Source organism: Arachis stenosperma, chromosome 7, assembly GCF_014773155.1.
Source record: "Arachis stenosperma cultivar V10309 chromosome 7, arast.V10309.gnm1.PFL2, whole genome shotgun sequence".
Taxonomy (NCBI): domain Eukaryota; kingdom Viridiplantae; phylum Streptophyta; class Magnoliopsida; order Fabales; family Fabaceae; genus Arachis; species Arachis stenosperma.
In genome coordinates this window covers 63,380,280-63,452,368 of record NC_080383.1, presented here as the reverse complement: position 1 = coordinate 63,452,368, position 72,089 = coordinate 63,380,280, and the positions used below count along the sequence as shown (strand labels likewise).

Genomic DNA, 72,089 nt, shown 5'->3' with positions numbered 1-72,089 from the left:
CTTCTATTTCACTTTTCTTTTTGAAGAACTCTTCAAATGTTGGGAATGCTGGATCCATGGTGTTCAGATGTTCTCCAATATAGTTCAGCCTGATTTGACTATTAATGTTGTAATCGGCTTGGACTTCATATCTTGCATCTTGGAGGGTTGTAAACTCATTGAGAGCCCTCATGGTTTCGGCCTGCATTTGTGCTAACTTCCCAAATGCCTCATGAGATTGAAAGGCATGCTCCTCTTGCATTGCAGTGAATTTTGACTCAAACTCATTTTGTTGGTTCATCATTTTCAGCTGCCATTCTTGTTGTTCTTGGTGATGCTTCAAGTATTGTGAATGGTACTCTTGTTGCCTTTCTTGAATTCTTGTGTATTGGTGTGACAGTCTTCCAATTGCTTCTTGCATTTGGGTCATATCCATATTGCCATGTGGGAAAAAGTGCGGCTGTTCCTCCTCTTCTTGTGGTTCTTCTTCTTGGTGTAACTCATCTTCTTCCATTAGTTCTTCTCTTTGCCTTCTTCCATGTGGTCTTCGGCCATGATGTGCTTCAGGAGTTATTGTCATTCTTTCAATGGTTATGGGCAAGCCTTGGCCTATCCACTTTGGATTCTCATCTTCCAGTGGTACTTTAGCCTTCACACATAACCTCCAAATGGTACTTGGATAGTAACCAAGATCCGGACGAATTCTTCTCAGCAATCCGTTGGATATCTTTGCAAGAATCTCATGGACTTTGATCTCTCCTCCTACCATGATGCAGTGCAACATCACAGCCCTCTCCTTGTTAACTTCTGATGTGTTTACTGTGCCCAGAATTGATCTTTTCATCAGCTCATACCATCCTTTGGCTTCCGGGATGAGGTCACATCTCTTCAAATACTTATATCGGTTCTTGCCATCTCCTTCCCATTCGGAGTTCTCTAAACAAATATCTCTAGCAATCTCATCATAATCCTGATCCTCATTCAACCTTTGATGGTATCCTGGTTCATTAAAGCGGACTGACTTTAGCCCCAAGACTTTCTTGATTGCATTCGAGCTAAAATCTACTTCCACTCCCCGCACATAGCTCTTGTATGTTGGTGGCTCACGCATGTCAAGCCTCGGGATGTTGGCATAGAACTCTCTTACAATATTGGCATTGATTCGGGTATCTGGTGATGTAAGCTCCTCCCACCTCCTCTTTTGAATTTTGTTCTTCATTTCTTGACATCCATCATCCGGAAATAAGAATGGAATTTCTGGATAGATCTTCTTGTTGTTCATCCACTCCATTTGAAATTGATGGTATGAAGACTTGAATCTCCATCGGTCATATTCAGGGGTGCTCTCCTCCACCATAGGTTCTTTTCCTTTTCTTCGTTTGGTTCTTGATGAGGAGGCCATGATCACTTAGTTGGTGGAGTTTTGTAAGGTTAAAAGGGTGTGAAGAGTGTTAGAGAGTTTGATGTGAGTTTGGAGCACAAAGAGGTGAGACCGAATTGGTTGGGGTAAGAATTGATGAAGGGAGGTTTAGATTGTTGGAAAGAAGTGTAGCTTATGGTGAAGGATGAAAGAATTGAGGTTTCAAAGCCACAAGGATTCGGTTATGTGCATGGCTAAAAGGTGGTGAGCTTTTTAAACGAGCAATGAAAGGCTAGGATGCAATTGGACTTAAGGGAATCAAAGGTATGTATGTAAGGATGAATGAAGACAAAATGTGCTCATTGCCTTGCCTTTGCCGTGACCATCTTCTGAGGAATGGCAGATTCTCTTTTTGATGTGATGATATTTTGTCCTCATGCTATGCTTTCCTTTGTCTTGTCTCTTTCATTGAAGATTCTTTGACTACCTAATCATCACAACAAGACAACACACATTAGCTTATCCAACCGTAGCTAGAGTTGTTCTTTTTATAACAAACAATTAATGAAACCGTGACATTCTCTTAGGAGGACACCAAACTTAGTGTTTGGTCATGTATAAAGAAAATAAGTCTCCTCCTCCAATTAGTGCAATTCCAATGTCAAAAACTTGATGGGAATTATTTTGGTGGAGACAAGAATCTCTCCCAAAACAACACCAATCTAACCGGCAAGTGCACCGGGTCGCATCAAGTAATAAAAACTCACGGGAGTGAGGTCGATCCCACAGGGATTGAAGGATTGAGCAATTTTAGTTTAGTGGTTGATTTAGTCAAGCGAATCAAGATTTGGTTGATTGATGGGTAACTTGCAGAATTTAAATTGCATTGAAAGTAAAGAGAACAAGAAATAAATTGCTGAATCTTAAAGAGCAAGAAAGTAAATGGCAGAAACTTAAAGAGCAAGTAATGTAAATTGCAAGAATCTTAAATGACAAAAAAATGTAAATGGCTTGAAATGTAAAGGGGATTGGGACTTGGATTTGCAGAGAAATTAAATTGCATCAAACAGAAGAGTAATTGGGAATTGGGATTGAATCGGATTCAAACAGACAAGTAAAAACAAATAAAGCAAGAAACAGGAAATTGAAAAGATGAATCAAGATCTCAGGACCCAAGAGACTAGAAAACCAAGTCTAGATCTCAATGCCTTCCTAGATCCAACAAGAACAATAGCAATGGAATTGTAAATTGCAAAGAGATTAGATGAAGAAGCAATGAACCGAATTGGAAATTAAATTGCAGTGAAAATCAACAGAGAGATCTAAGGTGAGACTGAAACAGAATTCCTTCAATTCTCTAACCCAAGATCCAAGACAAGTGTAATTGAAATTGAAAGCAATTAAACTAAGAAAATAAAGATCATTCAAGCTCCCAAAACTAAGAAGAAAACTCTTTTTAAAAACTAAAAAGGAAGCTCCCCGAATAAATTGAATTCTAGCCTATTTATACACTTTCTTCAATTGATCTTCAAGCCTTGAGTTGGGCCTTTGCTCTTGGTGGAATTGGGTTGAAAGAGGCCTTGGTTGATTGCTCTTGAAGTTTGGAGAGAAACCCAAGTGAACCAATTGAACCGGATTTGAGTTTTGCAAAGTTGGATTCAAAGTTAGCCTCAAAGTTAGGGGGCTAACTTTGAGGCCAACTTTTCATATCAGCAAAACCAATTTCTTGCATCTCACGTTGGTGCCAACGTTAGGGGGCTAACTTTAACCCTAACGTTGGCCTTGCTTTGCGTTGGTGTGGCGCCAACGTTAGCCTCCAAGTTAGGGGGCTAACGTTGGCGCAAACGTTGGCCACCCTGGAGGAGAGTTCTCATGCCAACGTTAGCCTCCAAGTTAGGGGGCTAACGTTGGCGCAAACGTTGGCTAGCCCTGGGAGTGATTTTCAACTTCCAACGTTAGCCTCCAAGTTAGGGGGCTAACGTTGAGGCTAACTTCAAGTCCAAAAGTTTGTGCCAACGTTTGAGGGCTAACTTCAACTCCAACTTCATTCTTCCTGGTTCAATTTCACTTGTTTCATTGTCTTCTCTTAGCTTCTAGCCATTCCTTCTCACTTCAATCCTTTTCCAAGCTTTCTTCACCTATCATAAATCAACCAAACACATCAAAGCTATGCTTGAAATCATGAGATGATCATTCTATCCTAATATGCACCAATTATGGCATCAAACCTCATGAAATTGCATTAATTTATCTATGGTTGATTCAATCAAAGGAAGCATGAAAATCTGCCTAAATTGGCTTGCTTAAGCCTCAAGAAAGTGCATAATTCAAGTGAAAACAAAAGAAAAAGACTAGTGAAACTAGGCTAAGATGACTTGTCATCACAACACCAAACTTAAAGCTTGCTTGTCCCCAAGCAAGAAATGAACTATGCTCAAAGGTTCTTTCAATTAAGATGGGTTGAGGAACACTTGTAAAATACAGTGAGAGAAGTGATTAAGTAACAGTGGGGTAAACTCTAAATTATATGCTCAAGCAAGGGTTTCAGTGCTCATTAGTCCTTACATATTGGGAGTCGTAGGTCTTTAGGATTTCATCCAAATGGTATCATGGAGATCTCTTTATATGTAATCACCTTGAAGCAGCTTATAGTTTCTGTGCTTTGACCTCGACTCTAAGTGTCATGTCTCAAGGCGGCTCTTTAGATAAGCTTTCAATCAATACTCCTAAACCAGTTGGTTTTAAGGTATTAGGTGTTAAAGCACCCCTCAGGATTTACTTGCTCAAGCCTCTTTCCTTGACACACTTCAACCACAAGCATTTACTAGGATAGCAACTCTTTGAGTTTTTGTTTCTTTCTTTCTTTTTCTGCCTAGTAATTGATGCTCAGAGCCTTGGGCCATGTTCTTTTTGTTTTTGTATTTTCTTTTCTTTCTTTTGTTTTGTTTGCTGCTTCTTGGATCAATAGATTTTGAGAATCTCTACAATACTTCTTTGAACTCCATGTCCTGCCTATGAGCTCCCATGCAAGTTTTCACAAGCATGCAACCTCAATACATGATCATACAACTAGAACCACCACTTCTCCTAATCTTTTGCTTGCCTCAAAAATTGATTCATTCCTCAATCCTTCTTTTCAAAGAACTTTCATGTGATGCATTCTTGAAATTGAGTGCAAACAAGTTTTGAAGATAAGAATGTTGTGACTGATAAGCTTTCTTGCTTATTGAATTATAAAGGAAGATTATGCTATGCAGGCAGGCAGGAATATAAAAAGAAAACTATATGATGCAGACAAACAGGGCAATTAAGGATACAATCCAACTTTTAATCACAGCAACATTTGATGTAAAATATCACTTAACAATACAACCTGTTGGAGTTCACTTGCTTTCCTTCTCATCATCATCATTGCTAGCCTTTATGTTCATATTGATGATGCGTAATCCCTCCAAAGGCTTGTATGACATTCTGCAATGTTATTAAAAGTTGCTTGTTCCCCAAGCACTTAGAAACAGTGGTTAGTCTGCATAATTTATTTGTGGGCTTTTTGAACTTACTTTGGTGTGGGAACACCAAACTTAGTTCCTTGCCAATGCATCAAATTAACCATGTGTGAAATTCTTTCTTCTTTTTCTCAAGTAATAGACTAAAACTAGAAAATAGCAAGATAATTAACTAGTTCGTCTAAATGCATGAAGCTAGCATTATGGTAGAAAGTAAGAATGTGATTTATGATGGGATTTTGGTGGAACACCAAACTTAGAATTCTTCATTCTCTCTTAGATTGTTTTGGTGTGCAACACCAAACTTAACTTCTTGCAATCTTGACAAAACTAATTAACAGTTTTATTGAATTGGAGATGAAAGGATGGTTACCTCTGGTTGGGTTGCCTCCCAACAAGCGCTCTTTTATTGTCACTAGCTTGACATCCTCTGTACTTGTTTAGCTCGGAGTTTGTACTTCCTTCTCCTTGTCCCCTTGTCCTCCTAAGTGAAACTTTGCCTGATGATGTTCATCTTGGATGAGTGATTCTTTTCCTTTAGCCATCTTCTCACTCACTTCTGTGATGCTCTTAGCTAACTGTTTCATTTGCCTCTCAATTCTTCCGAATGAGACTTCATGGTTTTTGCTTATCATCTCTTGATGTTTCATTATTCTTTCTACTAAGACTTCTAGATTAGTGATCCTCTGACAATCTTGTGAAATTGGTTGGTTGTGGGGTGTTAGGGGTTGGAAGGATGGATGATGTGGTGGTATGTAATGGTTGTTGTTGGTAAGGTGGTGTTTTTGCAGGATTGGGAAGTTGGGGTTGTTGTAGTTGAAGTCCTTTTGTTCCTGATGTTGAGATTCAATTCTTAGATAAGAATGTGGTTTCCATCGTGGAAATTGTGCCTTCACTGCAGCAGAATGGAGAAAATCAATTTGTCTGGATATTGACTCCAATTGGCTCTGAGTCTGATTGTGCAGCTGTTTGCTTTGATTCATGACTATCTTCATTCCTTTAGGATTCATTATCTCTTTTTCTGAAGTTGCATTCTGTGGGGTCTCAAATGAATGTTGGTTATTGGTTTTCTTATCATTGAGCTTTGCAGTTCCTTGGGCATTTGATGTTGCTTTGAAAAGGTTATCTAAGACGTAATCCACTGCTCTCCTTGTTTCTGGGGTTAATCCTTCATAGAACGCCCGGAAACCCTCTTTGTCATTTGCTTCCTTGTATCTTTCCCATGGTTTGAGCAATGATTCTTCCTCTCCTTGTATGAATGGCTGAATTCCCTCTTTCATCTTGATGTTTTGTTGGGATGAGGCGAATTTGGTCAGAAATTTGGTAACCAATTCGTCCCAACTGGTAATACTGCCTTGGGGCATAGTTTCGAGCCATTGTGCAGCTTCATCCCTTAGTGAGAAGGGAAATAACGAGAGCTTCCAGGTGTCATGATTTACACCTTCAAGATTTACAACACCACAAATTCTCAGAAAAGTGGATATGTGCTGGTTAGGATCCTCCAATGGATTCCCACCATAGGAGAAATTGTTCTTGATTAGTGTAACGAGTTGCGGCTTCATGTTGTGATGTTTTCCTTTCGAAGTTTCTTCTTCACTGATAGCCGTCCCTCGTGCCTCTCTTTTTTTCTTCTGTGACATAAATCAACAAACGGAACACACAGTGGTATTTTTGAAAATTGAGCGTAATCAGTTGAGACAAAACTTCAAATGGTTAGTGGGTTAGTAGAGGCAAATCTTCAAACAGTTAGTGGGTTAATCAAAAATTAAGAAAAAGTGCTTGATCTAAATTACCACCTCACTTAATCATTGTCAATCTAATCAATCCCCGGCAACGGCGCCAAAAACTTGATGGGAATTATTTTGGTGGAGACAAGAATCTCTCCCAAAACAACACCAATCTAACCGGCAAGTGCACCGGGTCGCATCAAGTAATAAAAACTCACGGGAGTGAGGTCGATCCCACAGGGATTGAAGGATTGAGCAATTTTAGTTTAGTGGTTGATTTAGTCAAGCGAATCAAGATTTGGTTGATTGATGGGTAACTTGCAGAATTTAAATTGCATTGAAAGTAAAGAGAACAAGAAATAAATTGCTGAATCTTAAAGAGCAAGAAAGTAAATGGCAGAAACTTAAAGAGCAAGTAATGTAAATTGCAAGAATCTTAAATGACAAAAAAATGTAAATGGCTTGAAATGTAAAGGGGATTGGGACTTGGATTTGCAGGAATTAAACAAAGAGAAATTAAATTGCATCAAACAGAAGAGTAATTGGGAATTGGGATTGAATCGGATTCAAACAGACAAGTAAATAAACAAATAAAGCAAGAAACAGGAAATTGAAAAGATGAATCAAGATCTCAGGACCCAAGAGACTAGAAAACCAAGTCTAGATCTCAATGCCTTCCTAGATCCAACAAGAACAATAGCAATGGAATTGTAAATTGCAAAGAGATTAGATGAAGAAGCAATGAACCGAATTGGAAATTAAATTGCAGTGACAATCAACAGAGAGATCTAAGGTGAGATTGAAACAGAATTCCTTCAATTCTCTAACCCAAGATCCAAGACAAGTGTAATTGAAATTGAAAGAAATTAAACTAAGAAAATAAAGATCATTCAAGCTCCCTAAACTAAGAAGAAAACTCTTTTTAAAAACTAAAAAGGAAGCTCCCCGAATAAATTGAATTCTAGCCTATTTATACACTTTCTTCAATTGATCTTCAAGCCTTGAGTTGGGCCTTTGCTCTTGGTGGAATTGGGTTGAAAGAGGCCTTGGTTGATTGCTCTTGAAGTTTGGAGAGAAACCCAAGTGAACCAATTGAACCGGATTTGAGTTTTGCAAAGTTGGATTCAAAGTTAGCCTCAAAGTTAGGGGGCTAACTTTGAGGCCAACTTTTCATATCAGCAAAACCAATTTCCTGCATCTCACGTTGGTGCCAACGTTAGGGGGCTAACTTTGACCCTAACGTTGGCCTTGCTTTGCGTTGGTGTGGCGCCAACGTTAGCCTCCAAGTTAGGGGGCTAACGTTGGCGCAAACGTTGGCCACCCTGGAGGAGAGTTCTCATGCCAACGTTAGCCTCCAAGTTAGGGGGCTAACGTTGGCGCAAACGTTGGCTAGCCCTGGGAGTGATTTTCAACTTCCAACGTTAGCCTCCAAGTTAGGGGGCTAACGTTGAGGCTAACTTCAAGTCCAAAAGTTTGTGCCAACGTTTGAGGGCTAACCTCCAACTTCATTCTTCCTGGTTCAATTTCACTTGTTTCATTGTCTTCTCTTAGCTTCTAGCCATTCCTTCTCACTTCAATCCTTTTCCAAGCTTTCTTCACCTATCATAAATCAACCAAACACATCAAAGCTATGCTTGAAATCATGAGATGATCATTCTATCCTAATATGCACCAATTATGGCATCAAACCTCATGAAATTGCATTAATTTATCTATGGTTGATTCAATCAAAGGAAGCATGAAAATCTGCCTAAATTGGCTTGCTTAAGCCTCAAGAAAGTGCATAATTCAAGTGAAAACAAAAGAAAAAGACTAGTGAAACTAGGCTAAGATGACTTGTCATCACAACACCAAACTTAAAGCTTGCTTGTCCCCAAGCAAGAAATGAACTATGCTCAAAGGTTCTTTCAATTAAGATGGGTTGAGGAACACTAGTAAAATACAGTGAGAGAAGTGATTAAGTAACAGTGGGGTAAACTCTAAATTATATGCTCAAGCAAGGGTTTCAGTGCTCATTAGTCCTTACATATTGGGAGTCGTAGGTCTTTAGGATTTTCATCCAAATGGTATCATGGAGATCTCTTTATATGTAATCACCTTGAAGCAGCTTATAGTTTCTGTGCTTTGACCTCGACTCTAAGTGTCATGTCTCAAGGCGGCTCTTTAGATAAGCTTTCAACCAATACTCCTAAACCAGTTGGTTTTAAGGTATTAGGTGTTAAAGCACCCCTCAGGATTTACTTGCTCAAGCCTCTTTCCTTGACACACTTCAACCACAAGCATTTACTAGGATAGCAACTCTTTGAGTTTTTGTTTCTTTCTTTCTTTTTCTGCCTAGTAATTGATGCTCAGAGCCTTGGGCCATGTTCTTTTTGTTTTGTATTTTCTTTTCTTTCTTTTGTTTTGTTTGCTGCTTCTTGGATCAATAGATTTTTGAGAATCTCTACAATACTTCTTTGAACTCCATGTCCTGCCTATGAGCTCCCATGCAAGTTTTCACAAGCATGCAACCTCAATACATGATCATACAACTAGAACCACCACTTCTCCTAATCTTTTGCTTGCCTCAAAAACTGATTCATTCCTCAATCCTTCTTTTCAAAGAACTTTCATGTGATGCATTCTTGAAATTGAGTGCAAATAAGTTTTGAAGATAAGAATGTTGTGACTGATAAGCTTTCTTGCTTATTGAATTATAAAGGAAGATTATGCTATGCAGGCAGGCAGGAATATAAAAAGAAAACTATATGATGCAGACAAACAGGGCAATTAAGGATACAATCCAACTTTTAATCACAGCAACATTTGATGTAAAATATCACTTAACAATACAACCTGTTGGAGTTCACTTGCTTTCCTTCTCATCATCATCATTGCTAGCCTTTATGTTCATATTGATGATGCGTAATCCCTCCAAAGGCTTGTATGACATTCTGCAATGTTATTAAAAGTTGCTTGTTCCCCAAGCACTTAGAAACAGTGGTTAGTCTGCATAATTTATTTGTGGGCTTTTTGAACTTACTTTGGTGTGGGAACACCAAACTTAGTTCCTTGCCAATGCATCAAATTAACCATGTGTGAAATTCTTTCTTCTTTTTCTCAAGTAATAGACTAAAACTAGAAAACAGCAAGATAATTAACTAGTTCGTCTAAATGCATGAAGCTAGCATTATGGTAGAAAGTAAGAATGTGATTTATGATGGGATTTTGGTGGAACACCAAACTTAGAATTCTTCATTCTCTCTTAGATTGTTTTGGTGTGCAACACCAAACTTAGCTTCTTGCAATCTTGACAAAACTAATTAACAGTTTTATTGAATTGGAGATGAAAGAATGGTTACCTCTGGTTGGGTTGCCTATCAACAAGCGCTCTTTTATTGTCACTAGCTTGACATCCTCTGTACTTGTTTAGCTCGGAGTTTGTACTTCCTTCTCCTTGTCCCCTTGTCCTCCTAAGTGAAACTTTGCCTGATGATGTTCATCTTGGATGAGTGATTCTTTTCCTTTAGCCATCTTCTCACTCACTTCTGTGATGCTCTTGGCTAACTGTTTCATTTGCCTCTCAATTCTTCCGAATGAGACTTCATGGTTTTTGCTTATCATCTCTTGATGTTTCATCATTCTTTCTACTAAGACTTCCAGATTAGTGATCCTCTGACAATCTTGTGAAATTGGTTGGTTGTGGGGTGTTAGGGGTTGGAAGGATCGATGATGTGGTGGTATGTAATGGTTGTTGTTGGTAAGGTGGTGTTTTTGCAGGATTGGGAAGTTGGGGTTGTTGTAGTTGAAGTCCTTTTGTTCCTGATGTTGAGATTCAATTCTTAGATAAGAATGTGGTTTCCATGGTGGAAATTGTCCCTTCACTGCAGCAGAATGGAGAAAATCAATTTGTCTGGATATTGACTCCAATTGGCTCTGAGTCTGATTGTGCAGCTGTTTGCTTTGATTCATGACTATCTTCATTCCTTCAGGATTCATTATCTCTTTTTCTGAAGTTGCATTCTGTGGGGTCTCAAATGAATGTTGGTTATTAGCTTTCTTATCATTGAGCTTTGCAGTTCCTTGGGCATTTGATGTTGCTTTGAAAAGGTTATCTAAGACGTAATCCACTGCTCTCCTTGTTTCTGGGGTTAATCCTTCATAGAACGCCCGGAAACCCTCTTTGTCATTTGCTTCCTTGTATCTTTCCCATGGTTTGAGCAATGATTCTTCCTCTCCTTGTATGAATGGCTGAATTCCCTCTTTCATCTTGATGTTTTGTTGGGATGAGGCGAATTTGGTCAGAAATTTGGTAACCAATTCGTCCCAACTCGTAATACTGCCTTGGGGCATAGTTTCGAGCCATTGTGCAGCTTCATCCCTTAGTGAGAAGGGAAATAACGAGAGCTTCCAGGTGTCATGATTTACACCTTCAAGATTTACAACACCACAAATTCTCAGAAAAGTGGATATGTGCTGGTTAGGATCCTCCAATGGATTCCCACCATAGGAGCAATTGTTCTTGATTAGGGTAACGAGTTGCGGCTTCATGTTGTGATGTTTTTCTTTCGAAGTTTCTTCTTCACTGATAGCCTTCCCTCGTGCCTCTCTTTTTTTCTTCTGTGACATAAATCAACAAACAGAACACACAGTGGTATTTTTGAAAATTGAGTGTAATCAGTTGAGACAAAACTTCAAATGGTTAGTGGGTTAGTAGAGGCAAATCTTCAAACAGTTAGTGGGTTAATCAAAAATTAAGAAAAAGTGCTTGATCTAAATTACCACCTCACTTAATCATTGTCAATCTAATCAATCCCCGGCAACGGCGCCAAAAACTTGATGGGAATTATTTTGGTGGAGACAAGAATCTCTCCCAAAACAACACCAATCTAACCGGCAAGTGCACCGGGTCGCATCAAGTAATAAAAACTCACGGGAGTGAGGTCGATCCCACAGGGATTGAAGGATTGAGCAATTTTAGTTTAGTGGTTGATTTAGTCAAGCGAATCAAGATTTGGTTGATTGATGGGTAACTTGCAGAATTTAAATTGCATTGAAAGTAAAGAGAACAAGAAATAAATTGCTGAATCTTAAAGAGCAAGAAAGTAAATGGCAGAAACTTAAAGAGCAAGTAATGTAAATTGCAAGAATCTTAAATGACAAAAAAATGTAAATGGCTTGAAATGTAAAGGGGATTGGGACTTGGATTTGCAGGAATTAAACAAGAGAAATTAAATTGCATCAAACAGAAGAGTAATTGGGAATTGGGATTGAATCGGATTCAAACAGACAAGTAAATAAACAAATAAAGCAAGAAACAGGAAATTGAAAAGATGAATCAAGATCTCAGGACCCAAGAGACTAGAAAACCAAGTCTAGATCTCAATGCCTTCCTAGATCCAACAAGAACAATAGCAATGGAATTGTAAATTGCAAAGAGATTAGATGAAGAAGCAATGAACCGAATTGGAAATTAAATTGCAGTGAAAATCAACAGAGAGATCTAAGGTGAGATTGAAACAGAATTCCTTCAATTCTCTAACCCAAGATCCAAGACAAGTGTAATTGAAATTGAAAGAAATTAAACTAAGAAAATAAAGATCATTCAAGCTCCCAAAACTAAGAAGAAAACTCTTTTTAAAAAAAAAAGGAAGCTCCCCGAATAAATTGAATTCTAGCCTATTTATACACTTTCTTCAATTGATCTTCAAGCCTTGAGTTGGGCCTTTGCTCTTGGTGGAATTGGGTTGAAAGAGGCCTTGGTTGATTGCTCTTGAAGTTTGGAGAGAAACCCAAGTGAACCAATTGAACCGGATTTGAGTTTTGCAAAGTTGGATTCAAAGTTAGCCTCAAAGTTAGGGGGCTAACTTTGAGGCCAACTTTTCATATCAGCAAAACCAATTTCCTGCATCTCACGTTGGTGCCAACGTTAGGGGGCTAACTTTGACCCTAACGTTGGCCTTGCTTTGCGTTGGTGTGGCGCCAACGTTAGCCTCCAAGTTAGGGGGCTAACGTTGGCGCAAACGTTGGCCACCCTGGAGGAGAGTTCTCATGCCAACGTTAGCCTCCAAGTTAGGGGGCTAACGTTGGCGCAAACGTTGGCTAGCCCTGGGAGTGATTTTCAACTTCCAACGTTAGCCTCCAAGTTAGGGGGCTAACGTTGAGGCTAACTTCAAGTCCAAAAGTTTGTGCCAACGTTTGAGGGCTAACTTCAACTCCAACTTCATTCTTCCTGGTTCAATTTCACTTGTTTCATTGTCTTCTCTTAGCTTTTAGCCATTCCTTCTCACTTCAATCCTTTTCCAAGCTTTCTTCACTTATCATAAATCAACCAAACACATCAAAGCTATGCTTGAAATCATGAGATGATCATTCTATCCTAATATGCACCAATTATGGCATCAAACCTCATGAAATTGCATTAATTTATCTATGGTTGATTCAATCAAAGGAAGCATGAAAATCTGCCTAAATTGGCTTGCTTAAGCCTCAAGAAAGTGCATAATTCAAGTGAAAACAAAAGAAAAAGACTAGTGAAACTAGGCTAAGATGACTTGTCATCACACAAAAACTTGATGTGCGGAAAACGATCCGACACAAAACTCACCGGCAAGTGCACCGGGTCGCATCAAGTAATAAAAACTCACGGGAGTGAGGTCGATCCCACAGGGATTGATGGATCAAGCAACTTTAGTGGGTGATTAGTTTAGTGGTGCGCGAAATTGTGAACAATACTTTTCACAACTCTCATAATCCCTGGTCATGAACTCCAAAAACTTGGTGGTTCAATTCCATGGCATTACACAACTTCGCACAACTAACCAGCAAGTGCACTGGGTCGTCCAAGTAATACCTTACGTGAGTAAGGGTCGATCCCACGGAGATTGTTAGCATTGAAGCAAGCTATGGTCATCTTGTAAATCTTAGTCAGGCAAACTCAATTGTATATGATGATGAACGAAAATAACATAAAAGATAAAGATAGTGATACTTATGTATATCATTGGTGTAAGAGCTTCAGACAAGCGTATGAAGATGCCTTCCCTTCCGTCTCTCTGCTTTCCTACTGCCTTCATCCAATCCTTCTTACTCCTTTCCATGGCAAGCTGTAGGGTTTCACTGTTGTCAGCAGCTACCTCCCATCCTCTCAGTGAAAATACGTCCCTGATGCTCTGTCACAGCATAGGCTAATCATCTGTCGGTTCTCAATCAGACCGGAATAGAATCCAGTGATTCTTTTGGCGTCTGTCACTAACGCCCCGCCCTCAGGAGTTTGAAGCATGTCACAGTCATTCAATCATTGAATCCTACTCAGAATACCACAGACAAGGTTAGACCTTCCGGATTCTCTTGAATGCCGCCATCAGTTCTCGCCTATACCACGAAGACTCTGATCTCACGGAATGGTTGGCTCGTTTGTCAGGCGAGCACTCGGTTGTCAGGCGATCAACCATGCATCGTGTTATCAGGAATCCAAGAGATATTCACTAAGCCTCAGATGCTTGTAGAACAAGAATGGTTGTCAGTCACCTTGTTCATGGGTGAGGATGGTGATGGGCGTCAATCATCACCTTCATCATGTTGAAGAACAAGTGATATCTTGGACAAAGAACAAGCGGAATTGAATGAAAGAACAATAGTAATTGCATTAATACTCGAGGTACAGCAGAGCTCCACACCTTAATCTATGGTGTGTAGAAACTCCACCGTTGAAAATACATAAGAACAAGGTCTAGGCATGGCCGAATGGCCAGCCTCCCAATGGTCTAAGATAGCCTTAAACAAAGATAGCTACCCAGAGTCTCTCTTCTTAATACAATAGTAAAAGGTCCTACTTATAGAAAACTAGTACATAGATGAGTAAATGACATAAAAAAATCCACTTCCGGGCCCACTTGGTGTGTGCTTGGGCTGAGCAATGAAGCAATTTCGTGTAGAGACTCTCCTTGGAGTTAAACGCCAGCTTTAGTGCCAGTTTGGGCGTTTAACTCCCAATTAGGTGCCAGTTCCGGCGTTTAACGCTGGAATTTCTTGAGGTGACTTTGAACGCCGGTTTGGGCCATCAAATCTTGGGCAAAGTATGGACTATTATATATTGCTGGAAAGCCCAGGATGTCTACTTTCCAACGCCGTTGAGAGCGCGCCAATTGGGCTTCTGTAGCTCCAGAAAATCCACTTCGAGTGCAGGGAGGTCAGAATCCAACAGCATCTGCAGTTCTTTTGAGTCTCTGGATCAGATTTTTGCTCAGATCCCTCAATTTTAGCCAGAAAATACCTGAAATCACAGAAAAACACACAAACTCATAGTAAAGTCCAGAAAAGTGAATTTTAACTAAAAACTAATAAAAATATACTAAAAACTAACTAGATCATACTAAAAACATACTAAAAACAATGCCAAAAAGCATACAAATTATCCGCTCATCACAACACCAAACTTAAATTGTTGCTTGTCCCCAAGCAACTGAAGATCAAATAAGATAAAAAGAAGAGAATATGCAATGAACTCCAAAAACATCTATGAAGATCAGTATTAATTAGATGAGCGGGGCTTTTAGCTTTTTGTCTCTGAATAGTTTTGGCATCTCACTCTATCCCTTGAAATTCAGAATGATTGGCTTCTTTAGGAACTTAGAATCCAGATAGTGTTAATGATTCTCCTAGTAAAGTATGATGATTCTTGAACATAGCTATTTATTGAGTCTTGGCTGTGGCCCAAAGCACTCTGTCTTCCAGTATTACCACCGGATACATACATGCCGCAGACACATAATTGGGTGAACCTTTTCAGATTGTGACTTAGCTTTGCTAAAGTCCCCACTTAGAGGTGTCCAGGGTTCTTAAGCACACTCTTATTTGCCTTGGATCACAACTTTATTTCTTTCTTTTTCTTTCTTCTCTTTTTTTTTGATTTTTTTTTCGGTTTTTGCTTGCTTTCTTTCTTGCTTCAAGAATCATTTTTTTTATGATTTTTCAGATCCTCAGTAACATGTCTCCTTTTTCATCATTCTTTCAAGAGCCAACATTCATGAACCACAAATTCAAAAGACATATGCACTGTTCAAGCATACATTCAGAGAACAAAAGTGTTGCCACCACATCAAATTTAATTAAACTATTATAAAATTCAGAATTCATGCAATTCTTTTCCTTTTTAATTAAGCACGTTTTTATTCAAGAAAGGTGATGGATTCATAGGACATTTATAAATTTAAGGCATAGACGCTAAGACACTAATGATCACAAGACACAATCATGGATAAACATAAGCATAAAATTCGAAAAACAGAAGAACAAATAACAAGGAAATCAAAGAACGGGTCCACCTTAATGATGGCGGCTCTTTCTTGCTCTTGAAGATCCTATGGAGTGCTTGAGCTCCTCAATGTCTCTTCCTTGTCTTTGTTGCTCCTCCCTCATGATTCGTTGGTCTTCTCTAATTTCATGAAGGATGATGGAGTGTTCTTGATGCTCCACCCTTAGTTGTCCCATGTTGGAACTCAATTCTCCTAGGGAGGTGTTTATTTGCTCCCAATAATTTTGTGGAGGAAAGTGCATCCCTTGAGGAATCTCAGGGATCTCATGGTGAGAGGGGTCTCTTGTGTACTCCATCCTTTTCTTGGTGATGGGTTTGTCCTCATCAATGGGGGTATCTCCCTCTATGTCAACTCCAACTGAATAACAGAGGTGACAGATGAGATGAGGAAAGGCTAACCTTGCCAAAGTGGAGGTCTTGTCCGCCACCTTGTAGAGTTCTTGGGCTATAACCTCATGAACCTCTATTTCTTCTCCAATCATGATGCTATGGATCATGATGGCCCGGTCTATGGTAACTTCGGACCGGTTGCTAGTGGGAATGATTGAGCGTTGTATGAACTCTAACCATCCTCTAGCCACGGGCTTGAGGTCATGCCTTCTCAATTGAACCGGCTTTCCTCTTGAATCTTGCTTCCATTGTACGCCCTCTTCACATATGATTGTGAGGACTTGGTCCAACCTTTGATCAAAGTTGACCCTTCTAGTGTAAGGATGCTCATCTCCTTGCATCATAGGCAAGTTGAACGCCACCCTCACACTCTCCGGACTAAAATCCAAGTATTTCCCCCGAACCATAGTGAGATAATTCTTTGGATTCGGGTTCACACTTTGGTCATGGTTCTTTGTGATCCATGCATTGGCATAGAACTCTTGAACCATCAAGATTCCGACTTGTTGAATGGGGTTGGTGAGTACTTCCCAACCTCTTCTTCGGATCTCATGGCGGATCTCCGGATATTCACCCTTTTTGAGTGAAAAGGGGACCTCGGGGATCACTTTCTTCAAGGCCACAACTTCATAGAAGTGGTCTTGATGCACCCTTGAGAGGAATCTATCCATCTCCTATGACTCGGAGGTGGAAGCTTTTGCCTTCCCTTTCCTCTTTCTAGAGGTTTCTCCGGCCTTGGATGCCATAAATGGTTATGGAAAAACGAAAAAGCAACGCTTTTACCACACCAAACTTAAAATGTTTGCTCGTCCTCGAGCAAAAGAAGAAAGAAGAGAGTAGAAGAAGAAGAAATGAGGAAGAGGGAGAAGGTGGTGTGTTCGGCCAAGAAGGGAAAGAAGGGGTGTTTAGGTTGTGTGAAAATGAAGGGTTGAAGAAGGGTATATATAGGAGAGAGGGGGTTAATGGTTCGGCCATTATGGGTGGGTTTGGGAGGGAAAGTGGTTTGAATTTGAAGGGTGAAGTTGGTGGGGATTTATGAAGGATGGATGTGAGTGGTGAAGAGAAAGATGGAATTTGATAGGTGAAGGGTTTTTGGGGAAGAGGTATTGAGGTGATTGGTGAATGGGGGAAGAAGAGAGAGAGTGATTGTGGGGTCCTGTGGGGTCCACAGATCCTGTGGTGTCAAGGAAAAGTCATCCCTGCACCAAATGTTGCTCAAAATCACGTTTTGAGCTATTTCTGGCGTTAAACGCCGGGCTGGTGCCCATTCCTGGCGTTTAACGCCAGGTTGTTGCCCTTTTCTGGCGTTTAACGCCAGTCTGGTGCCCCTTTCTGGCGTTAAACGCCCAGAATGGTGCCAGACTGGGCGTTAAACGCCCAACAGCTAGCATTACTGGCGTTTGAACGCCAGCTTCTTCTCCTCCAGGGTGTGCTGTTTTTCTTCCTGTTTTTCATTCTGTTTTTGCTTTTTTCATTGTTTTTGTGACTTCTTATGATCATCAACCTACAAAAAAGATAAAATAACAAAAGAAAATAGTTAACTATAAAACATTGGGTTGCCTCCCAACAAGCGCTTCTTTAATGTCATTAGCTTGACAGAGGACTCTCATGGAGCCTCAGAAATACTCAGAACCGTGTTGTAACCTCCCAACACCAAACTTAGAGTTTGAATGTGGGGGTTCAACACCAAACTTAGAGTTTGGTTGTGGCCTTCCAACACCAAACTTAGAGTTTGACTGTGGGGGCTCTGCTTGGCTCTGTTTTGAGAGAAGCTCTTCATGCTTCCTCTCCATGATGATAGAGGGATGTCCTTGGGCCTTAAACACCAAGGATTCTTCATTCACTTGAATGATCAACTCTCCTCTATCAACATTAATCACAGCCTTTGCTGTGGCTAGGAAGGGTCTGCCAAGGATGATAGATTCATCCATGCATTTCCCAGTCTCTAGGACTATGAAATCAATAGGGATGTAATGGTCTTCAATCTTCACCAAAACATTCTCTACAAGTCCTTGAGCTTGTTTTCTTGAGTTGTCTACCATCTCTAGTGAGATTCTTGCAGCTTGCACCTCAAAGATCCCTAATTTCTCCATTACAGAGAGGGGCATGAGGTTTACACTTGACCCTAAGTCACACAAGGCCTTCTTGAAGGTCATGGTGCCTATGGTACAAGGTATAGAAAACTTCCCAGGATCCTGCCTCTTTTGAGGCAGTTTCTGCCTAGACAAGTCATCTAGTTCTTTGGTGAGCAAGGGAGGTTCATCCTCCCAAGTCTCATTTCCAAATAACTTGTCATTTAGTTTCATGATTGCTCCAAGGTATTTAGCAACTTGCTCTTCAGTGACATACTCATCCTCTTCAGAGGAAGAATACTCATCAGAGCTCATGAAAGGCAGAAGTAAGTCCAATGGAATCTCTATGGTCTCAATTTGAGCCTCAGATTCCCATGGTTCCTCATTGGGGAACTCAGAGGAGGTTGGTGCACGCCCATTGAGGTCTTCCTCAGTGGCGTCCACCTCCTCTCTTTCCTCTCCATATTCGGCCATGTTTATGGCTTTGCACTCTCCTTTTGGATTTTCTTCTGTATTACTTGGGAGAGTACTAGGAGGGAGTTCAGTAATTTTCTTGCTCAGCTGTCCCACTTGTCCTTCCAAATTTCTGATGGAGGACCTTGTTTCATTCATGAAACTTTGAGTGGTTTTGATTAGATCAGAGACCATTGTTGCTAAGTCAGAAGTACTCTGCTTAGAACTCTCTGTCTGTTGCTGAGAAGATGATGGAAAAGGCTTGCCATTGCTAAACCTGTTTCTTCCACCATTATTGTTATTGAAACCTTGTTGAGGTCTCTCTTGATTCTTCCATGAGAGATTTGGGTGATTTCTCCATGAAGAGTTATAGGTGTTTCCATAGGGTTCTCCTAGGTAATTCACCTCTTCCATGGAAGGGTTCTCAGGATCATAAGCTTCTTCCTCAGATGAAGCATCCTTAGTACTGTTTGGTGCATTTTGCATTCCAGACAGACTTTGAGAAATCAAATTGACTTGTTGAGTCAATATCTTGTTCTGAGCCAATATGGCATTCAGAGTGTCAATCTCAAGAACTCCTTTCTTCTGACTAGTCCCATTGTTCACAGGATTTCTTTCAGAAGTGTACATGAATTGGTTATTTGCAACCATTTCAATTAGCTCTTGAGCTTCTGCAGGCGTCTTCTTCAGATGAAGAGATCCTCCAGCAGAGCTATCCAAGGACATCTTAGATAGTTCAGAGAGACCATCATAGAAAATACCTATGATGCTCCATTCAGAAAGCATGTCTGAAGGACATCTTCTGATTAATTGTTGTATCTTTCCCAAGCTTCATAGAGGGATTCTCCATCCTTCTGTCTGAAGGTTTGGACTTCCACTCTAAGCTTACTCCATCTTTGTGGTGGAAAGAACTTTGCCAAGAAGGCATTGACTAGCTTTTCCCAAGAGTCCAGGCTTTCTTTAGGTTGAGAATCCAACCATATTCTAGCTCTGTCTCTTACAGCAAAAGGGAATAGCATCAGTCTGTAGACCTCAGGGTTAACCCCATTAGTCTTGACTGTGTCACAGATTTGCAAGAATTCAGCTAAGAACTGATGAGGATCTTCCATTGGAAGTCCATGGAACTTGCAATTCTGTTGCATTAGAGAAACTAATTGAGGCTTAAGCTCAAAGTTGTTTGCTCCAATGGCAGGGATAGAGATGCTTCTCCCATAGAAATCAGGAGTAGGTGCAGTGAAGTCACCCAGCACCTTCCTTGCATTGTTGGCATTGTTGTTGTTTTCGGCTGCCATGGGTTCTTCTTCCTTGAAGAATTTGGTCAGGTCCTCAACAGAGAGTTGTGCTTTAGCTTCTCTTAGCTTTCTCTTCAAGGTCCTTTCGGGTTCAGGATCAGCTTCAACAAGAATGCCTTTGTCTCTGCTCCTGCTCATATGAAAGAGAAGAGAACAAAAATGTGGAATCCTCTATGTCACAGTATAGAGATTCCTTGAAATGTCAGAGAAAAAGAAAAATAGAAGAAAAGAAGGTAGAAGAATTTGAACTTGATTAGTTAGAGTTCTAATTGTGCATTAAGAAGGAGTAGTACTCCATAAATAGAAGGATGTGAGAAGGAGGGAAGAGGATTTTCGAAAATTCAATTAAAAGATTTTGAAAACATTTTGAAAATTTGATTGATAATTTTCGAAAATTCAAAGTGAAAAAGAAATCAAGTGATTTTTGAAAAAGATTTTGAAATTAGAAATTAAAAAGATTTGATTGAAAACTATTTTGAAAAAGATGTGATTAAAAAGATTTGATTGAAAAAGTTATGGTTTTAAAAAGATGTGATTGAGAAGATATGATTTGAAAACAATTTTAAAAGATATGATTTGAAAACAATTTGAAAAGATATGATTTTAAAAAAAATTGATGACTTGCCTAACAAGAAAAGATATGATTCAAACATAAAACCTTTCTTAATAAAGAAGGCAAAAAATGTTCAATCAAATCATTAATTGTTAGTAAGTATCTTTGAAAAAGGAAAGAAATTGATTTTGAAAACATTTGATTGAAAAGATATGATTTGAAAAAGATTTGGTTTTGAAAAACTTTGAAAACTTGAAAAAAAATTGATTTTGAAAACAAAATCTTCCCCCTAGCACCATCCTGGCGTTAAACGCCCAGAATGGTATACATTCTGGCGTTTAACGCCCAAAATGCTACCTCTTTGGGCGTTAAACGCCCAACCAGGTACCCTGGCTGGCGTTTAAACGCCAGTCTGCCCTCTTCACTGGGCATTTTTGAATGCTCAGCTTTTTCTGTATAATTCCTCTGCAGTATGTTCTGAATCTTCAATTCTTTGTATTATTGACTTGAAAAGACACAAATTAAAAATATTTTTGGATTTTTAATAATCAAAATGCAACAGGAATCAAATAACAATGCATGCAAGACACCTAAACTTAGCAGTTTGTGTACTACTGACACTATATGAGACACATAGACACTCAAGCCAAGAGAATTCAAAGATCAAAACAAAGAAATATATGCATGGATTCGAAAAATATAACAAAAACATGCATTTGACACCAAACTTAAGATGAGACTATAGACTCAAACAAGAAATATTTTTGGATTTTATGGTTTTATAATTTTTTTTGTGTTTTTCGAAAATTAAGTGGAAAAAGATATCAAAATTCTTAATGAGAATTCCAGGAATCAGTGCAATGCTAGTCTAAGACTCCGGTCCAGGAATTAGACATGGCTTCACAGCCAGCCAAGCTTTCAAAGAAAGCTTCGGTCCAAAACACTAGACATGACCAAAGGTCAGCCAAGCCTTAGCAGATCACTGCTCCAAAAGCAAAATTGATGAAAATCAACAAGCTCTTGTGGTGATAAGTTGAAACCTCGGTCCAATCAGATTAGACATGGCTTCTCAGCCAGCCAGATTTCAACAAATCATCATAAAACTCTAGAATTCATCTCCAAGAATTTCGAAAAAAATAAATACCTAATCTAAGCAACAAGATGAACCGTCAGTTGTCCAAACTAGAACAATCCCAGGCATTGTTACCAAAAGCTTGCTCAAAACTTGAACAATCCCCGGCAACGGCGCCAAAAACTTGGTGCGCGAAATTGTGAACAATACTTTTCACAACTCTCATAATCCCTGGTCATGAACTCCAAAAACTTGGTGGTTCAATTCCATGGCATTACACAACTTCGCACAACTAACCAGCAAGTGCACTGGGTCGTCCAAGTAATACCTTACGTGAGTAAGGGTCGATCCCACGGAGATTGTTAGCATTGAAGCAAGCTATGGTCATCTTGTAAATCTTAGTCAGGCAAACTCAATTGTATATGATGATGAACGAAAATAACATAAAAGATAAAGATAGTGATACTTATGTATATCATTGGTGTAAGAGCTTCAGACAAGCGTATGAAGATGCCTTCCCTTCCGTCTCTCTGCTTTCCTACTGCCTTCATCCAATCCTTCTTACTCCTTTCCATGGCAAGCTCGTGTAGGGTTTCACTGTTGTCAGCAGCTACCTCCCATCCTCTCAGTGAAAATACGTCCCTGATGCTCTGTCACAGCATAGGCTAATCATCTGTCGGTTCTCAATCAGACCGGAATAGAATCCAGTGATTCTTTTGGCGTCTGTCACTAACGCCCCGCCCTCAGGAGTTTGAAGCACGCACGTCACAGTCATTCAATCATTGAATCCTACTCAGAATACCACAGACAAGGTTAGACCTTCCGGATTCTCTTGAATGCCGCCATCAGTTCTCACCTATACCACGAAGACTCTGATCTCACGGAATGGTTGGCTCGTTTGTCAGGCGAGCACTCGGTTGTCAGGCGATCAACCATGCATCGTGTTATCAGGAATCCAAGAGATATTCACTAAGCCTCAGATGCTTGTAGAACAAGAATGGTTGTCAGTCACCTTGTTCATGGGTGAGGATGGTGATGGGCGTCAATCATCACCTTCATCATGTTGAAGAACAAGTGATATCTTGGACAAAAAACAAGCGGAATTGAATGAAAGAACAATAGTAATTGCATTAATACTCGAGGTACAGCAGAGCTCCACACCTTAATCTATGGTGTGTAGAAACTCCACCGTTGAAAATACATAAGAACAAGGTCTAGGCATGGCCGAATGGCCAGCCTCCCAATGGTCTAAGATAGCCTAAAACAAAGATAGCTACCCAGAGTCTCTCTTCTTAATACAATAGTAAAAGGTCCTACTTATAGAAAACTAGTACATAGATGAGTAAATGACATAAAAAAATCCACTTCCGGGCCCACTTGGTGTGTGCTTGGGCTGAGCAATGAAGCAATTTCGTGTAGAGACTCTCCTTGGAGTTAAACGCCAGCTTTAGTGCCAGTTTGGGCGTTTAACTCCCAATTAGGTGCCAGTTCCGGCGTTTAACGCTGGAATTTCTTGAGGTGACTTTGAACGCCGGTTTGGGCCATCAAATCTTGGGCAAAGTATGGACTATCATATATTGCTGGAAAGCCCAGGATGTCTACTTTCCAACGCCGTTGAGAGCGCGCCAATTGGACTTCTGTAGCTCCAGAAAATCCACTTCGAGTGCAGGGAGGTCAGAATCCAACAGCATCTGCAGTCCTTTTGAGTCTCTGGATCAGATTTTTGCTCAGATCCCTCAATTTTAGCCAGAAAATACCTGAAATCACAGAAAAACACACAAACTCATAGTAAAGTCCAGAAAAGTGAATTTTAACTAAAAACTAATAAAAATATACTAAAAACTAACTAGATCATACTAAAAACATACTAAAAACAATGCCAAAAAGCATACAAATTATCCGCTCATCATTTAGTCAAGCTAACATTGAGTGAATTGTGTGAAAAGTGACCAACAGAAAGTAAATTGCAAGAATTAAAAGTGCAGAAGCTAAATTTGACAGAAACTTAAATGGGCGGAAGCTTAAATGACAAGAAATGTAAATTGCAGTGAATGTAAAGGGGAGTGGGTACTGGAAACTAAAGAAGGAAGTAATTCAAGCAACTGAAAATTTAAATTGCAGGGAGAATAAAGGAGTTGGGGTGCTGGGAATTAAAACTAAACAAGAGAATTCAAAGTGCAATCAAACAGAGAATTAAAAGATGCAGCATATTCAAATGGATTTGGAAAATTACTTGTAGAATCAAAATAGAAAGCAGCTTGGCTCAATTGCAAAATCTAAAAGAGAAATTGAAGATCTCAGGGGCTCAATGAGACTAGAAAACAAGTCTAGATCTCAAGTCCTTCCTTGATCCAACAGAGAAACAATTTGAAGAAGAAATAGAGATGAAGGCAATAAACAGAGTGTTGATTCAAATCCTTAATTCACTGAAATTTTGTAGAAGAAGAACAACGAGAATTCTCAAGGTGAGAATGAAAACAGAATTCCTTCCAATCTCCACCCAAGATTCAAAACAGAAATGAAAACTAAAAGAGAGAGCTATCTACTCCTACTGCTCCCTAGTGGAGCCAGCCTGCTTCCAAATATGAAACAGATGCCTATTTATAAGCATCTCTACAAAATGAAAATGAAATTCAAAACAAATTACAATTAAAATGAAATTTCTATTCTAACTATCTTGTGCCTCTGAGTGGTGTCAATTGGGCCCTTGCTCTTGATGGAATTTGGTTGATAAAGGCCTTGGTTGATTGCTCTTGGAGTTTGAAGAGGAACCGAATTGAACCGGGTTGAGTTTTGCAAAGTTGGATTCAAAGTTAGCCTCAAAGTTAGGGGTCTAACTTTGAGGCTAACTTTTCATATCAGCAAACCACATTTCCTGATGCCAACGTTGGTGCCAAAGTTAGGGGTCTAACTTTAGCGCCAACGTTGGCCCTTCCTCAAGCACAAATATGGCGCCAACTTTGTCCTCTTGTCATGTTGCCAATTTTATGCCCAATATAGACTATCATATATGGTTGGAAAGCTCTGAATGTCAGCTTTCTAACCCACTTGGAATCACTTCAATTGGACATCTACAACTCAAGTTATGATCATTTGAAGAGGGCATGGTCGCTGGCTTTGGTGTGCAGCGTTTGGGGTAATGTTTGCCCTCAAACGTTGGCGAAAACGCCAGTTCTGGAGGCTCAAACGTTTTGTCCACCCCATACTATTATACATTGTTGGAAAGCCCTGGATGTCTACTTTCATTTGCCGTTGGAAGCGCATCAATTGGAGCTCTCTAGCTCAAGTTATTCTAGTTGGAAGTACACCCCTTCAAGCTGTTGTGTTTTCATGTGCCAACGTTAGCCTCCAAGTTTGGGGGCTAACGTTGGCGCAAACGTTGGCAGCCCCTGGGAGGAATTTTCATGCCAACGTTAGCCTCCAAGTTAGGGGGCTAACGTTGGCGCAAACGTGGAACACCCTGGGAAGCATTTTCAATTTCCAACGTTAGCCTCCAAGTTAGGGGGCTAACGTTGAGGCTAACTTTTCATCCAAAAGTTTGTGCCAACGTTTGAGGGCTAACTTCAACTCCAACTTTATTCTTCCTGGTTCAATTTCACTTGTTTCATTGTCTTCTCTTAGCTTCTAGCCATTCCTTCTCACTTCAACCCTTTTCCAAGCTTTCTTCACCTATCATAAATCAACCAAACACATCAAAGCTATGCTCAAAATCATGAGATATTCATTCTATCCTAATATGCACCAATTATGGCATAAAACCTCAAGAAATAACATGAATTCATACATGGTTGATTAAATCAAAGGAAGCATGAAAATCTACCCAATTGGCTTGCTTATGGTTCAAGAAAGTGCATAAAACCTATTGAAAACAAAGGAAAAAGCATAGAAAAACATGACATGGTAACATGTCATCACATGTGATGACAAGTCATCTTAGCCTAGTTTCACTAGTCTTTTTCTTTTGTTTTCACTTGAATTATGCACTTTCTTAAGGCTTAAGCAAGCCAATTTATGTAGATTTTCATGCTTCCTTTGATTGAATCAACCATAGATAAATTAATGCAATTTCATGAGGTTTGATGCCATAATTGGTGCATATTAGGATAGAATAATCATCTCATGATTTCAAGCATAGCTTTGATGTGTTTGGTTGATTTATGATAGGTGAAGAAAGCTTGGCAAAGGATTGAAGTGAGAAGGAATGGCTAGAAGCTAAGAGAAGACAATGAAACAAGTGAAATTGAACCAGGAAGAATGAAGTTGGAGTTGAAGTTAGCCCTCAAACGTTGGCACAAACTTTTGGACTTGAAGTTAGCCTCAACGTTAGCCCCCTAACTTGGAGGCTAACGTTGGAAATTGAAATTGCTTCCCAGGGTGTTCCACGTTTGCGCCAACGTTAGCCCCCTAACTTAGAGGCTAACGTTGGCATGAAGATTTGCTCCCAGGGTGTGCCAACGTTTGCGCCAACGTTAGCCCCCTAACTTGGAGGCTAACGTTGGCATGAGAACTCTCCTCCAGGGCTGCCAACGTTTACGCCAACGTTAGCCCCCTAACTTGGAGGCTAACGTTGGCGCCACACCAACACAAAGCAAGGCCAACGTTAGGGTCAAAGTTAGCCCCCTAACGTTGGCACCAACGTGAGATGCAGGAAATTGGTTTTGCTGATATGAAAAGTTGGCCTCAAAGTTAGCCCCCTAACTTTAAGGCTAACTTTGAATCCAACTTTGCAAAACCCAAATCCGGTTCAATTGGTTCACTTGGGTTTCTCTCCAAGCTTCAAGAGCAATCAACCAAGGCCTCTTTCAACCCAATTCCATCAAGAGCAAAGGCCCAACTCAAGGCTTGAAGATCAATTGAAGAGAGTGTATAAATAGGCTAAGATTCAAGTTAGTCGGGGAGCTTCCTTTTTAGTTTTTTTAAAATGAGTTTTCTTCTTAGTTTTGGGAGCTTGAATGATCTTTATTTTCTTAGTTTAATTGCTTTCAATTTCAATTACACTTGTCTTGGATCTTGGGTTGGAGAATTGAAGGAATTCTGTTTCAATCTCACCTTAGATCTCTCTGTTGATTTTCACTGCAATTTAATTTCCAATTCGGTTCATTGCTTCTTCATCTAATCTCTTTGCAATTTACAATTCCATTGCTATTGTTCTTGTTGGATCTAGGAAGGCATTGAGATCTAGACTTGGTTTTCTAGTCTCTTGGGTTCTGAGATCTTGATTCATCTTTTCAATTTCCTGTTTCTTGCTTTATTTGTTTATTTACTTGTCTGTTTGAATCCGATTCAATCCCAATTCCCAATTACTCTTCTGTTTGATGCAATTTAATTTCTCTTTGTTTAATTCCTGCAAATCCAAGTCCCAATCCCCTTTACATTTCAAGCCATTTACATTTTTTTGTCATTTAAGATTCTTGCAATTTACATTACTTGCTCTTTAAGTTTCTGCCATTTACTTTCTTGCTCTTTAAGATTCAGCAATTTATTTCTTGTTCTCTTTACTTTCAATGCAATTTAAATTCTGCAAGTTACCCATCAATCAACCAAATCTTGATTCGCTTGACTAAATCAACCACTAAACTAAAATTGCTCAATCCTTCAATCCCTGTGGGATCGACCTCACTCCCGTGAGTTTTTATTACTTGATGCGACCCGGTGCACTTGCCGGTTAGATTGGTGTTGTTTTGGGAGAGATTCTTGTCTCCAACCAAAATAATTCCCATCAAGTTTTTGGCGCCGTTGCCGGGGATTGATTAGATTGACAATGATTAAGTGAGGTGGTAATTTAGATCAAGCACTTTTTCTTTAATTTTGACTAACCCATTAACTGTTTGAATTTTTGCTTAAACTAACTAAAACTTCAATTTAGCAGTAGATTGAAGTATCATTGGTGTGTACATTTCTTATGATATGCTTGTATGTCAGGTACACGAAGAACCACACTAAACCTTCATGAACAAGATGAGAGGACCCTCAGGAGGTTAAGGAGAGCTGAAAGAGGAAAAAATATTGTTGGAGAAGAGGAATCAGAAGAAGAATTTCATGAGATGGTGGAACATTCAACTAATCCACCAGGTGGAGCAGACAACAACAATGGCAACCCACCTCAGAGGAGAGTTTTGGCTTCCTATACCTTTGCCAATCCTAGACATTGTGGAAGCAGCATCTTGGCTCCAAATGTCAATGCAAACAATTTTGAACTTAAGCCACAACTCATCACTTTGGTTCAGAATAATTGCTCTTTTGGTGGAGGATCACTTGAAGACCCACATCAACACTTATCCACCTTCCTGAGGATATGCAACACTGTCAAAACTAATGGAGTACCTCCTGACAGCTACAAATTGATGCTATTCCCATTCTCTCTCAGGGATAAGGCTACTCAATGGTTGGAATCATTTCCAAGAGACAGCATCAACAACTGGGATGACTTGGTAACCAAGTTCCTTGCCAAGTTTTATCCACCACAGAGGGTTATAAGGTTGAAGGCCGAGGTACAAACATTCACACAAATGGAGAATGAACCCATCTATGAGGCATGGGAGAGGTACAAGGCTCTAGTCAGAAAATGCCCTTCTAACATGTTTAATGAATGGGAGAAGCTGCAAAACTTCTATGAAGGCTTAACACTGAAGTCTCAGGAATCCTTGGATCACTCAGCTGGAGGTTCCTTACAGCTCATGAAAACTGCAGAGGAGGCTCAAGAACTTATTGATATGGTGGCCAACAACCAATATTTCTTTGCTCATCAAAGAAGTCGCCAACCATCACAGAGAAGAGGCGTAATGGAGCTAGAAGGAGTAGATTCAATCCTGGCTCAAAACAAATTAATGCAGCAGCAAATTCAACAACAATTTGAGCAAATGACCAAGAGGATTGACAACCTCCAAGTTGCAGCAGTCAACACTAGCCAACCATCAGTTACATGGGGACAAAATGAAGAAGTTCAAGAAGAGCAACAGCAAGAACAAGTTCAGTACATGCACTCTAATCCAAATGAAGTCTATGGTGATACATACAACCCCTCATGGAAGAATCACCCCAACCTCAGATGGGGAGATACTCACAACCAAAACCAACAACCATGGCAGAGAAACTCAAACCAAAACAACCCAAGACACAATCAAAATTTCAACCAGCAGCAAACCAACCAAAATACCTATAGAAAACCTCAAAACAATTACCCCACTCACAACCAATACCAATCCACCAACCAAAATTCCTATCATCCACCAACCACAGCTCATAACCCACCACAAGCACCACCTGAACCCCAAAGAATCACCAACTTGGAAACCATGATAGAAAAAATGATGAAACTCCAAGAAATGACAAACAAAAACCATGAGGCCTCCATAAAGAACCTAGAAAGGCAGATCGGGCAAATTTCCAAGCAAATGTCTGTTGAGAGACCTTCAAGTTCACTGCCTAGTGACACAATCCCAAATCCCAAGGAGGAGTGTAAGGCAATACAATTGAGAAGTGGGAGAATATTGATGAGCAACAATGACACTACAAAGAAACAAAAAGAGAGCATCAAAGAACCAACAGAGGATAAGCAAACAAAAGCAGATCAAGCTAAGGAGCAAGTTGTGGTGCCAACCAAAAGCAATGAGAAACTCAAAGAATAGGAGAACCAGCCACATAGCTCAAAGGAAAAGACTCAAGGACAGCGGCAAATCGAAAAGAGCATCACACCTCCACTGCCATATCCTCAGAGATTCAACAAAGAGGTTAAGGACCAACATTTCCACAAATTCCTTGAGACCTTCAAGAGGCTGGAAATCAATATCCCTCTAGCTGAAGCACTTGAGCAAATGCCTTTATATGCCAAGTTTTTGAAGGATCTTATCAATAAGAAGAGAAGTTGGCTTGAGAAGGAAACCATATCACTCACTGAGGAATGCAGAGTCTTGATTCAAAAAGGGCTGCCTCCTAAGCTTGAGGACCCAGGGAGTTTCTTGTTACCCTGCACCATTGGGGAAGTGACCATCACTAAAGCAATGTGCGATCTCGGAGCAAGTATTAATTTAATACCATCCTCCCTGGTGAAAAAGCTGCATATAGAAGAAGTCAAACCAGTACAAATGTCACTGGAGCTTGTAGATAAATCAATGGTGCACCCTAGGGGTGTAGTTGAAAATCTGTTGGTCAAGGTGGACAGCTTTATATACCCTGCTGACTTTGTGGTTCTAGAGTCAGACGAGGATGATGGTGACTCTGTTATACTAGGAAGGCCATTCCTGGCCACGGCTAGAGCCATCATAGACATAGAGAAAGGGGAGTTAACTCTCAGGATGCATGATCAGAGGGTCATTCTGAAGGTCTTACCAGAGGCACAGTTTAGTGAAAAGAAGAAAGACTCTATGGAAATTGATAAGGGAGGATCACAGCTGAAGGAAGAAAATGACAAGGAAAGTCACAGCAACACCCCAAGGACAAGGATTGTGCAAATTAATGAAGAAGCTCAAGAAGATATTGGAATATTAGCCACAAAGAAGAGAGGTCCCCAAGAGAAGCCCATGGCCAGAAAAGAAAGATCAACAAAAGGAAGGATGAAAAGCAGGAACAAGACAAAAAGGGGTTGGAAGAATAGGAAGATTCCAACAGAGGGGCTTTCCAAAGGTGACAAAGTACATCTGATATATCAACAGCTGAGGTCAAATCAACAAAATGAGGACTACTACATTGTCAGCAACATACTCTCATTAGAGCATGCTGAGATTGAACACCAGAAAACAAAGAAGAGAATCACAGTCAGGGGAGACAAATTGAGGCCCTACAAGCACCAACCACCATAAAAGAGAGCCTCAATGTCAAGCTAATGACAATAAAAGAGCGCTTCATGGGAGGCAACCCATGCTTTAAAATTCATGTCATTTTAAATTCAATAAGTTATGATCATTTGAGCATGAACCCCCTTTCCTTTCATGAACAGGCTCATTAACTGCATGCATTGTCTGAAGTTGGTATGCTTTCAAGCAATAATTCCGTTTTACATGCTTAAAGTCTCTTGATAAAGCATATAGCCAAACACTAAGTTTGGTGTTCACTTAACTTCATGAAACTTGGGAATTCATGCATCAATAATCATACAATTGTTATTTTCCAAAATCTCATAAATAGAAAAATCCTTTTCGGTAATGAAGGCATCAATTGTGAGGCACCTTTTGTCAAGAAACAAGTTTGGTGTCCACCAAACTTTGATGTACCAATTTAGAGACACAATTGATCCTTCATGAAAAAAAGAGAGAAAAAGAAAGTGTAACAAAAACAATTCTTATGAACATTTGACATTGGAATTACACTAATTGGAGGAGGAGACTTATTTTCTTTATACATGACCAAACACTAAGTTTGGTGTCCTCCTAAGAGAATGTCACGGTTTCATTAATTGTTTTGTTATAAAAAGAACAACTCTAGCTACGGTTGGATAAGATAATGTGTGTTGTCTTGTTGTGATGATTAGGTAGTCAAAGAATCTTCAATGAAAGAGACAAGACAAAGGAAAGCATAGCATGAGGACAAAATATCATCACATCAAAAAGAGAATCTGCCATTCCTCAGAAGATGGTCACGGCAAAGGCAAGGCAATGAGCACATTTTGTCTTCATTCATCCTTACATACATACCTTTGATTCCCTTAAGTCCAATTGCATCCTAGCCTTTCATTGCTCGTTTAAAAAGCTCACCACCTTTTAGCCATGCACATAACCGAATCCTTGTGGCTTTGAAACCTCAATTCTTTCATCCTTCACCATAAGCTACACTTCTTTCCAACAATCTAAACCTCCCTTCATCAATTCTTACCCCAACCAATTCGGTCTCACCTCTTTGTGCTCCAAACTCACATCAAACTCTCTAACACTCTTCACACCCCCTTTAACCTTACAAAACTCCACCAACTAAGTGATCATGGCCTCCTCATCAAGAACCAAACGAAGAAAAGGAAAAGAACCTATGGTGGAGGAGAGCACCCCTGAATATGACCGATGGAGATTCAAGTCTTCATACCATCAATTTCAAATGGAGTGGATGAACAACAAGAAGATCTATCCAGAAATTCCATTCTTATTTCCGGATGATGGATGTCAAGAAATGAAGAACAAAATTCAAAAGAGGAGGTGGGAGGAGCTTACATCACCAGATACCCGAATCAATGCCAATATTGTAAGAGAGTTCTATGCCAACATCCCGAGGCTTGACATGCGTGAGCCACCAACATACAAGAGCTATGTGCGGGGAGTGGAAGTAGATTTTAGCTCGAATGCAATCAAGAAAGTCTTGGGGCTAAAGTCAGTCCGCTTTAATGAACCAGGATACCATCAAAGGTTGAATGAGGATCAGGATTATGATGAGATTGCTAGAGATATTTGTTTAGAGAACTCCGAATGGGAAGGAGATGGCAAGAACCGATATAAGTATTTGAAGAGATGTGACCTCATCCCGGAAGCCAAAGGATGGTATGAGCTGATGAAAAGATCAATTCTGGGCACAGTAAACACATCAGAAGTTAACAAGGAGAGGGCTGTGATGTTGCACTGCATCATGGTAGGAGGAGAGATCAAAGTCCATGAGATTCTTGCAAAGATATCCAACGGATTGCTGAGAAGAATTCGTCCGGATCTTGGTTGTACTATCCAAGTACCATTTGGAGGTTATGTGTGAAGGCTAAAGTACCACTGGAAGATGAGAATCCAAAGTGGATAGGCCAAGGCTTGCCCATAACCATTGAAAGAATGATAATAACTCCTGAAGCACATCATGGCCGAAGACCACATGGAAGAAGGCAAAGAGAAGAACTAATGGAAGAAGATGAGTTACACCAAGAAGAAGAACCACAAGAAGAGGAGGAACAGCCGCACTTTTTCCCACATGGCAATATGGATATGACCCAAATGCAAGAAGCAATTGGAAGACTGTCACACCAATACACAAGAATTCAAGAAAGGCAACAAGAGTACCATTCACAATACTTGAAGCATCACCAAGAACAACAAGAATGGCAGCTGAAAATGATGAACCAACAAAATGAGTTTGAGTCAAAATTCACTGCAATGCAAGAGGAGCATGCCTTTCAATCTCATGAGGCATTTGGGAAGTTAGCACAAATGCAGGCCGAAACCATGAGGGCTCTCAATGAGTTTACAACCCTCCAAGATGCAAGATATGAAGTCCAAGCCGATTACAACATTAATAGTCAAATCAGGCTGAACTATATTGGAGAACATCTGAACACCATGGATCCAGCATTCCCAACATTTGAAGAGTTCTTCAAAAAGAAAAGTGAAATAGAAGTAAACAAAGCCATGATGCTTGAAGATAGAGTAGAGGAAGCGATGAATAAAGCGGGGTTCTGGCGGGGTCAACAGCCAACAAACATGGACACAGGGAATGCCAGCAACCAAGTATATGAAAGAAGAAAGAAAAAGCATGACAAATGAAAGGTGGACTTGCTCCTTAATCATCACTACAAAAAAATATGCGTTCTATCTGTTTGAAGTGTCTTTGCATCTTTGAGAAGTTATTTTAATTAATAGTCTTTGCATTATGTGTGTTCATCATAAAATAAGTAAGCTAGTTAAGTTTGTGCTTGTGTGTTTGCTTCCACTTAACTAAGAGCATGTTCTGTCCCCTGCATCTTTAATTCAATAAAAGAAATGTCTGATTGTGAAGTGAGGTTTTCTGTTAGATAGAAGTATGATAAAAGTAAGTGGTGGTACGTGTGTGATTGTATAAAAACTCACTTTTAGTGAATAAAGAGCTAGGATGTCTTTTTCTAAGAATAGAGTGATCTACTGTCTATGAATCTCAATAAGAAAATCCTTGGTTCAAAAGAAAAAAATAAAAAGAAAGAAAGAAAAGAAATAGCCAAAAGATGGCAGAATCAAAGAAAACAAAAAAAGGAAACAAAGCTGGACACCAATAGCTTGAACCTTAAAAATATATGCCTGTGGTGTCTATGTATTAGGATCTGCTTGGACTACTAAGCTCTTTGGAGTGCTTCAACACTCGGTGACTTGGATTAACTAATCCGGGATCATCAGCTGAAAATCCACTATCAAGAGCAACCTAACTACAAGGCATTTAGTAACCAAAAAGGTGCTGGGCATCAATGTTTAAAGGGAAAGGTGAGCCAAGTGTCCATGGTGAATAATGTGTCAAGTATAAAGAAAAGAAAATGAACTTGCTACACATGACACTCAAATAAAGCTTTGAACAAAGTAATAGCCAAGGATAAAGGAATAATGAGAGGTCATAGCAGTATGACACTTGAAGCTTGAAGGAGACTTTCTAAAGCCTAAGAATCAATAAGAAGTGAGTATGTGCATATCAACATAAAATCCCATGAACTATCAATAACATTCTGCTAGCATGAACATCTTTTTCCAATTCATTCTTTCTTCCTAATAATTCATTTCTTGCTTGGGGACAAGCAAGCTTTAAGTTTGGTGTTGTGATGACAAGTCATCTTAGCCTAGTTTCACTAGTCTTTTTCTTTTGTTTTCACTTGAATTATGCACTTTCTTGAGGCTTAAGCAAGCCAATTTATGTAGATTTTCATGCTTCCTTTGATTGAATCAACCATAGATAAATTAATGCAATTTCATGAGGTTTGATGCCATAATTGGTGCATATTAGGATAGAATGATCATCTCATGATTTCAAGCATAGCTTTGATGTGTTTGGTTGATTTATGATAGGTGAAGAAAGCTTGGAAAAGGATTGAAGTGAGAAGGAATGGCTAGAAGCTAAGAGAAGACAATGAAACAAGTGAAATTGAACCAGGAAGAATGAAGTTGGAGTTGAAGTTAGCCCTCAAACGTTGGCACAAACTTTTGGACTTGAAGTTAGCCTCAACGTTAGCCCCCTAACTTGGAGGCTAACGTTGGCATGAAGATTTGCTCCCAGGGTGTGCCAACGTTTGCGCCAACGTTAGCCCCATAACTTGGAGGCTAACGTTGGCATGAGAACTCTCCTCCAGGGCTGCCAACGTTTGCGCCAACGTTAGCCCCCTAACTTGGAGGCTAACGTTGGCGCCACACCAACACAAAGCAAGGCCAACGTTAGGGTCAAAGTTAGCCCCCTAACGTTGGCACCAACGTGAGATGCAGGAAATTGGTTTTGCTGATATGAAAAGTTGGCCTCAAAGTTAGCCCCCTAACTTTGAGGCTAACTTTGAATCCAACTTTGCAAAACCCAAATCCGGTTCAATTGGTTCACTTGGGTTTCTCTCCAAGCTTCAAGAGCAATCAACCAAGGCCTCTTTCAACCCAATTCCATCAAGAGCAAAGGCCCAACTCAAGGCTTGAAGATCAATTGAAGAGAGTGTATAAATAGGCTAAGATTCAAGTTAGTCGGGGAGCTTCCTTTTAGTTTTTAAAAAGAGTTTTCTTCTTAGTTTTGGGAGCTTGAATGATCTTTATTTTCTTAGTTTAATTGCTTTCAAGCTCCCAAAACTAAGAAGAAAACTCTTTTTAAAAACTAAAAAGGAAGCTCCCCGACTAACTTGAATCTTAGCCTATTTATACACTCTCTTCAATTGATCTTCAAGCCTTGAGTTGGGCCTTTGCTCTTGATGGAATTGGGTTGAAAGAGGCCTTAGTTGATTGCTCTTGAAGCTTGGAGAGAAACCCAAGTGAACCAATTGAAACGGATTTGGGTTTTGCAAAGTTGGATTCAAAGTTAGCCACAAAGTTAGGGGGCTAACTTTGAGGCCAACTTTTCATATCAGCAAAACCAATTTCCTGCATCTCACGTTGGTGCCAACGTTAGGGGGCTAACTTTGACCCTAACGTTGGCCTTGCTTTGTGTTGGTGTGGCGCCAACGTTAGCCTCCAAGTTAGGGGGCTAACGTTGGCGCAAACGTTGGCAGCCCTGGAGGAGAGTTCTCATGCCAACGTTAGCCTCCAAGTTATGGGGCTAACGTTGGCGCAAACGTTGGCACACCCTGGGAGCAAATCTTCATGCCAACGTTAGCCTCCAAGTTAGGGGGCTAACGTTGAGGCTAACTTCAAGTCCAAAAGTTTGTGCCAACGTTTGAGGGCTAACTTCAACTCCAACTTCATTCTTCCTGGTTCAATTTCACTTGTTTCATTGTCTTCTCTTAGCTTCTAGCCATTCCTTCTCACTTCAATCCTTTTCCAAGCTTTCTTCACCTATCATAAATCAACCAAACACATCAAAGCTATGCTTGAAATCATGAGATGATCATTCTATCCTAATATGCACCAATTATGGCATCAAACCTCATGAAATTGCATTAATTTATCTATGGTTGATTCAATCAAAGGAAGCATGAAAATCTACATAAATTGGCTTGCTTAAGCCTCAAGAAAGTGCATAATTCAAGTGAAAACAAAAGAAAAAGACTAGTGAAACTAGGCTAAGATGACTTGTCATCACAACACCAAACTTAAAGCTTGCTTGTCCCCAAGCAAGAAATGAATTATTAGGAAGAAAGAATGAATTGGAAAAAGATGTTCATGCTAGCAGAATGTTATTGATAGTTCATGGGATTTTATGTTGATATGCACATACTCACTTCTTATTGATTCTTAGGCTTTAGAAAGTCTCCTTCAAGCTTCAAGTGTCATACTGCTATGACCTCTCATTATTCCTTTATCCTTGGCTATTACTTTGTTCAAAGCTTTATTTGAGTGTCATGTGTAGCAAGTTCATTTTCTTTTCTTTATACTTGACACATTATTCACCATGGACACTTGGCTCACCTTTCCCTTTAAACATTGATGCCCAGCACCTTTTTGGTTACTAAATGCCTTGTAGTTAGGTTGCTCTTGATAGTGGATTTTCAGCTGATGATCCCGGATTAGTTAATCCAAGTCACCGAGTGTTGAAGCACTCCAAAGAGCTTAGTAGTCCAAGCAGATCCTAATACATAGACACCACAGGCATATATTTTTAAGGTTCAAGCTATTGGTGTCCAGCTTTGTTTCCTTTTTTTGTTTTCTTTGATTCTGCCATCTTTTGGCTATCTCTTTTCTTTCTTTCTTTTTATTTTTTTCTTTTGAACCAAGGATTTTCTTATTGAGATTCATAGACAGTAGATCACTCTATTCTTAGAAAAAGACATCCTAGCTCTTTATTCACTAAAAGTGAGTTTTTATACAATCACACACGTACCACCACTTACTTTTATCATACTTCTATCTAACAGAGAACTATCTCATTTCACAATCAAACATGTCTTTTATTGATTTAAAGATGCAGGGGACAGAACATGCTCTTAGTTAAGTGAAAGTGAACACACAAGCACAAACTTAAACTAGCTTACTTATTTTAAGATAATGCAAAGACTATGTCTGAACCCAAAAGACACTTTAACAGAACATACTCAAAATATTACTCAATAGCAAAAGTTAAGTGTATATACAACCTATTGGTTTGCATCTCTTTTGTTCATCCTTCTGTTGTGCCCATTTTGAATCATGATGCCAAATTCCTTGCTACTTCCTTTGATTCGTCATTTTGACTCTGGGCAAATTCTTATGTTCTTGCTACAGGTCATAGAGTTAGGACTAAAAAGCAATTATATAGTTGATTAATTTGTCTGATTTCTTGAAACTAGTAATGTGTAGGAGGTTAGAATGTGTTTCTGAATGAAGTTTTGGTGGAACACCAAACTTAGAAATTTTCATTCTTCCTCAAATTATTTTGGTGTGCAACACCAAACTTAGCTCCTTGCAATGCATACTAATTATTCAACATTTTTATTGAAAATGCTACGAAAAAGATAACTACCTCACGTTGGGTTGCCTCCCAACAAGCGCTCTTTTATTGTCATTAGCTTGACATCTTCCGTTTTTGCTTCAAGGAGGGTTTAGGCTCTGGACCTCTGTTTCTTTGTTCCATTGCCCCCCTAGGTACAGCTTTGCTCTATGGCCATTTGCTGTAAACCGATTCTTTGTTGCTTCATCTAGCAATTCAATACTCCCATAAGGAAAAACCTTAGTCACCAAGTATGGACCTGTCCACTTAGACTTAAGCTTGCCAGGGAATATCTTGAGCCGTGAGTTATACAAGAGAACTTGTTGTCCAGGTTTGAACTCTTTCTTCAAAATCTTCCTGTCATGCCATCTTTTAGCTTTTTCCTTGTATATCTTGGCATTTTCATAGGCTTCTAGCCTAAACTCATCTAGCTCATTCAGTTGCAACAATCTTTTTTCTCCTGCTGCTTCAGAATCCAGATTTAGAAGTTTGGTGGCCCAAAAGGCTTTGTGCTCAAGCTCTACAGGGAGATGACAAGATTTGCCATATAGCAATTGAAATGGGGATTTCCCAATGGGAGTTTTGAAGGCTGTTCGGTATGCCCAAAGTGCATCTTCCAACTTCCTAGCCCAATCCTTTCTTGTGCTACCAACTGTCTTTTCTAGGATTTTCTTCAGTTCCCTGTTTGCTAATTCTGCCTGTCCATTAGTTTGAGGATGATATGGTGTGGCTACCTTATGAATAACTCCATATTTGTGGAGAAGTTTCTTCATTTGTCTATTGCAAAAATGACCACCACCATCACTGATGAGACCCTTAGGTACTCCAAATCTAGTAAAGATGTGCTTTTTTAAGAATTGAAGAACAATTTGTGCATCACAGGTAGTTGTGGCTATGGCTTCCACCCATTTTGAAACATATTCCACTGCTACCAAGATATATTTGAATGAATAAGAGGGGGGAAAGGGTCCCATGAAATCAATGCCCCATAGATCAAACAATTCTACTTCCAAAATGAAGTTCTGTGGCATCTCATTCCTTTTTGTTAATCCTCCTGCTCTTTGGCATTCATTACATTGGTGGACAAACTCCCTGGCATCTTTGAAGATGGTTGGCCAATAGAACCCACTTTGTAGTATCTTTGCTGCTGTTCTTTCTGGACCAAAGTGTCCGCCGTATGTAGAGCCATGGCAATGCCATAATATGTCTTGCATTTCACTCTCAGGGACACATCTTCTAATTATTCCATTAGAACATCTTTTGAACAAATAAGGTTCATCCCACAAGAACTTCCTTGATTCATTGATCAGCTTCTTCACTTGTTGCTTAGTGAATTCTTGAGGTATCTTCCTTCCCACTTTGTAGTTAGCTATATCGGCAAACCATGGTGTTTGTTGGATCAGCATAAGATGTTCATCTGGGAAGCTTTCATTCACAGGTAATGAAGCCTTTTGGATTGTTTCTGGTGGCAGCCTTGACAAATGATCAGCAACTAGATTTTCGGTGCCTTTCCTGTCCCTTACCTCAATGTCAAATTCTTGTAAGAGTAGAATCCACCTGATGAGTCTTGGTTTGGCATCCTGTTTTGACATCAAATACTTGAGAGCAGCATGATCAGTATAAACCACAATTTTAGATCCTATCAAGTATGATCTAAACTTATCAAATGCATAGACCACAGCCAACAATTCCTTCTCTGTTGTAGTGTAATTTTTTTGAGCTTCATTCAATACTTTACTTGCATAATATATGACATGATGCAAGTTTCCCTTCTTCTGTCCAAGTACAGCACCAATGGCAATCTCACTTGCATCACACATGAGTTCAAATGGCAAATTCCAATCCGGAGGTGTGATGACTGGTGCTGTTGTGAGTTTCTGTTTTAAAGTTTCAAAAGCATGCTGGCACTCTTTATCAAAAACAAAAGGTTGATCAATCATCAAAAGGTTGCTCAAAGGTTTGGCTATTTTAGAAAAATCTTTGATAAACCTTCTATAAAATCCTGCATGCCCCAAGAAACTTCTAACAGACTTCACATTAGTTGGTGGAGGGAGTTTTTCTATTATCTCAACCTTTGCCTTATCAACCTCTATCCCTTTTCTTGAAACTTTATGACCAAGAACAATCCCCTCAGGTACCATGAAATGGCACTTCTCCCAGTTCAAAACCAAATTAGTTTCTTGGCATCGTTTCAAGACAAGAGTTAGATGGTTTAAGCAAGTATTGAAACTATCACCAAAGACAGAGAAGTCATCCATAAAAACTTCTAAGAATTTTTCAACCATATCTGAGAAAATGGAAAGCATACACCTTTGAAAAGTAGCTGGGGCATTGCACAATCCGAATGGCATTCTTATAAGCAAAAACTCCAACTGGGCATGTGAATGAAGTCTTTCTTGGTCCTTTGGGTCCACCACTATCTGATTATACCCAGAATATCCATCCAAGAAACAATAATAAGCATGGCCAGCCAACCTTTCGAGCATTTGATCAATGAAAGGAAGTGGGAAATGATCTTTGCGTGTGGCATCATTCAGCCTTCTATAGTCAATACACATCCTCCACCCTGTCACAGTTCTAGTCGGAATGAGTTCACTTTTCTCATTAATAATGACTGTCATCCCTCCTTTCTTTGGTATCACTTGGACTGGGCTTATCCACGAGCTATCGGAAATAGGGTATATGATTCCTGCATTCCATAATTTCATCACTTCCTTCTGGACGACCTCCTTCATTGCAGGGTTGAGTCTTCTCTGAGGTTGAATCACTGCTTTGGAATTGTCCTCCAAAAGAATCTTATGCATGCATACTGTGGGGCTGATGCCCTTCAGGTCATCAATGGTCCATCCTAAGGCATCCTTGTGAGTTCTGAGAACATCAAGAAGCTCTCCTTCTTCTTTCTTTGTCAAAGACGAGTTGATTATCACTGGGAGGCTTTCTGAAGTGCCAAGAAATGCATATTTGAGATGAGAGGGTAATGGCTTCAGTTCTTGCTTTTGCACCCTCGGCTACTTGTTCTTCTATTGCATTTTGATCTCCTTCTTGCTCTTGAGAACTTTCTTCCAGCATTTCTTCCACCAAACTCTCTATCATATCTACTTTTACATAATCCTCTTGCTCAGGGCTATTTTGCATTGACTTGAAAACATTTATGATCATTTGTTCATTATGGACCCTGAAGACCATTTCTCCTTTTTCTACATCGATGATGGCTCTTGCTGTGTGTAAGAATGGCCTCCCCAAAATGATTGAGTCACTTCCTTCCTCTTCAGTATCCAAAATCACAAAATCTGCCGGGAAGATAAATTCCCCAATCTTCACCAACAGATTTTCCACAATTCCATTGGGTGTCTTAATGGATCTGTCAGCCATAACTAATGACATCCTGGTGGATTTAAGCTCTTCTATATCAAGTTTTCTCATCATTGAGAGAGGCATTAAATTGATGCTGGCACCAAGGTCACAGAGAGCTTTGTTGAGAATTGTTTTTCCAATGGTGCATGACACTACAAAACCCCCCGGATCTTTGAGTTTTGGGGGAATACCCCGCTGAATCACAGCACTGCATTCCTCTGTCAGTAATATGGTTTCCTTCTCAAGCCAATTTCTCTTCTTATTGATAAGATCCTTCAAAAACTTGGCATATAAAGGCATTCGCTCAAGTACTTCAGCTAGAGGGATATTGATTTCCAGCCTCTTGAAGGTCTCAAGGAATTTGTGGAAATGTTGGTCCTTAACCTCTTTGTTGAATCTCTGAGGATATGGCAGTGGAGGTGTGATGCTCTTTTCGATTTGCCGCTGTCCTTGAGTCTTTTCCTTTGAGCTATGTGGCTGGTTCTCCTGTTCTTTGAGTTTCTCATTGCTTTTGGTTGGCACCACAACTTGCTCCTTAGCTTGATCTGCTTTTGTTTGCTTATCCTCTGTTGGTTCTTTGATGCTCTCTTTTTGTTTCTTTGTAGTGTCATTGTTGCTCATCAATATTCTCCCACTTCTCAATTGTATTGCCTTACACTCCTCCTTGGGATTTGGGATTGTGTCACTAGGCAGTGAACTTGAAGGTCTCTCAACAGACATTTGCTTGGAAATTTGCCCGATCTGCCTTTCTAGGTTCTTTATGGAGGCCTCATGGTTTTTGTTTGTCATTTCTTGGAGTTTCATCATTTTTTCTATCATGGTTTCCAAGTTGGTGATTCTTTGGGGTTCAGGTGGTGCTTGTGGTGGGTTATGAGCTGTGGTTGGTGGATGATAGGAATTTTGGTTGGTGGATTGGTATTGGTTGTGAGTGGGGTAATTGTTTTGAGGTTTTCTATAGGTATTTTGGTTGGTTTGCTGCTGGTTGAAATTTTGATTGTGTCTTGGGTTGTTTTGGTTTGAGTTTCTCTGCCATGGTTGTTGGTTTTGGTTGTGAGTATCTCCCCATCTGAGGTTGGGGTGATTCTTCCATGAGGGGTGTATGTATCACCATAGACTTCATTTGGATTAGAGTGCATGTACTGAACTTGTTCTTGCTGTTGCTCTTCTTGAACTTCTTCATTTTGTCCCCATGTAACTGATGGTTGGCTAGTGTTGACTGCTGCAACTTGGAGGTTGTCAATCCTCTTGGTCATTTGCTCAAATTGTTGTTGAATTTGCTGCTGCATTAATTTGTTTTGAGCCAGGATTGAATCTACTCCTTCTAGCTCCATTACGCCTCTTCTCTGTGATGGTTGGCGACTTCTTTGATGAGCAAAGAAATATTGGTTGTTGGCCACCATATCAATAAGTTCTTGAGCCTCCTCTGCAGTTTTCATGAGCTGTAAGGAACCTCCAGCTGAGTGATCCAAGGATTCCTGAGACTTCAGTGTTAAGCCTTCATAGAAGTTTTGCAGCTTCTCCCATTCATTAAACATGTTAGAAGGGCATTTTCTGACTAGAGCCTTGTACCTCTCCCATGCTCATAGATGGGTTCATTCTCCATTTGTGTGAATGTTTGTACCTCGGCCTTCAACCTTATAACCCTCTGTGGTGGATAAAACTTGGCAAGGAACTTGGTTACCAAGTCATCCCAGTTGTTGATGCTGTCTCTTGGAAATGATTCCAACCATTGAGTAGCCTTATCCCTGAGAGAGAATGGGAATAGCATCAATTTGTAGCTGTCAGGAGGTACTCCATTAGTTTTGACAGTGTTGCATATCCTCAGGAAGGTGGATAAGTGTGATGTGGGTCTTCAAGTGATCCTCCACCAAAAGAGCAATTATTCTGAACCAAAGTGATGAGTTGTGGCTTAAGTTCAAAATTGTTTGCATTGACATTTGGAGCCAAGATGCTGCTTCCACAATGTCTAGGATTGGCAAAGGTATAGGAAGCCAAAACTCTCCTCTGAGGTGGGTTGCCATTGTTGTTGTCTGCTCCACCTGGTGGATAGTTGAATGTTCCTCCATCTCATGAAATTCTTCTTCTGATTCCTCTTCTCCAACAATATTTTTTCCTCTTTCAGCTCTCCTTAACCTCCTGAGGGTCCTCTCATCTTGTTCATGAAGGTTTAGTGTGGTTCTTCGTGTACCTGACATACAAGCATATCATAAGAAATGTACACACCAATGATACTTCAATCTACTGCTAAATTGAAGTTTTAGTTAGTTTAAGCAAAAATTCAAACAGTTAATGGGTTAGTCAAAATTAAAGAAAAAGTGCTTGATCTAAATTACCACCTCACTTAATCATTGTCAATCTAATCAATCCCCGGCAACGGCGCCAAAAACTTGATGGGAATTATTTTGGTGGAGACAAGAATCTCTCCCAAAACAACACCAATCTAACCGGCAAGTGCACCGGGTCGCATCAAGTAATAAAAACTCACGGGAGTGAGGTCGATCCCACAGGGATTGAAGGATTGAGCAATTTTAGTTTAGTGGTTGATTTAGTCAAGCGAATCAAGATTTGGTTGATTGATGGGTAACTTGCAGAATTTAAATTGCATTGAAAGTAAAGAGAACAAGAAATAAATTGCTGAATCTTAAAGAGCAAGAAAGTAAATGGCAGAAACTTAAAGAGCAAGTAATGTAAATTGCAAGAATCTTAAATGACAAAAAAATGTAAATGGCTTGAAATGTAAGGGGATTGGGACTTGGATTTGCAGGAATTAAACAAAGAGAAATTAAATTGCATCAAACAGAAGAGTAATTGGGAATTGGGATTGAATCGGATTCAAACAGACAAGTAAATAAACAAATAAAGCAAGAAACAGGAAATTGAAAAGATGAATCAAGATCTCAGGACCCAAGAGACTAGAAAACCAAGTCTAGATCTCAATGCCTTCCTAGATCCAACAAGAACAATAGCAATGGAATTGTAAATTGCAAAGAGATTAGATGAAGAAGCAATGAACCGAATTGGAAATTAAATTGCAGTGAAAATCAACAGAGAGATCTAAGGTGAGATTGAAACAGAATTCCTTCAATTCTCCAACCCAAGATCCAAGACAAGTGTAATTGAAATTGAAAGCAATTAAACTAAGAAAATAAAGATCATTCAAGCTCCCAAAACTAAGAAGAAAACTCTTTTTAAAAACTAAAAAGGAAGCTCCCCGACTAACTTGAATCTTAGCCTATTTATACACTTTCTTCAATTGATCTTCAAGCCTTGAGTTGGGCCTTTGCTCTTGATGGAATTGGGTTGAAAGAGGCCTTGGTTGATTGCTCTTGAAGCTTGGAGAGAAACCCAAGTGAACCAATTGAACCGGATTTGGGTTTTGCAAAGTTGGATTCAAAGTTAGCCTCAAAGTTAGGGGGCTAACTTTGAGGCCAACTTTCATATCAGCAAAACCAATTTCCTGCATCTCACGTTGGTGCCAACGTTAGGGGGCTAACTTTGACCCTAACGTTGGCCTTGCTTTGTGTTGGTGTGGCGCCAACGTTAGCCTCCAAGTTAGGGGGCTAACGTTGGCGCAAATGTTGGCAGCCCTGGAGGAGAGTTCTCATGCCAACGTTAGCCTCCAAGTTAGGGGGCTAACGTTGGCGCAAACGTTGGCACACCCTGGGAGCAAATCTTCATGCCAACGTTAGCCTCCAAGTTAGGGGGCTAACGTTGGCGCAAACGTGGAACACCCTGGGAAGCAATTTCAATTTCCAACGTTAGCCTCCAAGTTAGGGGGCTAACGTTGAGGCTAACTTCAAGTCCAAAAGTTTGTGCCAACGTTTGAGGGCTAACTTCAACTCCAACTTCATTCTTCCTGGTTCAATTTCACTTGTTTCATTGTCTTCTCTTAGCTTCTAGCCATTCCTTCTCACTTCATCCTTTCCAAGCTTTCTCACCTATCATAAATCAACCAACACATCAAAGCTAGCTTGAAATCATGAGATGATCATTCTATCCTAATATGCACCAATTATGGCATCAAACCTCATGAAATTGCATTAATTTATCTACGGTTGATTCAATCAAAGGAAGCATGAAATCTACATAAATTGGCTTGCTTAAGCCTCAAGAAAGTGCATAATTCAAGTGAAAACAAAAGAAAAAGACTAGTGAAACTAGGCTAAGATGACTTGTCATCACAACACCAAACTTAAAGCTTGCTTGTCCCCAAGCAAGAAATGAATTATTAGGAAGAAAGAATGAATTGGAAAAAGATGTTCATGCTAGCAGAATGTTATTGATAGTTCATGGGATTTTATGTTGATATGCACATACTCACTTCTTATTGATTCTTAGGCTTTAGAAAGTCTCCTTCAAGCTTCAAGTGTCATACTGCTATGACCTCTCATTATTCCTTTATCCTTGGCTATTACTTTGTTCAAAGCTTTATTTGAGGTCATGTGTAGCAAGTTCATTTTCTTTTCTTTATACTTGACACATTATTCACCATGGACACTTGGCTCACCTTTCCCTTTAAACATTGATGCCCAGCACCTTTTTGGTTACTAAATGCCTTGTAGTTAGGTTGCTCTTGATAGTGGATTTTCAGCTGATGATCCCGGATTAGTTAATCCAAGTCACCGAGTGTTGAAGCACTCCAAAGAGCTTAGTAGTCCAAGCAGATCCTAATACTAGACACCACAGGCATATATTTTAAGGTTCAAGCTATTGGTGTCCAGCTTTGTTTCCTTTTTTTGTTTCTTTTGATTCTGCCATCTTTTGGCTATCTCTTTTCTTTCTTTCTTTTATTTTTTTCTTTTGAACCAAGGATTTTCTTATTGAGATTCATAGACAGTAGATCACTCTATTCTTAGAAAAAGACATCCTAGCTCTTTATTCACTAAAAGTGAGTTTTTAAAGATGCAGGGGACAGAACATGCTCTTAGTTAAGTGGAAGCAAACACACAAGCACAAACTAACTAGCTTACTTATTTTATGATGAACACACATAATAAGGAGCAAGTCCACCTTTCATTTGTCATGCTTTTTCTTTCTTCTTTCATATACTTGGTTGCTGGCATTCCCTGTGTCCATGTTTGTTGGCTGTTGACCCCCGCCACCCCGCTTTATTCATCGCTTCCTCTACTCTATCTTCAAGCATCATGGCTTTGTTTACTTCTATTTCACTTTCTTTGAAGAACTCTTCAAATGTTGGGAATGCTGGATCCATGGTGTTCAGATGTTCTCCAATATAGTTCAGCCTGATTTGACTATTAATGTTGTAATCGGCTTGGACTTCATATCTTGCATCTTGGAGGGTTGTAAACTCATTGAGAGCCCTCATGGTTTCGGCCTGCATTTGTGCTAACTTCCCAAATGCCTCATGAGATTGAAAGGCATGCTCCTCTTGCATTGCAGTGAATTTGACTCAAACTCATTTTGTTGGTTCATCATTTTCAGCTGCCATTCTTGTTGTTCTTGGTGATGCTTCAAGTATTGAATGGTACTCTTGTTGCCTTTCTTGAATTCTTGTGTATTGGTGTGACAGTCTTCCAATTGCTTCTTGCATTTGGGTCATATCCATTTGCCATGTGGGAAAAAGTGCGGCTGTTCCTCCTCTTCTTGTGGTTCTTCTTTTTGTTGGTTCATCATTTTCAGCTGCCATTCTTGTTGTTCTTGGTGAGCTTCAAGTATTGTGAATGGTATCTTGTTGCCTTTCTTGAATTCTTGTGTATTGGTGTGACAGTCTTCCAATTGCTTCTTGCATTTGGGTCATATCCATATTGCCATGTGGGAAAAAGTGCGCTGTTCTCCTCTTCTTGTGTTCTTCTTCTTGGTTGTAACTCATCTTCTTTTGTTCTTCTCTTTGCCTTCTTCCATGTGGTCTTCGGCCATGATGTGCTTCAGAGTTATTGTCATTCTTTCAATGGTTATGGGCAAGCCTTGGCCTATCCACTTTGGTTCTCATCTTCCAGTGGTACTTTAGCCTTCACATAACCTACAAATGGTACTTGGATAGTACAACCAAGATCCGACGAATTCTTCTCAGCAATCCGTTGGATATCTTTTGCAGTAATCTCATGGACTTTGATCTCTCCTCCTACCATGATGCAGTGCAACATCACAGCCCTCTCCTTGTTAACTTCTGATGTGTTTACTGTGCCCAGAATTGATCTTTTCATCAGCTCATACCATCCTTTGGCTTCCGAGATGAGTCACATCTCTTCAATATATATCGGTTCTTGCCATCTCCTTCCCATTCGGAGTTCTCTAAACAATATCTCTAGCAATCTCATCATAATCCTGATCCTTATTCAACCTTTGGTATCCTGGTTCATTAAGCGGACTGACTTTAGCCCCAAGACTTTCTTGATTGCATTCGAGCTAAAATCTACTTCCACTCCCCGCACATAGCTCTTGTATGTTGGTGGCTCACGCATGTCAGCCTCGGGATGTTGGCATAGAACTCTCTTACAATATTGGCATTGATTCGGGTATCTGGTGATGTAAGCTCCTCCCACCTCCTCTTTTGAATTTTGTTCTTCATTTCTTGACATCCATCATCCGGAATAAGAATGGAATTCTGGATAGATCTTCTTGTTGTTCATCCACTCCATTTGAAATTGAGGTATGAGACTTGAATCTCCATCGGTCATATTCAGGGGTGCTCTCCTCCACCATAGGTTCTTTTCCTTTTCTTCGTTTGGTTCTTGATGAGGAGGCCATGATCACTTAGTTTGGTGGAGTTTGTAAGGTTAAAGGGGGTGTGAAGAGTGTTAGAGAGTTTGATGTGAGTTTGGGCACAAAGAGGTGAGACCGAATTGGTTGGGGTAAGAATTGATGAAGGGAGGTTTAGATTGTTGGAAAGAAGTGTAGCTTATGGTGAAGGATGAAAGAATTGAGGTTTCAAAGCCACAAGGATTCGGTATGTGCATGGCTAAAAGGTGGTGAGCTTTTTAAACGAGCAATGAAAGGCTAGGATGCAATTGGACTTAAGGGAATCAAAGGTATGTATGTAAGGATGAATGAAGACAAAATGTGCTCATTGCCTTGCCTTTGCCGTGACCATCTTCTGAGGAATGGCAGATTCTCTTTTTGATGTGATGATTTTGTCCTCATGCTATGCTTTCCTTTGTCTTGTCTCTTTCATTGAAGATTCTTTGACTACCTAATCATCACAACAAGACAACACACATTAGCTTATCCAACCGTAGCTAGAGTTGTTTTTTATACAAAACATTAATGAAACCGTGACATTCTCTTAGGAGGACACCAAACTTAGTGTTTGGTCATGTATAAAGAAAATAAGTCTCCTCCTCCAATTAGTGTAATTCCAATGTCAATGTTCATAAGAATTGTTTTTGTTACACTTTCTTTTTCTCTCTTTTTTTCATGAAGGATCAATTGTGTCTCTAATTGGTACATCAAAGTTTGGTGGACACCAAACTTGTTTCTTGACAAAAGGTGCCTCACAATTGATGCCTTCATTACCGAAAAGGATTTTTCTATTTATGAGATTTGGAAAATAACAATTGTATGATTATTGATGCATGAATTCCCAAGTTTCATGAAGTTAAGTGAACACCAAACTTAGTGTTTGGCTATATGCTTTATCAAGATACTTTAAGCATGTAAAACGGAATTATTGCTTGAAAGCATACCAACTTCAGACAATGCATGCAGTTAATGAGCCTGTTCATGAAAGGAAAGGGGGTTCATGCTCAAATGATCATAACTTATTGAATTAAAATGACATGAATTTTAAAGCATGGGTTGCCTCCCATGAAGCGCTCTTTTATTGTCATTAGCTTGACATTGAGGCTCTCTTTATGGTGGTTGGTGCTTGTAGGGCCTCAATTTGTCTCCCCTGACTGTGATTCTCTTCTTTGTTTTCTGGTGTTCAATCTCAGCATGCTCTAATGAGAGTATGTTGCTGACAATGTAGTAGTCCTCATTTTGTTGATTTGACCCCAGCTGTTGATATCAGCTGTACTTTGTCACCTTTGGAAAGCCCCTCTGTTGGAATCTTCCTATTCTTCCAACCCTTTTTGTCTTGTTCCTGCTTTTCATCCTTCCTTTTGTTGATCTTTCTTTTCTGGCCATGGGCTTCTCTTGGGGACCTCTCTTCTTTGTGGCTAATATTCCAATATCTTCTTGAGCTTCTTCATTAATTTGCACAATCCTTGTCCTTGGGTGTTGCTGTGACTTTCCTTGTCATTTTCTTCCTTCAGCTGTGATCCTCCCTTATCAATTTCCATAGAGTCTTTCTTCTTTTCACTAAACTGTGCCTCTGGTAGACCTTCAGAATGACCCTCTGATCATGCATCCTGAGAGTTAACTCCCCTTTCTCTATGTCTATGATGGCTCTAGCCGTGGCCAGGAATGGCCTTCCTAGTATAACAAGTCACCATCATCCTCGTCTGACTCTAGAACCACAAAGTCAGCAGGGTATATAAAGCTGTCCACCTTGACCAACAGATTTTCAACTACACCCCTAGGGTGCACCATTGATTTATCTACAAGCTCCAGTGACATTTGTACTGTTTGACTTCTTCTATATGCAGCTTTTTCACCAGGGAGGATGGTATTAAATTAATACTTGCTCCGAGATCGCACATTGCTTTAGTGATGGTCACTTCCCCAATGGTGCAGGGTAACAAGAAACTCCCTGGGTCCTCAAGCTTAGGAGGCAGCCCTTTTTGAATCAAGACTCTGCATTCCTCAGTGAGTGATATGGTTTCCTTCTCAGCCAACTTCTCTTCTTATTGATAAGGTCCTTCAAAACTTGGCATATAAAGCATTTGCTCAAGTGCTTCAGCTAGAGGGATATTGATTTCCAGCCTCTTGAAGGTCTCAAGGAATTTGTGGAAATGTTGGTCCTTAACCTCTTTGTTGAATCTCTGAGGATATGGCAGTGGAGGTGTGATGCTCTTTTTGATTTGCCGCTGTCCTTGAGTCTTTTCCTTTGAGCTATGTGGCTGGTTCTCCTGTTCTTTGAGTTTCTCATTGCTTTTGGTTGGCACCACAACTTGCTCCTTAGCTTGATCTGCTTTTGTTTGCTTATCCTCTGTTGGTTCTTTGATGCTCTCTTTTTGTTTCTTTGTAGTGTCATTGTTGCTCATCAATATTCTCCCACTTCTCAATTGTATTGCCTTACACTCCTCCTTGGGATTTGGGATTGTGTCACTAGGCAGTGAACTTGAAGGTCTCTCAACAGACATTGCTTGGAAATTTGCCCGATCTGCCTTTCTAGGTTCTTTATGGAGGCCTCATGGTTTTTGTTTGTCATTTCTTGGAGTTTCATCATTTTTTCTATCATGGTTTCCAAGTTGGTGATTCTTTGGGGTTCAGGTGGTGCTTGTGGTGGGTTATGAGCTGTGGTTGGTGGATGATGGAATTTTGGTTGGTGGATTGGTATTGGTTGTGAGTGGGGTAATTGTTTTGAGGTTTTCTATAGGTATTTTGGTTGGTTTGCTGCTGGTTGAAATTTTGATTGTGTCTTGGGTGTTTTGGTTTGAGTTTCTCTGCCATGGTTGTTGGTTTTGGTTGTGAGTATCTCCCCATCTGAGGTTGGGGTGATTCTTCCATGAGGGGTTGTATGTATCACCATAGACTTCATTGGATTAGAGTGCATGTACTGAACTTGTTCTTGCTGTTGCTCTTCTTGAACTTCTTCATTTTGTCCCCATGTAACTGATGGTTGGCTAGTGTTGACTGCTGCAACTTGGAGGTTGTCAATCCTCTTGGTCATTTGCTCAAATTGTTGTTGAATTTGCTGCTGCATTATTTGTTTTGAGCCAGGATTGAATCTACTCCTTCTAGCTCCATTACGCCTCTTCTCTGTGATGGTTGGCGACTTCTTTGATGAGCAAAGAATATTGGTTGTTGGCCACCATATCAATAAGTTCTTGAGCCTCTGCAGTTTTCATGAGCTGTAAGGAACCTCCAGCTGAGTGATCCAAGGATTCCTGAGACTTCAGTGTTAAGCCTTCATAGAAGTTTTGCAGCTTCTCCCATTCATTAAACATGTTAGAAGGGCATTTTCTGACTAGAGCCTTGTACCTCTCCCATGCCTCATAGATGGGTTCATTCTCCATTTGTGTGAATGTTTGTACCTCGGCCTTCAACCTTATAACCCTCTGTGGTGGATAAAACTTGGCAAGGAACTTGGTTACCAAGTCATCCCAGTTGTTGATGCTGTCTCTTGGAAATGATTCCAACCATTGAGTAGCCTTATCCCTGAGAGAGAATGGGAATAGCATCAATTTGTAGCTGTCAGGAGGTACTCCATTAGTTTTGACAGTGTTGCATATCCTCAGAAGGTGGATAAGTGTTGATGTGGGTCTTCAAGTGATCCTCCACCAAAAGCAATTATTCTGAACCAAAGTGATGAGTTGTGGCTTAAGTTCAAAATTGTTTGCATTGACATTTGGAGCCAAGATGCTGCTTCCACAATGTCTAGGATTGGCAAAGGTATAGGAAGCCAAAACTCTCCTCTGAGGTGGGTTGCCATTGTTGTTGTCTGCTCCACCTGGTGGATTAGTTGAATGTTCCTCCATCTCATGAAATTCTTCTTCTGATTCCTCTTCTCCAACAATATTTTTCCTCTTTCAGCTCTCCTTAACCTCCTGAGGGTCCTCTCATCTTGTTCATGAAGGTTTAGTGTGGTTCTTCGTGTACCTGACATACAAGCATATCATAAGAAATGTACACACCAATGATACTTCAATCTACTGCTAAATTGAAGTTTTAGTTAGTTTAAGCAAAAATTCAAACAGTTAATGGGTTAGTCAAAATTAAAGAAAAGTGCTTGATCTAAACTACCACCTCACTTAATCATTGTCAATCTAATCAATCCCCGACAACGGCGCCAAAAACTTGATGGGATATTTTGGTGGAGACAAGAATCTCTCCCAAACAACACCAATTTAACCGGCAAGTGCACCGGGTCGCATCAAGTAATAAAACTCACGGGAGTGAGGTCGATCCACAGGGATTGAAGGATTGAGCAATTTTAGTTTAGTGGTTGATTTAGTCAAGCGAATCAAGATTTGGTTGATTGATGGGTAACTTGCAGAATTTAAATTGCATTGAAAGTAAAGAGAACAAGAAATAAATTGCTGAATCTTAAAGAGCAAGAAAGTAAATGGCAGAAACTTAAGAGCAAGTAATGTAAATTGCAAGAATCTTAAATGACAAAAAATGTAAATGGCTTGAAATGTAAAGGGGATTGGGACTTGGATTTGCAGGAATTAAACAAAGAGAAATTAAATTGCATCAAACAGAAGAGTAATTGGGAATTGGGATTGAATCGGATTCAAACAGACAAGTAAATAAACAAATAAAGCAAGAAACAGGAATTGAAAAGATGAATCAAGATCTCAGGACCCAAGAGACTAGAAAACCAAGTCTAGATCTCAATGCCTTCCTAGATCCAACAAGAACAATAGCAATGGAATTGTAAATTGCAAAGAGATTAGATGAAGAAGCAATGAACCGAATTGGAAATTAAATTGCAGTGAAAATCAACAGAGAGATCTAAGGTGAGATTGAAACAGAATTCCTTCAATTCTCTAACCCAAGATCCAAGACAAGTGTAATTGAAATTGAAAGCAATTAAACTAAGAAAATAAAGATCATTCAAGCTCCCAAAACTAAGAAGAAAACTTTTTAAAAAAACTAAAAAGGAAGCTCCCCGACTAACTTGAATCTTAGCCTATTTTACACTCTCTTCAATTGATCTTCAAGCCTTGAGTTGGGCCTTTGCTCTTGATGGAATTGGGTTGAAAGAGGCCTTGGTTGATTGCTCTTGAAGCTTGGAGAGAAACCCAAGTGAACCAATTGAACCGGATTTGGGTTTTGCAAAGTTGGATTCAAAGTTAGCCTCAAAGTTAGGGGGCTAACTTTGAGGCCAACTTTTCATATCAGCAAAACCAATTTCCTGCATCTCACGTTGGTGCCAACGTTAGGGGGCTAACTTTGACCCTAACGTTGGCCTTGCTTTGTGTTGGTGTGGCGCCAACGTTAGCCTCCAAGTTAGGGGGCTAACGTTGGCGCAAATGTTGGCAGCCCTGGAGGAGAGTTCTCATGCCAACGTTAGCCTCCAAGTTAGGGAGCTAACGTTGGCGCAAACGTTGGCACACCCTGGGAGCAAATCTTCATGCCAACGTTAGCCTCCAAGTTAGGGGGCTAACGTTGGCGCAAACGTTGGCAGCCCTGGAGGAGAGTTCTCATGCCAACGTTAGCCTCCAAGTTAGGGGGCTAACGTTGGCGCAAACGTTGGCACACCCTGGGAGCAAATCTTCATGCCAACGTTAGCCTCCAAGTTAGGGGCTAACGTGAGGCTAACTTCAAGTCCAAAAGTTTGTGCCAACGTTTGAGGGCTAACTTCAACTCCAACTTCATTCTTCCTGGTTCAATTTCACTTGTTTCATTGTCTTCTCTTAGCTTCTAGCCATTCCTTCTCACTTCAATCCTTTTCCAAGCTTTCTTCACCTATCATAAATCAACCAAACACATCAAAGCTATGCTTGAAATCATGAGATGATCATTCTATCCTAATATGCACCAATTATGGCATCAAATCTCATGAAATTGCATTAATTTATCTATGGTTGATTCAATCAAAGGAAGCATGAAAATCTACATAAATTGGCTTGCTTAAGCCTCAAGAAAGTGCATAATTCAAGTGAAAACAAAAGAAAAAGACTAGTGAAACTAGGCTAAGATGACTTGTCATCAGCGTTGAACGCCAGTTTCATGCTTGTTACTGGCGTTCAGCGCCAGTTTTTCCTCTCTGGGCACATTCCTGGCGTTCAGCGCCAGAATGTTGCTTGTTTCTGGCGTTCAGCGCCAGAATGGTGCTCTGTTCTGGCGTTGAACGCCAGCCAGATGCACCTTACTGGCGTTGAACGCCAGCCTGTGCGTCCTCCAGGGTGCGAATTATTTTCTGCTGTTTTTGACTCTGTTTTTAATTTTTTTTATAATTTTTTCGTGACTCCTCATGATCATGTACCTAATAAAACACAAAATAACAATAAAATAAAAATTAGATAAATAAAATTGGGTTACCTCCCAACAAGCGCTTCTTTAATGTCAATAGCTTGACAGTGGCTCTCATGGAGCCACAAGGTGATCAGGTCAATGTTGTATAGTTGTCCACACCAAACTTAGAGTTTGGTTGTGGGATCTTAACACCAAACTTAGAGTTTGGTTGTGGCCTCACAGCACCAAACTTAGAGTTTGACTGTGTGGGCTCTTCTTGACTCTGAACTGAGAGAAGCTCTTCATGCTTACTCTCTTCTGTCACAGAGGAATGGCCATGTGCCTTAAACACAAGGTAGTCCCCATTTAATTGAAGGACTAATTCACCTCTGTTGACATCTATCACAGCTCCTGCTGTGGCTAGGAAAGGTCTTCCAAGGATGATGCAATCATCCTCTTCCTTCCTAGTGTCTAAGATTATGAAATCAGCAGGGATGTAAAGGCCTTCAACCTTTACTAGCACGTCCTCTACTATTCCATAAGCTTGTCTCAATGACTTGTCTGCCAGTTGTAATGAGAACAAGGCAGGTTGCACCTCAATGATCCCCAGCTTCTCCATTACAGAGAGTGGCATAAGATTTATTCCTGACCCCAGATCACATAGAGCTTTTTCAAAGATCATGGTGCCTATGGTACAAGGTATTAAGAACTTGCCAGGATCTTGTTTCTTTTGAGGTAGAATTTTCTGAATCCAAGTATCCAGTTCATTAATGAGCAAGGGAGGTTTACTTTCCCAAGTCTCATTACCAAATAACTTGGCATTCAGCTTTATGATAGCTCCTAAATATTGAGCAACTTGCTCTCTAGTTACATCTTCATCCTCTTCAGAGGAAGAATAATCTTCAGAGCTCATGAATGGCAGAAGGAGATTCAATGGAATCTCTATGGTCTCTATATGAGCCTCAGATTCCTTTGGATCCTTAATAGGAAACTCCTTCTTGCTTGAGGAACGTCCCAGGAGGTCTTCCTCACTAGGATTTTCGTCCTCCTCCTCCCTTGTGCATTCGGCCATATTGACTATGTCAATGGCCTTGCACTCTCCTTTTGGATTTTCTTCTGTATTGCTTGGGAGAATATTGGGAGGAGTTTCAATGACTTTCTTACTCAGCTGGCCCACTTGTGCCTCCAGATTTCTAATGGAGGATCTTCTTTCACTCATGAAACTGAAAGTGGCCTTTGACAGATCAGAGACTACATTGGCTAAATTAGAGGTGTTTTGTTCAGAATTCTCTGTCTGTTGCTGAGAAGATGATGGATATGGCTTGCTGTTGCCCAGCCTATTACGTCCACCATTGTTAAAGCCTTGTTGAGGCTTCTGTTGATCCTTCCAGGAGAAATTTGGATGATTTCTCCATGATGAGTTATAGATGTTTCCATAAGGTTCACCCATGTAATTAACCTCTGCCATGGCAGGGTTCTCAGGATCATAAGCTTCTTCAGAAGCTGCCTCTCTAGTACTGTTGGATGCATGTTGCCATCCATTCAGATTTTGAGAGATCATGTTGACCTGTTGAGTCAACACTTTGTTCTGAGCCAATATGGCATTCAGAACATCAATTTCAAGAACTCCTTTCTTCTGAGGTATCCCATTGTTCACGAAATTCCTCTCAGAAGTGTACATGAATTGGTTGTTTGCAACCATGTCAATGAGCTCTTGAGCCTCTTCAGGCGTTTTCTTCAGGTGAATAGATCCACCTGCAGAATGGTCCAATGACATTTTCGAAAATTCAGAGAGACCATAATAGAATATATCTAATATGGTCCATTCTGAAAACATGTCAGATGGACATCTTTTGGTCAGCTGCTTGTATCTTTCCCAAGCTTCATAGAGGGATTCACCATCTTTTTGTTTGAAGGTTTGAACATCCACTCTCAGCTTGCTAAGCTTTTGAGGAGGAAAGAACTTATCCAAGAAGGCAGTGACCAGCTTATCCCATGAGTCCAGGCTATCCTTAGGTTGTGAATCCAACCATATTCTAGCTCTGTCTCTTACAGCAAAAAGGAAAAGCATGAGTCTGTAGACTTCAGGATCAACTCCATTCGTCTTTACAGTCTCACAGATCTGCAAGAACTCAGTTAAAAACTGGTAAGGATCTTCAGATGGAAGTCCATAAAACTTGCAGTTTTGTTGCATTAAAGCAACTAGCTGAGGTTTCAGCTCAAAGTTATTGGCTCCAATGGCAGGAATGGAGATGCATCTTCCATCAAACTTGGGCGTTGGCTTTGTGAAGTCACCAAGCATTCTCCTTGCATTATTATTATTATTTTCGACTGCCATCTCCTTCTCTTGTTCGAAAATTTCTGAAAGGTTGTTTCTGGATTGTTGTAATTTAGCTTCTCTTAATTTTCTCTTCAGAGTCCTTTCAGGTTCTGGATCAATTTCAACAAGAGTGCCTTTATCCTTGTTCCTGCTCATATGAAAGAGAAGAAAATAAGAAAAGAAAGAGGAATCCTCTATGTCACAGTATAGAGATTCCTTTATGTTAGTAGAAAAAGAAGGGGGTAGAAGAATGAAGAAGGATTCGGATTTTTGGGTGAAGAGAGGTGAAGAGAAGTGTTAGTAATTAAATAATTAAATAGAAGAAGAAAAGAGGAGGGAGAATTCGAAAATAATTTTGAAAAGGAGTTAGTAATTTCGAAAATTGGATAAGAAATAAGATTAAATTTAAATTAAAAATAATTAAATTAATTGAAAAGAATTTTTGAAAAAGAGGTGAGATATTTTCGAAAATTAGAGAGGGAAAAGTAGTTAGGTGGTTTTGAAAAAGATGAGAAACAAACAAGAAGTTAGTTAGTTGATTGAAAAAGATTTGAAATCAAAATTTAAAAAGATAAGAAGATAATAAGATATTTTGAAATCAAATTTTGAAAAAGATAAAATTTTGAGAAGGATAAGATAGAAAGATAATGAGAATGATAATGAGCGTCACATAATCATCACATTCATCATGTTCTTGGGTGCGAATGAATATCTTGGAATAAGAATAAGATAGAATTGAATAAAAGAAAATAGAATTGCATTAATACTTGAGGTACAGCAGAGCTCCACACCCTTCTTCTATGGTGTGCAGAAACTCCACCGTTGAAAATACATAAGTGAAAGGTTCAGGCATGGCCGAATGGCCAGCCCCCAAGGTCTCTAGATTCAAAATACAATCCAGGATCCAGGATAAGACGTCTAATACAATAGTTAAATGTTCTATTTATAATACACTAGCTCCTAGGGTTTACATGAGTAAGTAATTGATGCATAAATCCACTTCCGGGGCCCACTTGGTGTATGCTTGGGCTGAGCTTGATCAATCCACGAGCTGAGGCTTCTCTTGGAGTTGAACTCCGAGTTATGACGTGTTTTGGGCGTTCAACTCCGGATCATGACGTTTTTCTGGCGTTTAACTCCAGACAGCAGCATGTACTTGGCGTTCAACGCCAAGTTACGTCGTCAATTTCCGAATAAAGTATGGACTATTATATATTGCTGGAAAGCTCTGGATGTCTACTTTCCAAAGCCGTTGAGAGCGCACCAATTGGAGTTTTGTAGCTCCAGAAAATCCATTTTGAGTGCAGGGAGGTCAGATTCCAACAGCATCAGCAGTCCTTTTGTCAGCCTTTTTTAGAGTTTTGCTCAAGTCCCTCAATTTCAGCCAGAAATTACCTGAAATCACAGAAAAACACACAAACTCATAGTAAAGTCCAGAAATGTAAATTTAACATAAAAACTAATGAAAACATCCCTAAAAGTAGCTTGAACTTACTAAAAACTACCTAAAAACAATGCCAAAAAGCGTATAAATTATCCGCTCATCACACGTCATAGTGATTTTCTTTTCTGGTTAATGAGTTGGCATGCCACGCTCAATGGTTTAAGTGGCATGCCCATAATGGGTGATGGACTTGGCATGTCACGCCCAGCTTGGCGTGCCACTCCCTTTTTGTGGCCTTCAGCATTGCTCTCTGAAAAAATATACTAGCGTGCCACGCCTAACTCCTGGCGTGCCACGCCCATACATTTTAATGGCGTTCGTTCCAAGTGGCACGCCAGTTTCACATGCCCAGCGTTGCTTTGTTATTTTCTTCCTTTTTTGTTGCTCTTTTCACCTAAAATTCAGCACAAACCCATTTCAAAGCAATGTACCATAATATTCATCAATTAGTTCATGAATTGAAATGATCAAATGAGATTATGCTCTTTTATGGTCCTTTTTAGGCAAGAAAAAAGGGTAAATGATGCAAGTCATCACCTGACACACCCGAGAAAATCGACAATTATCCTTAAACTTAGTGGTGTACTCTGCCACCGATATAGAATCCTACTTCAGCTGCATAAGCTCTAACTCATTTGCTGCCCTAACCAGTTGGAAAAATATTTTTTGTAGAATTCGGCTTGGAAAGCACCCCAAGTTATCATAGCATTGCCTTGCTACAGGAGACGATGAGCTCCTTGCCACCAAAACTGAGCTTCTCTCATCAACTGATATGTGGCGAACTTGACATACCGGTCCTCAGGCACGTGTTGAGCTTGTAGAGCTCTCTCCACAGCCTGAAACCAATTTTTTACTTCTGTAGGGTTCATCGTTCCCTAAAAAATGAGTGGATTAATTTTAGAAATGTAGCTAAGGTCATCGACCCATTACCATCGTTACTTCCATTCCCATTACTAGCTTGTTGCTCTAGTACCTTAGTTATGGCTTGCATAGCAGCAGCCATGTTTTCTAGTGCGGGCATGAAGTTTACCGGATTATTGCCAGTGGTTTCAGGTTCTTAATTATCTATCTGGCCTCTTCTTCAGCCATATCCACGTTCACAAGACTCCATTTGGTTCCTATTCACACCAAACAATTGATATCAAGGTGATCGGTCTCAATATCTCAAGTTTATTGCTTCAAAGTCCCAAATGTAAGCTTATGAATAATTAAACTACATTTTCAGTTAGATATCCTAAATAGTATATACACAGAACTGAGAGTATATTCAGATGCATAGTGGTGTGGGAATTCGAGATTCCCATAACTTAACCAGCAAGTACACCGGGTCATCCAAGTAATACCTTAGGTGAGTGAGGGTCAATACCACGAGGATTGTCAGACTAAGCAATAATGGTTATCCATTTGGTTTAGTTAGGCAAACAAAAAAAGGGTTTTGATGGTGTAATTTGCATAAAACAATTTGCAAGAGAATAAAGAAAGCAATTAAAAGGTTTAGTGTAAAAACAATGAGAGAAAACAGTTAAGGTTTCGGAGATGTTTACTTTTCTGGATTAAATGTTCTTACCAACTATTTTAACAATGTATGATCCATTCCATGGCGAATTGTAAATGACTAAACCCTAATGTCTTAGTAATTTAGTCTCCTCTAACCTTCATTAACCGCCACCGTCGTGGTCACTTAATTCCGATTAGAGGGTTAAGTTTAAAACAACTTTATGGCCACAAAAACCCTAATTACCTAAAGCTAACAGAATTATATGTCACGTATCTTAATTAGTTCATGTAATTAGCAATTTAGGAGGAATTTGATTTCAAGCTATTGTTCAAGTGAGATAACTCTCTCGAGAATCACAAGAACTCATGTAGAATAAGGATCATACACCCGTTTCACCCAGATTCATAAGATTAGGAACGAAAACAATCATTGAAACTGAATCAATACATTAATTAAAATAGAAAAGTAATAGTTTTAATCTATAGAAATAAACAGAGCTCCTAACCTCAACCGAAGAGGTTTAGTGGCTCATGACTTATAGAAAAAACTAGGGTTCCAAAAAGTGTGCCGAAAAGAATAATGTTCGACCCTTCTAAAAGAGATTGTTTGTAATTAAAAATAATAAATTCAGAAATAAAATAAAATAATAAAATAAAATAAAATAAAATAATAAATTCTAAGACTAAAAGAGATTGTTTGTAAATAAAAATTATAAAAAAAATAAAATAAAACTAATAAATGCTAAATCCACTTGAGATGCCAAAAGAGTGGGCCTTTAATTTTGAAACAAGCTTGCTGGTGCTAAACACCATATTGGGCGTTTAGCGCCCTAAAGGGAGTGGACACAAGCATGGTGCTAGCGCTAAACGCCAGCTTGGCGTTTAGCACCCCAAGGGAAGTACGCCAGCTTTTTTCCTTTTTGCTCCAAATTCTGCCAAATTGCTCCGAATTTCACCTAAAATAAAAAAAAAACACTAAAATAACTCAAAGTAGCATCCAAAGATGATTTTTGCACTAAAATACTATGAAATTAAATAAAATCTAATAAAAAACAACTAGAAAATGAAGGGAAAAAGGGTACAAGATGTTCACGCATCACAACACCAAAATTAAATCGTTGCTTGTCCTCAAGCAACAAAAACAATATAAGACTGAGAAGAAAAAATGCCCAAGACTTGAGTTGTCAATTAAGCTCAGGTCTAGTTACTGAGTAAGGCTAATGACACTCTTTTTCTGAATAGGTTTGGCATCTCGCTATCCTTTGAAGTTCAGAAATACTGGTATCCTTCAGAACTAGAATTTATATGATATTATAGATTCTCTTCTTTATGCTCTAATTGATTTTTGAACACATCTTTTTCTTTTCTTTGGTACTTTGTACCTTGAGCCTAGCCGTGACTCTAAGTGTTTTCTCCTCAAGCTTAACTTGATACAAGAACACCACAAGCACTTAACTGGGGAACTCCTTGAGTTTTAATCTTTCTTTTTATTCCTCCTAGATAGTGGTGCTCAGAACCTTTGGCATACTCTGTAATAGCAATGAGTCACGACTTTAAATGTTTAGTCTCAAAGGTTACTTGACACTTTCTCACCACAAACATATGGTTAAGGAAAACCACTCTTTTGAGCTTTAGATCAATTTTGACCATCCTAACCATTGATACTCAAAGCCTTGGATATTTTTTATATTTTTTTCTTTTTTTTTTCAATTCTTTTTGCTGTTTGTTTTTCTTCAAGAATCAATCTTTTTCTTATTTCAGAGAATCAATAATACTTCTCTAAGTTTCTATTCCTCAAGAACCAATATTCTTAACACCAATATCAAATATGCACAGTTAAGTCATACATTCAGAATTAAGGATAATGGCACCACATCAAAGTAGCTAGAACAACTTATAATATAACTCAAAATCTCATGCATTTTACTACTTCTTTTTCTTTTGATAATTCTTTAAGCTCGGTGGGCAATACATGAGACATCTTTTTAAAAATAAACATAAAATACTGAAATAAACAACTAACTAGAAAGAAAGAAAATCCAACCAGTGATCATGCAACTTAGAATAGAAAACAAAAAATAGAATAAAATGCTAAAAAACAGAAATCAGATCAGGGAAAGGACAATGAAACTCAACCACCTCAGTCATGTTGGCTGCTGCTCCCTCCGGAGAATCCTCTCTGGCGCTTCAGCTCCTCTATGACATGCCCCTGCCTCAGCTGTGCCTCTACTAGCTGATGAAGGAGAGCTAAGTGATCTTGATGCCCAATCCTCAGCTGATCCACAGATGATGGCAGCTCCCTATGGATGTGGTCAACTGGTCCCAGTAGTCATAGGGAGGGAAATAGATTCCCTGAGGTATCTCCGGAAGGTCCTGCTTCCGAGGAGGAGGAACTGGCTCCTACTGCGGTCTATGCCCAAGCTCTCTAACGTGAGCGTGCTCCATACCCTTCCTAGTGATCAGCCCCTCAATGTCTGCTGCACATAGGCGGTTGAAGAGATAGGGGAAAGCCAGTCTCGCAAAGGTGGAGGACTTGTCAACTATCCTGTACAACTCCTGAGGGATCACCTCGTGCACCTCTACCTCATTGCCAAGCATGATACAGTGAATCATCAATGCTCTCTCGACTGTAACCTCAGAATAGTTACTCGTAGGAAGGATGGAGCACTGGATAAACTCCAACCATCCTCGAAAAACTGGCTTGAGGTTGTGCCTACCCAGATGGTACAGCTGACCTCGAGAATCCCCCCTCTATTAAGCTTCGGGGAGGCAAATGTCAGCAAGAATCTGCTCCAAGTGCTGGTCGGTATTTACCCTCCGAGTGTATGAATGAGGGCCCTCTTCGAATGGTGGTAACTGCAATGACACCCTCACACTCTTCGGGCTAAAATCTGTGATATGCCCTCTGACCATGGTACGCCAGTTCTTTGGCTTCGGGTTCACACTTTTGACATACTTGTATGTCACCCAAGTATTGGCATAGAACTCTCTGACCATCAGTCCTCTGACCTCAGCCACAGGGTCGGACAGAACTTTCCAACCCTGCCTCATAATCTCCTCTTGGATCTCTAGATACTCCCCCGATTGAAGCTCAAAATGAACCTCTGAAATCACCCTCTTCTTGTATACCACCTCATAGAAGTGATCCTCATGGGTCTTGAAAAAGAACCGTGTGAAGTCCCATGGGTCAGAGGTAGGAGCCTTCTCTTTCTTCTTCCTTTAGGATGATTCTCTGGTCTTGGGTGCCATGGGGAAAGTAAAAAAAATAAAGAACAAAAGCAGAGTCCTAACACCAAACTTAAAAGGTTTGCTTGTCCATGAGCAAAAGAAAATAAGAAAATAAGGAAAAGAAAATAGAATGGAAATAGAAGAGATACAAGAGAATGGAGAAGGGTGCTTCGGCCTTGGTGAAGTTGGAAGAGGAAAAAGAGTTTTGGACGTGTGTATGGTAAAGAGTAAGTAAAAAGGGATAGTAGTTGAAAGTGTGGTGAAAGTGAAAGAGAAGTGGGGTATTTATAGGTGGGAAAGTAGAAGGGTTCGGTTATGGGATATGGGTGGAGGGGAGAATTGAATTTGAATTTTGGGTTGTTGGAAGGAGAGATAGATGGTATAGATGAGAGTGGATTGGGTAAAGTGTGAGGTGAATTGAGAGAATCAAGGGATTTGATGGTTGATGGGATGGATGAATATGGATAGAAAAGTTGGTAAGGAAAAGAGAGAGTGGATAAGTTTGAATGGTAAAAGTAGGTGGGAGTTGGGGGTTTAACCAAAGGCCAAAAACCTGTCTTCATGCTTGATGAGCGGATAATTTATACACTTTTTGGCATTGTTTTTAGTATGTTTTTAGTATGATTTAGTTAGTTTTTGGTATATTTTTATTAGTTTTTAGCTAAAATTCACTTTTCTGGACTTTACTATGAGTTTGTGTGTTTTTCTGTGATTTCAGGTATTTTCTGGCTGAAATTGAGGGTTCTGAGCAAAAATCTGATCCAGAGACTGAAAAGGACTGCAGATGCTGTTGGATTCTGACCTCCCTGCACTTGAAGTGGATTTTCTGGAGCTACAAAAGCCCAATTGGCGCGCTCTCAACGGCATTGGAAAGTAGACATCCTGGGCTTTCCAGCAATATATGATAGTCCATACTTTGCCCAAGATTTGATGGCCCAAACCGGCGTAGCAATTCGGCCTCAGAAATTCCAGCGTTAAACGCTGGAACTGGCATAAAACTTGGAGTTAAACGCCCAAACTGGCAGGAAAGCTGGCGTTTAACTCCAGAAAAGGTCTCTACACTTGAAAGCTTCAATGCTCAGCCCAAGCACACACCAAGTGGGCCCGGAAGTGGATTTTTTTGTCATTTACTCATTTCTGTAAACCTTAGGTTACTAGTTTACTATTAATAGGATCTTTTGACATTGTATCTGTACCTCATAACACTTTACACGTTTCTTTGTGTATCTTCCACAGTATGAGTCTCTAAACCCCATGGTTGGGGGTGAGGAGCTCTGCTGTGTCTTGATGGATTAATGCAATTACTACTGTTTCTTATTCAATCATGCTTGCTTCCATTCTAAGATATCACTTGTTCTTAACCCGGATGAATGTGATGATCCGTGACACTCATCATATTCTCAACTATGAATGTGTGCCTGACAACCACCTCTGTTCTACCTTAGATTGAGTAGATATCTCTTGGATTCCTTAACCAGAATCTTCGTGGTATAAGCTAGAACTGATGGCGGCATTCAAGAGAATCCGGAAGGTCTAAACCTTGTCTGTGGTATTCTGAGTAGGATTCAATGATTGAATGACTGTGACGTGCTTCAAACTCCTAGCAGGCGAGGCGTTAGTGACAGACGCAAAAGAATCAATGGATTCTATTCCGGCCTGACCGAGAACCGACAGCTGAATTCCGCGTGCTGTGACAGAGCATATGCAATCGTTTTCACTGAGAGGATGGGAGGTAGCTATTGACAACGGTGAAACCCTACATACAGCTTGCCATGGAAGGAGCCTTGCGTGTTTGATGAAGAAGACAGTAGGAAAGCAGAGATTCAGAAGATGGAGCATCTCCAAACCCCAACCTATTCTCCACTACTGCAATACAAGTAACCATTTTATGCTCTTTTGCTTTTTACAATCAATCCTGGTAATTTCTGATATCCTGACTAAGATTTACAAGATAACCATAGCTTGCTTCAAGCCGACAATCTCCGTGGGATCGACCCTTGCTCACGCAAGGTATTACTTGGACGACCCAGTGCACTTGCTGGTTAGTTGTGCGGAGTTGCAAAAGTGTGATTGCAATTTCGTGCACCAAGTTTTTGGCGCCGTTGCCGGGGATTGTTCGAGTTTGGACAACTGACGGCTTATCTTGTTGCTTAGATTAGGACTGTTTTATTTTTGTTGGTTTAGAGTCTTTTAATTGAGTCTAGTTTCATATTTTAAGTTTGGTGTCAATTGTATGCTTTTATTTTTTTCTTTTGATTTTCGAATTTGCATGTTCTTAGTCCCTTTTTGATTCATAAAAATTCTAAGTTTGGTGTCCTCTTTGTGTTTTCCTTTAAAATTTTCGAAAAATTAGTGTTTGATTTTCTAAAAATTTTAAGTTTGGTGTCTTTTTGTGTTTGTCTCTTTCCTCTTTTCAAAAATCAAATATTTTTCACAAAAAATTTTTCAATCATATCTTTTTAATTGCTATTTTCAAAATCTTTTTAATTACTTAATTGATTCAGTTCTCAATTTGCTTTGATCTTATTTTCTTTTTGATTTTCGAATTTTTATTTTAATTTTCTTTTGTTTTATTTTATTTTTTTCGTTTAACAAAAAAAAAACAAAATTTATCTGTTTGCAATCATTATCATTTCCCTTTTGTCCATTATGGACATAAGTGGGATTGATCAGTCCAAAAGGACTCTGGGGTCATATGCTAACCCCATTACAGCTGCATATGGGAGTAGCATCTGTACACCTCCCATCAAAGCAAGCAGCTTTGAGCTAAACCCTCAACTCATTATCATAGTGCAGCAAAATTGCCAGTATTCCGGTCTTCCACAGGAAGAACCTACTGAGTTTCTGGCACAATTTTTACAAATTTCTGACACAGTACATGATAAAGAGGTGGATCAGGATGTCTACAGATTATTACTATTTCCATTTGCTGTAAAAGATCAAGCTAAAAGGTGGTTGAATAACCAGCCTACAGCAAGCATAAAGACATGGAAACAGTTGTCAGACAAATTCCTGAATCATTTTTACCCTCCAAAAAGGATGACACAGCTAAGGCTGGACATCCAAGGCTTTAAACAAGAGGATAATGAATCCCTTTACAATGCCTGGGAGAGGTATAGAGGTATGCTAAGGAAATGTCCCTCTGAAATATTTTCAGAGTGGGTACAGTTAGACATTTTCTACTATGGGCTTACAGAAAAAGCTCAGATGTCTTTAGACCACTCAGCTGGTGGATCTATACACATGAGGAAGACAATTGAAGAAGCTCAAGAGCTTATAGACACTGTTGCTAGAAACCAATATTTGTACTCTAGCAATGAGCTCTCTCCAAAAGAGGAAGTCATGGCAGTAGTCACTGACCCTAATCCTCAAGAACAGATAATTGAGCTTAATCAACAACTACTCCTGATGACAGAACAGTTAGCAGAATTTAAAGAGATGCTCTATGAAACTAAAGTTGCTAACAAGAGCATAGAACTACAGTTGAATCAGGCAAAACAACAAATATCTAAACAGATAACAGAGGAGTGTCAAGCAGTTCAACTAAGGAGTGGGAAGACACTGAATGCCACTGCTCAAAAGAACAAAAAGCCAAACAGGGAACAATTGACAGAGGATAACCAAACCACTATTCAAAATCCCTCTGAGGACAGTAAGAGCCCAGAGAGGAATGTTATTGGCGTTCAAATGCCAGAAAGGGAAGGAAAGTTGGCGTTAAATGCCCATTCCTTGCCCAGTTCTGGCGTTCAAACGCCAGAAAAGGGAGAGAAGTTGGCGTTTAACGCCCAAACTTCACCCATTCCTGGCGTTCAAACGCCAAGGAAAGATCAGACACCTGAGAGTGCTGACAGTAATCCCTCTAAAAAGGCTTCTTCAACCACTTCTGTAAGGAATAAACCTGCAGCATCTAAGGTTGAAGAATATCAAGCCAAGATGCCTTATCCTCAGAAACTCCGCAAAGCGGAACAGGATAAGCAATTTGCCCGCTTTGCAGACTATCTAAGGACTCTTGAAATAAAGATTCCGTTTGCAGAGGCACTTGAGCAAATACCTTCTTATGCTAAGTTCATGAAGGAAATCTTAAGTCATAAAAAGGATTGGAGAGAAACTGAAAAAGTGTTTCTCACTGAAGAATGCAGTGCAGTCATTTTGAAAAGCTTACCAGAAAAGCTTCAAGATCCTGGAAGCTTTCTGATACCATGCACATTAGAAGGCACTTGCACCAAGACAGCCCTATGTGATCTTGGAGCAAGCATCAATTTAATACCTGCATCCACTATCAGAAAGCTTGGGTTGACTGGAGAAGTCAAACCAACCAGGATATGCCTCCAACTTGCTGATGGCTCCATTAAACATCCATCAGGCATAATAGAGGATATGATTGTCAAGGTTGGGCCATTCGCCTTTCCAACTGACTTTGTGGTGCTGGAAATGGAGGAGCACAAGAGTGCAACTCTCATTCTAGGAAGACCTTTCCTAGCAACTGGACGAACTCTCATTGATGTACAAAAAGGGGAAGTAACCTTGAGAGTCAATGAGGATGAGTTCAAGTTAAATGCTGTAAAAGCTATGCAGCATCCAGACACACCAAATGACTGCATGGGCGCTGACATTATTGACTCTCTGGTAGAAGAGATCAATATGGCTGAAAGCCTAGAATCAGAGCTTGAGGACATCTTCAAAGATGCTCAACCTGATCAAGAAGAACCAGAGGAGGCAAAGGAATTTTTGAAAATTCCTCAAGAGGAGGATAAGTCTCCTAAGCCTGAACTCAAACCATTACCACCATCCCTGAAATATGCATTTCTAGGAGAGGGTGACACTTTTCCAGTGATTATAAGCTCTGCTTTAAAGTCACAGGAAGAGGAAGCACTGATTCAAGTGCTAAGGACACACAAGATAGCTCTTGGGTGGTCCATAAGTGATCTTAAGGGCATTAGCCCAGCTAGATGCATGCACAAGATCCTATTGGAGGATAATGCCAAACCAGTGGTCCAACCACAAAGGAGGCTAAATCCAGCCATGAAGGAGGTGGTGCAGAAAGAGGTCACTAAATTACTAGAGGCTGGGATTATTTATCCTATTTCTGATAGCCCCTGGGTGAGCCCTGTCCAAGTTGTCCCCAAAAAGGGAGGCATGACAGTGGTTCATAATGAAAAAAATGAACTGGTTCCTACAAGGACGGTCACAGGGTGGCGCATGTGTATTGATTACAGAAGACTCAATACAGCCACCAGAAAGGATCACTTTCCTTTACCATTCATAGACCAAATGCTAGAAAGACTAGCTGGGCATGATTATTACTGCTTTTTGGATGGCTATTCAGGCTACAACCAAATTACAGTAGATCCTCAGGACCAAGAGAAAACAGCATTCACTTGCCCTTCTGGCGTGTTTGCCTATAGGAGGATGCCTTTTGGTCTGTGCAATGCACCTGCAACCTTTCAAATGTGCATGCTATCTATCTTCTCAGATATGGTAGAGAAATTTCTGGAAGTCTTCATGGATGACTTCTCAGTATATGGAGACTCATTCAGCTCCTGTCTTAATCACCTAGCACTTGTCCTGAAAAGATGCCAAGAGACTAACCTGGTCTTAAACTGGGAGAAATGTCACTTTATGGTGACTGAAGGAATTGTCCTCGGGCACAAAATTTCAAGCAAGGGAATAGAGGTGGATAAGGCAAAGGTAGAGGTAATTGAAAAATTACCACCACCTGCCAATGTTAAGGCAATCAGAAGCTTTCTGGGGCATGCAGGATTCTACAGAAGGTTCATAAAGGATTTTTCGAAAATTGCAAAACCTTTGAGTAATCTGTTAGCTGCTGACACACCATTTGTGTTTGACACACAGTGTCTGCAGGCATTTGAGACCCTGAAAGCTAAGTTGGTCACAGCACCAGTTATCTCTGCACCAGATTGGACATTGCCATTTGAACTAATGTGTGATGCCAGTGACCATGCCATTGGTGCAGTGTTGGGACAGAGGCATAACAAGCTTCTGCACGTCATTTACTATGCCAGCCGTGTTCTAAATGACGCACAGAAGAACTACACAACCACAGAAAAAGAGTTACTTGTAGTGGTCTATGCCATTGACAAGTTTAGATCCTATCTAGTGGGATCCAAAGTGGTTGTGTACACTGACCATGCTGCTCTTAAATACTTACTCACAAAGCAGGATTCAAAACCCAGGCTTATAAGATGGTGCTGCTTCTGCAAGAGTTGATATAGAAATAAGAGATAGAAAAGGGACAGAGAACCAAGTAGCTGATCATCTGTCCCGAATAGAACCAGTAGCTGGGGCGTCCCTCCCTTCTACTGAGATTGCTGAGACTTTCCCAGATGAGCAACTCTTTGCCATTCAGGAAGCTCCATGGTTTGCAGATATTGCAAATTATAAAGCTGTGAGGTTCATACCCAAAGAGTACAGCTACGTGCAGAGAAAGAAATTAATTTCAGATGCCAAGTACTACCTCTGGGATGAACCATATCTCTTTAAGAGATGTGCTGACGGAGTGATCCGCAGATGTGTACCCAGAGAAGAAGCACAAAGGATCCTATGGCACTGCCATGGATTACAGTACGGAGGACATTTTGGAAGTGAGCGAACAGTCACTAAAGTCCTCCAATGTGGCTTCTACTGGCCTACTCTCTATAAAGATTCCTGAGAGTTTGTGCGTAACTGTGACAGTTGCCAAAGAGCTGGTAACCTGCCTCATGGATATGCCATGCCTCAACAAGGGATATTAGAGATAGAATTGTTTGACGTATGGGGAATTGACTTCATGGGTCCATTCCCACCATCATACTCAAACACTTACATTCTGGTGGCAGTGGACTACGTATCTAAGTGGGTAGAAGCAATTTCTACACCCACTAATGATACCAAGACCGTGCTAAAATTCCTCCAGAAACACATTTTCAGCAGGTTTGGCGTTCCCAGAGTACTAATCAGTGATGGGGGCACTCATTTCTACAATAAACAGCTATACTCTGCTATGGTTAGATATGGAATCAGCCATAAAGTGGCAACTCCGTATCATCCACAGACAAATGGGCAAGCTGAAGTCTCTAACAGAGAGCTAAAAAGAATCCTAGAACGGACTGTGATAGCCCGGAGAAAGGATTGGGCAAAGAGCTTGGATGATGCTCTGTGGGCATACAGAACAGCATTCAAGACTCCTATAGGAACCTCTCCATACCAATTGGTGTATGGGAAGGCCTGTCATCTGCCCGTGGAACTGGAACATAAAGCCTATTGGGCAACCAGGTTCCTAAACATGGATGCACAGTTAGCTGGTGAGAAGAGACTGCTCCAGCTGAATGAGCTAGAAGAGTTCAGACTCAATGCCTTTGAAAATGCAAAAATTTATAAGGAAAAGGCAAAGAAGTGGCATGATGGTGCACGAAATTGCAATCACACTTTTGCAACTCCGCACAACTAACCAGCAAGTGCACTGGGTCATCCAAGTAATACCTTGCGTGAGCAAGGGTCGATCCCACGGAGACTGTCGGCTTGAAGCAAGCTATGGTTATCTTGTAAATCTTAGTCAGGAGATCAGAAATTATCAGGATTGATTGTGAAAAGCAAAAGAACATGAAATGGTTACTTGTTTTGCAGTAATGGAGAATAGGTTGGGGTTTTGGAGATGCTCCATCTTCTGAATCTCTGCTTTCCTACTATCTTCTTCATCAAACACGCAAGTCTCCTTCCATGGCAAGCTCGTGTAGGGTTTCACCGTTGTCAATGGCTACCTCCCATCCTCGCAGTGAAAGCTAATGCACGCACTCTGTCACAGTACTGCCAATCACCGGTTTGGTTCCCTCCCCTACCGGAATAGAATCCCTCTTTTGCGTCTGTCACTAACGCCCAGTAGGTTACAGGTTTGAAGCACGTCACAGTCATTCAATCATTGAATCCTACTCAGAATACCACAGACAAGGTTTAGACCTTCCGGATTCTCTTGAATGCTGCCATCAGGTCCTGCCTATACCACGAAGATTCCGATTAAAGAACCCAAGAGATAACTACTCAATCTAAGATAGAACAGAGGTGGTTGTCAGGCACATGTTCATAGTTGAGAATGATGATGATTGTCACGGATCATCACATTCATCCGGATTAAGAACAAGTATTATCTTAGAATGGAAGCAAGCATGATTGAATAAGAAACAGTAGTAATTGCATTAATCCATCAGGACACAGCAGAGCTCCTCACCCCCAACCATGGGGTTTAGAGGCTCATACTGTGGAAAGAAACGTGTACAAAATGTTATGGGGTCATAAGGTTCGGATACAATGTCAAAAGATCCTATAAGTAGTAAACTAGTGTCCTAAGGTTTACAGAATTGAGTAAATGACAGAAAAATCCACTTTCGGGCCCACTTGGTGTGTGCTTGGGCTGAGCAATGAAGGAATTTCGTGTAGAGACCTTTTCTGGAGTTAAACGCCAGCTTTCATGCCAGTTTGGGCGTTTAACTCCAAATTTTATGCCAGTTCCGGCGTTTAACGCTGGAATTTCTGTAGGTGACTTTGAGCGCCTGTTTGGGCCATCAAATCTTGGGCAAAGTATGGACTATTATATATTGCTGGAAAGCCCAGGATGTCTACTTTTCAATGCCGTTGAGAGCGCGCCAATTGGGCTTTTGTAGCTCCAGAAAATCCACTTTGAGTGCAGGGAGGTCAGAATCCAACAGCATCTGCAGTCCTTTTCAGTCTCTGGATCAGATTTTTGCTCAGGACCCTCAATTTCAGTCAGAAAATACCTGAAATCACAGAAAAACACACAAACTCATAGTAAAGTCCAGAAAAGTGAATTTTAATTAAAAACTAATAAAATATACTAAAAACTAACTAAAAGATACCAAAAATACTAAAAACAATGCCAAAAAGCATACAAATTATCCGCTCATCACAACACCAAACTTAAATTGTTGCTTGTCCCCAAGCAACTGAAAATCAAATAAGATAAAAAGAAGAGAATATACTATAGACTCCAAAATATCAAAGAAACATAGCTCCAATTAGATGAGCGGGACTAGTAGCTTTTTGCCTCCGAACAGTTTTGGCATCTCACTCTATCCTTTGAAGTTCAGAATGATTAGCATCTATAAGAACTCAGAACTCAGATAGTGTTATTGATTCTCCTAGTTAAGTATATTGATTCTTGAACATAGCCAGTGTATGAGTCTTGGCTGTGGCCCAAAGCACTCTGTCTTCCAGTATTACCACCGGATACATACATGCCACAGACACATAATTGGGTGAACCTTTTTAGATTGTGACTCAGCTTTGCTAAAGTCCCCAATTAGAGGTGTCCAGGGTTCTTAAGCACACTCTTGTTGCCTTGGATCACAACTTTATTTCCTTCTCTTTTTTTTTCTTTTCTTTTTCTTTTTTTTTCTTTTTTTTTCGAAATTTTTTTTTTTTCACTGCTTTTCTTGCTTCAAGAATCAATTTGATGATTTTTCAGATCCTCAATAACAGTTCTCTTTCTCCTCATTCTTTCAAGAGCCAATAATTTTAACATTCTTAAAGCAACAAATTCAAAAGACATATGCACTGTTCAAGCATTCATTCAGAAAACAAAAAGTATTGTCACCACATCAAACTAATTCAACTAGTTTCAGAGATAAATTTCGAAACCCTGTACTTCTTGTTCTTTTGTGATTAAAGCATTTTTCTTTTAAGAAAGGTGATGGATTCATAGGACATTCATAGCTTTAAGGCATAAACTTTATTAATTTTATTAATTATGAACTAAGGACAAGACTCAAATATAGATATAAAATGAAACTAAAAAATTTAGAAAATAAACAAAAAAAACGCAAGCATAGGCTCCTAATGATAGAG

At 39.9% G+C, this 72,089-nt stretch overlaps 3 protein-coding genes across 3 annotated transcripts; 1 reads left to right on the top strand and 2 right to left on the bottom strand.

Annotated features, from left to right (window-relative positions):
- Positions 1-5,285: 5,285 nt before the first annotated feature.
- LOC130939853 (uncharacterized) lies at positions 5,286-6,407 on the bottom strand. Its single transcript, XM_057867919.1, has one exon. It carries the CDS (start codon positions 6,405-6,407, stop codon positions 5,286-5,288), a length of 1,122 nt encoding a protein of 373 aa, XP_057723902.1.
- A 26,028-nt stretch (positions 6,408-32,435) lies between these two features.
- LOC130939852 (uncharacterized) lies at positions 32,436-33,140 on the top strand. Its single transcript, XM_057867918.1, has one exon. The coding sequence runs from the start codon at positions 32,436-32,438 to the stop codon at positions 33,138-33,140; it is 705 nt and encodes a 234-aa protein (XP_057723901.1).
- A 7,208-nt stretch (positions 33,141-40,348) lies between these two features.
- On the bottom strand, positions 40,349-41,079 carry LOC130939851 (uncharacterized). Its single transcript, XM_057867917.1, has 2 exons — positions 40,438-41,079; positions 40,349-40,363 (listed from the first exon to the last, which is right to left on the bottom strand). The coding sequence occupies exons 1-2, from the start codon at positions 41,077-41,079 to the stop codon at positions 40,349-40,351; spliced, it is 657 nt and encodes a 218-aa protein (XP_057723900.1).
- Between the last annotated feature and the right edge of the window lie 31,010 nt (positions 41,080-72,089).

Excerpts from the sequence above, each read along its gene's own strand:
- LOC130939852 (XM_057867918.1), top strand. The coding sequence starts at position 32,436 with ATGATAATAACTCCTGAAGCACATCATGGCCGAAGACCACATGGAAGA.
- LOC130939853 (XM_057867919.1), bottom strand. The coding sequence starts at position 6,407 with ATGAAGCCGCAACTCGTTACACTAATCAAGAACAATTTCTCCTATGGT.
- LOC130939851 (XM_057867917.1), bottom strand. The coding sequence starts at position 41,079 with ATGCCTTTATATGCCAAGTTTTTGAAGGATCTTATCAATAAGAAGAGA.